This window comes from Oryza sativa, chromosome 11 (genome assembly GCF_034140825.1).
Source record: "Oryza sativa Japonica Group chromosome 11, ASM3414082v1".
In the NCBI taxonomy this organism is placed as follows: Eukaryota; Viridiplantae; Streptophyta; class Magnoliopsida; order Poales; family Poaceae; genus Oryza; species Oryza sativa.
Window position 1 is genome coordinate 18,680,370 of NC_089045.1, and position 72,089 is coordinate 18,752,458.

At 41.8% G+C, this 72,089-nt stretch overlaps 4 protein-coding genes across 4 annotated transcripts; 3 read left to right on the top strand and 1 right to left on the bottom strand.

Moving 5' to 3' along the window:
• Positions 1-3,129: 3,129 nt before the first annotated feature.
• On the top strand, positions 3,130-8,929 carry LOC9271607 (uncharacterized). Its single transcript, XM_015762525.3, has 5 exons — positions 3,130-3,459; positions 4,490-5,674; positions 5,783-5,932; positions 6,046-6,226; positions 8,491-8,929. Exons 1-5 carry the CDS (start codon positions 3,208-3,210, stop codon positions 8,658-8,660), a joined length of 1,938 nt encoding a protein of 645 aa, XP_015618011.1. The 5' UTR covers positions 3,130-3,207; the 3' UTR covers positions 8,661-8,929.
• Positions 8,930-11,548: 2,619 nt separating this feature from the next.
• On the top strand, positions 11,549-16,632 carry LOC4350509 (uncharacterized). The gene is made up of 9 exons (XM_015762285.3): positions 11,549-12,048; positions 12,182-12,277; positions 12,961-13,065; positions 13,273-13,425; positions 14,730-14,813; positions 14,901-15,029; positions 15,321-15,500; positions 16,013-16,129; positions 16,224-16,632. Exons 1-9 carry the CDS (start codon positions 11,740-11,742, stop codon positions 16,386-16,388), a joined length of 1,338 nt encoding a protein of 445 aa, XP_015617771.1. The 5' UTR covers positions 11,549-11,739; the 3' UTR covers positions 16,389-16,632.
• A 1,646-nt stretch (positions 16,633-18,278) lies between these two features.
• LOC9268975 (putative disease resistance protein RGA4) lies at positions 18,279-33,103 on the bottom strand. The gene is made up of 4 exons (XM_026021314.2): positions 32,976-33,103; positions 31,334-32,299; positions 18,996-21,354; positions 18,279-18,767 (listed from the first exon to the last, which is right to left on the bottom strand). The coding sequence occupies exons 2-4, from the start codon at positions 32,288-32,290 to the stop codon at positions 18,754-18,756; spliced, it is 3,330 nt and encodes a 1,109-aa protein (XP_025877099.1). The 5' UTR covers positions 32,291-32,299; positions 32,976-33,103; the 3' UTR covers positions 18,279-18,753.
• An 11,347-nt stretch (positions 33,104-44,450) lies between these two features.
• LOC4350510 (disease resistance protein Pik-2-like) lies at positions 44,451-63,359 on the top strand. Its single transcript, XM_015760035.3, has 2 exons — positions 44,451-45,555; positions 61,005-63,359. Exons 1-2 carry the CDS (start codon positions 44,666-44,668, stop codon positions 63,034-63,036), a joined length of 2,922 nt encoding a protein of 973 aa, XP_015615521.1. The 5' UTR covers positions 44,451-44,665; the 3' UTR covers positions 63,037-63,359.
• Positions 63,360-72,089: the final 8,730 nt, after the last annotated feature.

Sequence of the window (72,089 nt, forward strand, 5' to 3'; positions counted from 1 at the left end):
CAGTCTTCTCTTCTTCCTTCGTGAGCGATGTAGATGTCATCTCGATCATATTGCTCTTCTCCTCATGGTGAATGTTCTTAGCTCCCTGCAAAATGTCAGTAATAGGAGGCACAAGCATAGATTGTTTCTTACTTGGGTTCTTTAAAATATTGCTCTCAACACTGCAAGCAAGCATGAACAAGTGGCCTATATGATTATATGTTACGTTAATAAGCCCAGCCTGAATATCAGAATTAAGCCCTCTAAAAAATCTAGTCATTGTGTTCTCATTGCTTTCTTTTGGACCAATATAAGTGATACAAATTTTAAAGTCATGAAAGTACTCCCGCACGGTTTTATCACCCTGTTTTAGATGTTCTAATTTCTCAAGGAGAGCACGTCTATAGTATGAAAACACAAATATTTTTCTCATCAGTATTTTGCATTCATCCCATGTTTCAAGCTTATTTCCAGTATGCCACCAAAAAGATGCAGAACCGGTAAACTTATTACTAGCAGCCTTAATCATTTGAGCATTAGAAAAATCATACTTATCAAATTGTTTTTCTACTGCTAGCTCCCAATTAATGTATGCAGCGGAATCATACTTTCCATCAAAAGATGTCAAAACAGACTCTACTCTTGCAAGATTATGATCATGTACCTTATTTGCGTCATGTTGGTCACTTGCCATGTGATGTCCCAGGTGAAAATGTCCACATTGAGCACGAACAGCTCCAAACTCTTTATGTAACCCTGCCATAGTTAGTAGCAAACAAGAAACATATACAAGAATATATACGTTCCTATCAACTACTAGGTAGTGGAAGCTCACAAATCACACACACTCAAGCTTTATATCGAGCTCTTACAAATTCTTACCAATGCAAGCGGAATGGTGACATACACCAACTCAACCAAGCACCCCAATGGAGGTTGGATATATCGATGCCTTGGCAAACACCTGTCGTACGGCTGCAATCAAATCTGTGGAGCTCTGGGTAGGCTTAAGTATCTAGCAAAGGAATAGCAAATGTTAAAATCAGAGAATGCAAAGTTGAATAAAAGTTCAAACTCAGTACTGTGCTGGTCCTAGGCTAGAACGTACTAGAGACGCGAGCCTAGACACAAACGATACCACAAGATAGCACAATAAAAGCACAACTCTGATATATCAAAACAACCTCAATGATAGCAATTGATTTTCTCACCTTTTCTTTCTTTTTTCTATCTTTTTTTTACTTTCTTTTCTTTTTTTTCTTTTCGGTGCGGCTTTTGTTTTCTTTGTTTTTTTATGCACCTTTCTGCCTTTTCTCACTTTTTTTATGATTTTTTTTTACCAAAAACAGACTTAAGGACCTCAATGCAAGTTTATAGGGACTCAAATGTAAATACAAAATTTACTAGGACTCAAATGTAAAAGTCTAAACAAAAATAAAAATTATACAAAAATGGAATGCTGAGTTTATGTCGGTTCCGTTTTCCCAAACAAATCTCGAAACTGACACCAAACAAAAATTCACCAAGGTGTTTAACACGACTCACACTTTGTGATGTACGTGATTTGGAGGGAGCCGGACTGAGGAAGGAATGCCGCATGCAAGGTGGTGGGACTTGGTGAGAATTCTAAAAGAAGGAAACCGATACCGATTCCTTTTCTGCGTGGCCCCAGATAGAAACCAAACCAATCTACTATTTCTTTCCAGATCTAACTTGCATACTGCCAAAAAAAATGATTTGGTAACTTTTCTTCCTCCTCTCGTGCACGAACACAAGCACGGCCAAAACAGAAAGACAACCAACTCAGCAACCTTATATGCAACTCAACAACTCCAAAACCGACCGACAAAAACTTCTGGAAACTAGAAAAGCGAAATCCCAACAACAAGACAATTCCATTTTCCTAGGTCCCGACGACAACAAAGACACGGCGGGCGGCGACGACTGTGGTACAAAACGTGACCAGAACTCGAAACTCTAAACGAACTAGACGCTATGACCAGCAACACGATGTGACGATGCAACACAAAATTCAACAAATCAAAAACTGAAAAGAACAATGCAATGGCACAAGTATGGCTAGGTAAAGGATGCAATTCTTTTTTTATGGCAATTTTCTGGTTATGGGTAGATAAAAACTCACCGAGTAACGAAAGCTCTGATACCACCTGATGAACCCTGAGTTCCTCTCGACACTCAAGGCAGTTGTTTGGCGCGATCTTTCGGTGAGTTGAGATAACTACGATTTGGGAGAAACGTTGACGATCCAACTACAACCGTACGAGACGTTGTGTTGCGCCTTAGCGATCGATACACCTCTCCGTGGGTTGTTGATCTTGCCGATGCAGATCAACCTTATTCCTGCAAGCAAATCGAAGAAACAAGCAAGAAGAAGATAAAAGCAATTTGAATTGCAAATAGGAATGAATACACAAGATAAGTTGGGGTTTCGAATACAAGCAGACGGACGGTCTAGCCGACACGCGCGCTGCAAGGAAGTAGCAATGGCTAAACTTTCATCTAAACAAAACCCAAGAAACCCTGAAGGGGTACCTAACTATTTAAGAAGGTGGGAGGACCTCTAGGTCGTCCTCTACCTGGTTGGGGCGCACCCCACATGGGCCCCACTTGGGCCAGGGTCCCAAACGAAATTACAAGCCCATAGGCCTATTACAGGTGACGCAACACCTTCTTCCATCACGACTGTGAAGGAATTTGGCAATGAGGTTAGATCCGTTTGAAAGAGGACTCCGAGAGCTTTCCATCAAGTACTCACGGGTCAAAAACGGATGTCGTATGAATATTCGGCGGCCGTTTGAAGTTAGCAGTGTAGCAGGTGGCCAAATCGGATTCCAGCACTTGGAGGACTTGATCTTGATAGCATCTTGTTCATCTATGATGTGAGCAACGATTGTATCCGTAGTAGTCATGGTCACATCAGGTATTATAGTCTTTTTCTTCTAACCTTAGCACATGCTAAACAACCTAGAATGACAAGTATTATGTGACGGAGATAGTTCTAACAAACAAGTGGTTGCAATTCTCTATGGATTAAATTGGTCTTTTTATACGCACGAATCTCAAAGCTCAACCAATGGCTGATGCACCATGTGTCGTAGTAACACGGTACTACCGTGTGACCGTGTCCCTAACCTGTGGAGTGGGACCCCGCAACAACTCTCGCACCAAACCACGCCGCCGCCCAAACCCCCCACCTCGCCGGCGCTAATGGCGGCGCCGCCGCCGGCTCTCCGCCGTCTCCTCCTCCTCCTCCTCTTCTCGCTCCTCCTCCTCGCATCCGTAGCAGCAGCGGCGGCAGCGCCGGCGGCCGAGGAGGAGGAGTTCACGGAGGAGCTGCTCCTGCGCCCGCTCCCCGACCGCAAGGCGCTGGCCCACTTCCACTTCCGCTCCTCCGCGTCGCCCTCCGCCGCCGCCGCCGGACGCCACCACCACCTCTTCCCCAAGGCCATCGCCCAGCTGGTACGTGCACCCCCGTGTTCTCCCCCACACTGCCCCAGTAGATATAGATCTCGCGACTGGTCACTGGACCTAGGAAGTTAGGGTTCGATGGTTAGTGGTCGTTCGAATTGGGTGAATTGGCCGTGCGGAGCTGTAGAATCAGGTGATACTAGACGGGGTTAGAGCAATTGGCTCGTTTTTTATGCGCAGCAACGGTGAGGTGTAGCAACTCCTGTAGAGATTTTTCAGTTGATTCACTGTAGTTGGGACTCGACGAGGATATTCACTGCTGTATGCATAATGCTGACTATCTCAGGCACAATTTTGTATTGGATCACTTTATTTGTTTTGTAAAACAATGGCTTCATGATATTTTGTGTTCCAATCGACTCAATCTGTTTTGCCGTTTGGACTTTGGTTTTCTTGAGTCGTCTGTAAAACACATGGTGTCTAAACTGCAATATTGAAAGTGTTGGTATGAGTAGGAACCATAAATTAGCACAAAGAGAATGTGTCCCCAGAGGACCAGGATAGCAAAGCTACAAAGCAAACTTATTCTTTATATTAACAGTTTTACATTGTTTTCGATAAATGTTATGATGGATAAGTAAAAAAACACTATTTAATGCAGATTTTGTGATATATCAGCACTTCCTAATATGAAAAACAAGTCTTTGAGAACTATTTTTAGAACAATAAAACGATGAGATAATACTGAATCATGAAGATCTGTGTAGCATATGTCCCCTGTCCATAGTTGCATGTAGCTAATAATAGATACTACTATTAACTAACGTTCTGTAATGTGCTATTGTTCAGATTACTAAGATTTCCTTAATGTGCTCATGCTCTCTAAATAACCAACCTAAATATCCCTTCATATGGATTCTCTATGCTATTGGATTTATATCAAGTAAAACCATAATAATTTTGTTCCTTCTGTCACATCAGAAGAATGGATCCTCCATTCCCCATCTGTTTATTAACTTTCTACCGCCTTCAAAGAATGTCCTGGGTTACTGTTAACATTATGCTGTGCTTCCTAAACCAGGTCCAACAATTTCATATTAGTGAATTGGAGCTATCTTTCACACAAGGTCAATGGAATTATGAGCAGTGGGGTGGATATGACCCAATGTCGACCAATTATGCAAAGCCTCCTGGTGTTGAGCTGTGGGCAGCTTTTGACCTTCCTTTGGATGAGATTGATGCCACATGGAAGAACCTGACACACACACTCTCAGGCCTGTTTTGTGCATCCATTAACTTTTTAGAATCATCCACTGCCTTTTCTGCTCCTCGTTGGGGATTCAAATTGAATGAAGGGAATCTAAGATATGGTGCATTGCCTCGTGAAGCGGTGTGCACTGAGAATCTCACACCTTGGTTGAAACTTCTTCCTTGTCGTGACAAAGCTGGGATAGCTTCTTTGCTGTACAGGCCTTCAATATATAAAGGATATTACCATTCCCAAAAACTGAAATTGACATCATCTCAATCTTTTGGTATTATTATCGATCAGACATTGACAGTGGTTCTGCAGCCGGATACTTTTTGGGGTCAGCAACTACATTCTACTGATGGACAACTGCAGCCCAGCTGGTCCATGAAAGATCTGTTTAACAGGAAGTTATCAGGAAAATGCCGTGTCTCCAAATCGAGCAGAGTATTTTTAGAGATTGAGAACGATATAGTTGACAAATCTGGAACTGAAGCTTCTTGGACTAATGAACTCTTTGTGCTGTCAACTGCCCCAGACAGGGTGCTCAAGGAATTAAATAACATGGATGCCCAATCTTCTTCTCTATATGAATATGATGTTAGTAACTACAACAATGATAAGCCTTTGGATGTTGGCATAACCTGGAAACTTCCCCTCATATGGTCTTGCACCCCTGCACCGTATCATGCAAACAGATTTCTCATGGGTAGTGGAAATGAAAGAGGGTCGATTGCTCTGTCATTTAGATCCACTAATTTGCATAAGCAGTTATTTGGAAGCTCAAATGATTGCTCAATAAAAGCTGTAGTTTTCCAAGTTGTTCCATGGTATGTTAAGGTTTATTATCACAGCTTACAAATTTTCATTGATGGGAACAGTAAGGCTATTTCAGAAGTAGTTGAGAAGATTCATGTCACTCCTTCAGAAGACAAACATTTACCTGGTACTCTAGAGATGCTACTAAGATTACCTTGCAGTATGGAATCAGCTACCCTGTCGCTGGACTTTGACAAGGTTTGTTCTGCTACTTAAATTTACTTGTTTCCCCTTTGTGTTTTATTTAGTGATATATAGAACTAAATGTTGACCTTGGTCTTATATTTACATGAATGCATATTTCAGGGGTTTCTGCATATCGATGAATATCCTCCTGATGCTAATCAAGGATTTGACATCCCATCAGCTTTGGTAACATTTCCTGAGTTCAATTCTAGCCGAAGTTATCCTGAAGGTGATACATTATTTGTGTCACCTTTGCTACAAACGTTCAAGGTATATCTTGTGACTTGACTAATAGTATCAGAAGCAAAAGCAAAAAGACTACCATGTGAACTGAAATGACATGCTTCAATACTTACTGATTGCGATATTGTTATAACTTGAAGGAAGATGGCGTGGTCAAGTCATATACAGAAGTATTGCTTGTTCCCTTGACAACTCCTGATTTCAGCATGCCATACAATGTCATCACCTTCACTTGCACCGTCTTAGCACTTTATTTTGGTTCACTACTTAATGCTTTGAGACGACGAATTGGTGAAGAAGAGAGGGAATTGAAAAAAGCAGGTAATTTTACTACTTTGTTCATTTGGTTACCTTTTCACAATGCCCTGAGTTCATGACTTCTTGTGTTCTTTGATCTGGTTGGTGATATTGTTTACTTGGATGTTCGATCTGAAATATAAAATTACAAGTTAGTGCTCTATTCGCACAACAATTAGTATCATGCGGATGGACAATGGCAGTATTTTGCTTATGACTGGAACATAGATTTAGTGTTCTACTCACGTATGAAAGGGGTATGAGTTAGGATGAGTTTTTTCAGGTGTTAAGACAACTCACACTATGAATTGCACAAGCAATATTCATACTTATATGAAGATTATATTTTATGCAGGATGTACAGAGAAAAAAAACATTTGGTTTATTTGGTATTGCCTAGTAATAATTTAATGATCTTGATAAATTTAGTGTTCTCCAAGAGTTCTTTTGTTTTAGCATTTGGTGAGAGTTCATAAATTTGCTATGGAAAAGTCAGCAGATTAATATAGTTATCAATTGTTCTGTTTACTAGCTGAAGTGCTGAACCATATTACACTGCACTATCTTTCTTATTTTCGACTAGAGTGCTTCTAGGATATTTTATAGTTTGTGCTAGATAATGACTTCTCAGAATTCATATAAGATAGAAATAAATCAATGTGATGTGCTGAAGAAAACAAAGAGAAGATTCCTTCTATGCAATCGAATGTTGTCTTGATCCCTTGTCCGCTATTGAAAAACATTTGCCATCCTTATATGCCACTGGAATTCAATTTTCATCCCTTGTGGGTTGCCAGCTGTCCATGTCCTGTCACCATGCTGTTAACTGAACAAGGAAAATATCAAAACATGTCTTCCTCTGCCGCCACCTCATTCCCCACCTTGCCTCCTGCTATTGTGCCGGCTGCCGTCTGAGCCCTGTTTTCTGCCCCCAATCTCCGCCAAGTAGATCACTGCTGTCACTGAGATGGATTCTTGGATGCAACACGGCCCATCAATCTCTGCCTGTGCATTCCTTTGTCCTTTCTGCCACTCCCAAACCTTTCACTCTTACTTTGGACTGAGCAGACAGCATAAGTCAACAAAAAAGAAATCCTCAAGGCCCCTTTCTCATCCACAGTGTGGATCATGCCAAAATGACAAATTATACTGATTGTACCCAAATCAGCTGGATTCTCATCATTAGCTATGTCCTGACAAGGCAGAGATTATTCATGAAGTTCTTCACTCCTATACATGCCGGTAAACATCTAAAGAACCACAAACTCTAGGCTTGTGCAGGTTCACAAAAGTGCTGGGACATCTTGACACTACTTCCACTAGCATCAACCTCCACCCGTCCACCAAGCTGCTCCTCTGCAGCCAGGAGCAAGCTGGACTTAAGTTCAGCCTGTCAAGGGCATGTCCTCTTTATCTCTATAGCTACCTGAGGTAAGTCAACAGAAGAAGGCAACAGTACCTGTTAGAAAAAACTAACATATCCTTTTTAAGGGGTTATGGCAACTTATGTAATGGTCCTACAAGAAGTGGCATACAAGAGAAGTTCTCCTGCGGCAAATAATTGATTGAGATAACCCTTGATGGCATAGAAGGAATTTAGTTTGAAGAAAACATGGTTTAGAAATGCTTGTGTTTGGGTGATTACATTATTCGCTGCTTTAACAGATACATGCTGTTTTAAACAATACATGGTCTGGCAAATATAAAGTTGACCATTTAATTTTGTAATAAATAGGAAACAATTATAGAATTACACCTTTCTCTGGTATCTGTTCAATCAATTCTTGTCTTCTTTTGATTTGATTTGAACCATTCTCTCTGGATTCTGGAGTTACATTTCAATATAGCCATTGTGGAGCGGAGTTTCATTAGGTGTAATTTTCAGGTTGTTTTTTCTTCAGTTCTCTTGTCTCAGTTTTCAAGACTATCCTTGTGTTTTGATGTAGCGCAGGAAAAATCAGTTTATAATAGCTTGCCTGGCCAAAAATTCACAAGTATTGGTTATTATGTTGTGGCATTGAGCCATCCATCTGTTGCTTCTGGCACTGGATATCAAGAATAAAATTATTTTTGCTGCACCATTGGCCCTATCATCTGATCTTCTGTAGTTCTTGATCTTCATACACTTTCTACACATGAACAACTTTTTAGTACATACCGTTTGTTACGGCTTGTATCACTATCATCATGTTGTTGTTTTGGGTGCTGCATTACTACACTACTATTGTGGTTATAATCGACTTCTCAGATTTATAAATTTCAACTCACCAATCTCGATCTTACTACAGCCGCGAAGCGTGGGCTGATTCCTCTGTTGATAGCCAAGCTAAGGGGGAAGAAGGTCGACCCACCACCACAAGGATCTTCACCTACATCTCTGTTGTCAACAAAGCTGCTACTCAAGGTTGTATTTGTGGCGGTAGTAGCTGTCTCACTTCATTACTTGTCAAACAGTTGAGGATTGATGCCATTGTGTACAATTTTGAGCAATGTCCAAAACCACGGCTGTAGATTGTATTGATCATTTCGTTTATGTATCATATATTATATCGACTGTAGCGCTAGGTGTTGTGCTTTTGCATCCAGGCCATCATGTCTTAGCTTCATCCTGGACTGTTGAAATTGACTTGAGATGATACCATATCGTCGTTGCATTGTGTGCATCTTTTGCAGCAAGCAATGTAATACATTTTCAGAAAGTTAAGAAGGAACTGATATAGGAGTGTACATCAATGCTTCAAAAAAAAAGGTAACCAACAGTTTACACAGCATGTCACCCTACCTATACACAGCATGTCCCTCCGTCCAAAAAAAACACTTGGATGGTACATAGATTCGTTGTACTGGATTATGTACCATCTAAGTACTAGGTTGGAGTATATGATAGCAGTCTTCCTTCTATACGGCAGCACTAACTCAATTAGTAAATCTGATGGTTGCAACGGGATCTGCAGTTATTTTTTTTTTTGAATGCCATATGGCTAGCTCTATTGATGGGAAAACATAGTTATTACATCTCTAATCAAAGGTTTAGAATAAAGCCAGTAGGTTTATCGACTCGAATACAAAAACATTTCCTAACAAAAGACGGGATCCGCAGTATTTTATTGTACCCGGTGAGTACTTACGGTGCAGGCGTTGAAAGGAATCATGCAAGAAAGATTCTCCATTTGTTGAAGAGGCGGAGTTTTTCTTTTTTTCAATTTGTTGGATCGTCAACATGGTGATGGTGGTGCTTTCTGCTGTTCCCAGTCACATGAAAGTTATTTTCTTTTCTACTATTTTGAGCGGCTCATCCAAATTTGATTACCCATATCTTTATTTGTATAGCCATTAAAAAAGATTCCCACTCGATACTCTTCTTCCTCCAATAGACCATCCATATTACATACTCTATATCACATCCTCCTATATTTTAATAATAATATCTTTCAACTATCCATACATTTGTATTATTTTTTATAATGCTATATTTACAAACATTACGGAACTATCAAAATAGTAGAAGACGACTAATACCATAATCTCATTTTTATGCTCAAACATATTTATCTGTACCTATTGAAAGAAGAGAGAGTGACCGAAAAAAAAGAAAAAAGAAGGATGATAGGAGAAGTGGTAGTCGAGGTGACGACTGGGCAGAGCCGGCAGAGAAGCGGCGGTTGGTGCCAGTGACCAGGTGGCGTAGGCGGCGCGGCGGGCGGAGAAGTAGCGGTCGGAGTCGGCACCCGGGCGGTGGGACGAGGAAGCAGTGGTCGTAGGCCTCTAGTGGTCGTAGGCCTCTCTTCGCCATCCACATCTCCATCTCTGGTAAACTTCTACCTCTCCAGTCTTCACCTTCACTACTCCACCCCACACAGCATCGATTCGGCTAGATGCGGAAGCTCGGTCTCGAAGCAAGCGGTTGCAATATGGCGTGAGGAGAGAGGAACGCCAAATTTGACGTTTCTATCTCCCATGCACTAAATTTGGAGGCAGCGATGGTGTATCTGTTTGGAGCACGATTTTCTCGATGGAGGATGGGATAGCGCATCTGCTGGGAATGGTCTTAGTGGCCTTACCTATGTGGTGTTCGTTTATAATAAGCATGAATGTAAAGTTAGGGCACGGCAAAAAAGCCATTAGCTCATTATTAATTAAGTTTTAGTTATATAAATTTAAAAAATATATTTATTTGATATTTTGAAGCAATTTCTAAATAGCTCATATTAAAGTTAACATATATATTTGATGAATTATATAAGATTATCTCTATTTTTTCTCCTCTCTCCATTTCTTACCTATTCATTTAATGTATTTATCTTAAAGTATGTGAATAGCTAGCTTTTACATAAGGACCAACTGTCTTTATTTTTTAAATTATCTTTTCATATAAGTTCATAGTTGGCTTATAACCTTCTACTATCTCCATCCCAAATTAATTGTAATTCTAGATTGTTTAGCATATATTAAGGTTTGAGAAAAAAATGAGAATACCTTTTATTAAATGGTTTATATGTAAGAGTGAAGGGTAGTTAAGGGTAGGATAAAGTAGGGAGAAATTAGGATGATAATTGATTAATAAGATCATTAGTACTATGGCTGTGTTTAGTTCGTGTGCCAAAATTTTTTTAAGTATACGGACACACATTTAAAGTATTAAATGTAGACTAATAACAAAACAAATTACAGATTCCGCCTGTAAACTGCGAGACGAATTTATTAAGCCTAATTAATCCGTCGATAGCAAATGTTTATTACAGTATCACATTATCGAATCATTGTGTAATTAGGCTCAAAAGATTTGTCTCGCGATTTACATGTAAACTATACAATTGGTTTTTTTCGTCCACATTTAATGCTGCATACATATGTCTAAACTTTTGATGTGACGGAAAAGTTGGAAGTTTGAAAAAAAGTTTTAATCTAAACACGGCCTATATTATAACAATTATTTTAGAACAAATTTAAATCCTAGAGATACAATTATTATGGGATAGAGGTAGTATTAAACTAACAATTATTTTGGAACAAATTTAAATCCTAGAGATACAATTATTATGGGATAGAGGTAGTATTAAACTACTTGTTCATAACGGCGGTATCCAAATCCAAAGTAGAATACTCTCTCATGCTATCTAAATTTATTATAGTACTAGGATATGTCATCTGTTAGTTGCTATGTTTTGAAAAAGAGGTAGTAGACCGATAAAACGCTCCACAACCGACGACAAGTACTGGTAGGATAAAACGCACGGGTGAAAACACGGAAAATGGCGGAGAGGTCACGTGCCAACTCTTGGGGGAAAGGAAACCCCCCACCGCCCCACGTCTACACCGACACCACGGCCCCACCCCGCAGCGACTAACCGAACCCACTCCTCCACCTCTCTCTCTCTCTCTTCCCCGCACCTTCCCTTCCCCTGGCCACACCTGCCGCTCCAGATCTGCGCCTCCGCCTCCCCCACGTCACGACGCCGCCGCCGCCGCCGCCGCACGCGCGGCCGTCGCGTCGCTAGCTAACCTCCCCTTCTAGAGCCTTCTAGACGCTTCTCCCGATGCGGAAGAAGCCGGCGAGGGCGGTGCCGGAGTGGCTCAACAGCCCGCTCTGGTCGGCCCCGCCGCCTTCGTCTTCGTCGCCGTCGCCGCCCGTGCCCCCCGACCCCTACGGCGCCGACCTCTCCCCGCCCCCGCCTCCTCCGCCCAAGCCGCCGCCGACCGTCCCGCCCCCGTCGTACGAGCAGGCGGTGGGGTCGTCGAGGAGGGCGAGGAGCGAGGCGGGGTGGGAGGAGGAGGAGGAGGAGGATGGGGAGGTCGGGGGTGGGGCCGCGCTCCGGGCGCACCTGCTCGCCGACTTCAAGCTCGCGGTGGGTGGGTGGGTGGTGACGAGGGGAGGGGGGGTTTTGGTTTGGATGAGGGGATTGGAATTTCGCGGTGAAGTACGAATTGGGGGGTGTTTGGAATTTCCATTTTCTGATCGTGTGTTGTTGGGGTTTGCAGCTGTCGAAGAAGGTGGTGAACATGGGGGAGCTGCGGAGGCTCGCCTGCCTCGGCGTGCCGGACGGCGGCGCCGCCGTCCGCCCGCTCGTCTGGAAGGTCCCCCACCCGCATTCTCTTCTACTCTGCTGCTGCACTACTTTTTGTTGTTTCTCGGTACATATTTGTTTGGGGACTCTACCGTGAGCAAGCACGGACAGGCGGACAGCATAGAACAGTTTCATTAAAACGAACCATTTCTGCTTCCCGGCATGGTATTATGGAAGTGATTATGTTTCCAGTGTGGAGACGCTGAAAGAAAGTAATCCATTTCCATGTCTAGTGTAGATTTTGCCTCAAATAAACATCCATTATTCAATTTTCAATAATGAGCTTTAGATGGGTACTAATTTTCAAGAGTGAACTTTAGAAGGATACTGGTTTTTTACTTTTAAGTACCTTGAACTAGTTACCTATGGCATGGGAACAAAAAGGAATTGGTCTGTATTATTGGTGCGTATCCCTATCCTGTTTGCCAATTCTCATATCATGCAATCACATGACCATCTGAAATTGCTCTATTTCCCAATCTAATATGTATATTGAATAAGTATGTCTTGTAACTATAACTACATCAAGTTTAATGCCCAAGTGGTATAGGAAAATGACCACTTTCAGCATATTATTTGTTATTTATGATCTATTGATGGTTTCTAAATTAGCTTTTAACAAGAACCGTGCTATGTGGCAACCTCCATAGTTCATACACAAGAAATTTATTCTATTATATTTATAGTGTGCAGCTTCTGTTGGGATATCTGCCAACTGAGCGTGCTTTTTGGCCTCATGAGCTAGAAAAGAAGCGGAGCCAGTATAGTGCATATAAAGATGAATTTCTCCTAAATCCTGTAAGTTATGATTGCCCCTCTAAAATATTTATTAAATTATCAATGAAGATTTATTAGTCCAAAAGACTTTTTTTATTATCCTTTGTAAGGCATTTTAAGCCTTGTTTGGCTAGGCCAAAACCCTGGTCCATACCTGGAGATTTTGGCCTTGCGAAACAAGGCGTCAATTGGTTGTGTATGAATACACTGATATTTTCTTTTGACCAGTCAGAAAAAATACGGAGATTTGAGGAGTCAAAGTTGCTAAGAAAGAAAGAATTAAATAGTGACAAAATTGGCCTTCTACCAAGAGCCAAAGTTACTAATGAAGAGCACCCTTTGAGCTTTGGTAAATCTAGCTTGTGGAATCAATACTTCCAGGTATTACTTATTACCATCTTAAATAAATCTGCAAGGCTTGTTGGGAACCCATGGTTGCCAGCTGGTTCCTTCACGTGTCTTAACTCTTATGGTCCCTTCAAGACCTGAATTGTGTTTAGTTAATCTGAAACATTATAATGTATTTACTTTATGAGAAATTGTTTGGACTGCTTTTAAGTTGTTTGGTGGTTGGTATTATGAGTTTGTCTTTGCTCATGATGATCGTTATATCTAGATATGGAATCTTAATTTCTTATCCTCATTCTCATTATAATCTTTAATTCTTTCTAGTTAAATTGCTGGTAGGTACAGTTTCTTGTTATTGTTATTTTTCTGATCTGGCTGTGGGATTTTTAATAGTATTTGCATAACATGTGGTCTGTGAGGTGTGTACAGTCCCCAGTATTTCCCACCAGTCTGTGGTCATTGTTCTTTTCACTAGGTTTTGATTTTGTTCTGTTCGGTATGTTGGGGCTCATATTAAGTTCCCACATTGCATTTGTTGTCCGTCTTCAGAATTGCGTGCCTTTCACTGGACCTAGTTTTGTGTAACACCTCAGCTTCTGAGATCTACATTAGCTCATCTCTTCCTTAGGAGCAAGCCCCACATATGCATAGCACCCCACTTTGACACTTTTCTCATTGTTGCTGTATAAAATGGTTAATCTGGAGGTGCCATGGTTAAAACATTTGAGCTTATTTATTGGGCCCAACCTATCTAAACTCCTCTTGTGAGACTAATCCTACTAATACAACACCATGGGCCACACGGCCCTCTACTAATGGTCAGGGTATTACATTTTGTTTATGCACTGTTGTGAAAAGCTAAGGACAAGCACTCTCTCGATTTTTATTTACATGATGTTTTTGGGCTTTGTCATAGTCCAAGATGTAGCTTTGACCTTAATTGTAATTTTTTTATGTTAATACTAAGTGTTTGTAAGTATTTCTAATAGCAAATGTAATGATAATTTTTTTAATCACCATTCTATATATTCATAACATATGGAGGATCAATTTTAGAAAGTTTAGTTTCATGGATTTTGATTTTAGGATGCAAGTAAAAATAAATGAAGGGAATATATTGCAAGGAAAGAGGAAAGTGCACAACTGTTTAGTCCTTCTGAATTCTGTATTGAGCGATGCGAAAACATTTATGTTTTCTCGCCTATGTGTTTGATATGCACTGAACATTTATGTTCTGTATAGTCTAGATGTTAATTATTAAACATGGTTTTCTGGCATGGCAGCCACAAGATTTCATTTGTTCTTTTTCTTATATTCTGATAAATGTAAATTTACAGGAATCAGAAATCCTGGAACAGATAGATCGAGATGTGAAAAGAACACATCCTGAAATGCCGTTTTTCTCTGCCAAGGCTAACCAGGTTTCACTTCAGTGCCTTGGAATTCCTTATTTCCATTTAAACTACAAGTAATTGTCATTTGGACTAAATTTTTCAAACACATTTCAGGAATCTCTAAGGCGTGTTCTCATTATCTTCTCAAAATTAAATCCTACCATAAGATATGTGCAAGGGATGAATGAAGTTTTGGCACCTCTTTTTTATGTGTTCAAGAATGACCCTGATACAAGCAATTCAGTATGTTCTTTTACTATTTGATCACATGGTTTTAAATGGAACGTTTGAATGTTGACAAAGGAGGAATTTATCTATCATAAGGATATCTATCTGCTTTTCTCTCTCGCTCATTACATGGAACACAAAAACTTTATTGTGGATATTTTGAGTTTCTAAAATCAACACTAAATGAATTCTTTCTGGAGAATTAGAATAGCTCATTTATATGAATATTAATTCACAACTTGGTCTGTTTTATGATTGGTTCTGAAATGTGTTCATTAGCTGAACCATTCAGTTTTGGAATTACAGGCCTCAGCTGAAGCAGACACTTTCTTTTGCTTTGTTGAATTGCTCAGTGGCTTTAAAGACAACTACTGTAAGCATCTTGACAACAGCCAAGTGGGTATTCGGTCTACACTTTCAAAGTTGTCTCAGCTCTTGAAGAGACATGATGAAGAGCTATGGCGACATATGGAGATCACTACAAAGGTAGGGAATATTCAGTAATATATTTCACAGACTGCAAAATCTACTGTAGCATGCATGCTGAGAAAGTGCACATGGAATTGCACCCAGAAAAACTTGTCATGTTATTTGTTCAATAGCTAATATTGGACATCTTACTATCCGTAATGTCACCTCTTCTCACTTTTCCACAATTTAGGGTTAATTAACCTATGGCTATTTGAAGTCATGCCATTACAATTTGCCATTACAATGGCATAGATCCAATTAACCCTTCTATTTTATTAGCTTGTCCTAAGTGAAAATGCTAGTATTACCACTGGAAAGGAACAGGAACTGGTCTATTTTCTCGCATTGTACAGTTAAAGTTGCTCTTATTTCCTTGTCAATTTAACAGTATGTTACTGTTTTAGGTTTATCTTCTGAACAAGATACTAATATTGATAGCCTGCTATATTGTTTTTGTGGGTAAATTTAGTCACTCTGGTATGTCACCCACCATTGTTGATAGTCATGCATGGATATTGAAAATACAGGTATATCCACAATACTATGCATTTAGATGGATCACACTACTGTTGACAATGGAGTTCAGCTTCAATGTGTGTATTCACATTTGGGATGCTATCTTGGGTGATCCAGAAGGTCCTCCGGTATGTAACCTCTGGACTAAGCCTCCAAACTAGGTTTGCAGCCATGTTACTTGTACAACTGCAGGGGGCTAATGCTTTGCATGTTCTTGTGCAGGACACGTTGCTAAGAATATGCTGTGCCATGCTCATCCTTGTCCGGAGGCGCCTCCTAGCTGGAGACTTCACTGCCAACATCCAGCTGCTGCAGCACTATCCACCGACTAACATCGACCACCTTCTTCACATTGCTAACCGACTAAGAGGAAGCGTAGCCAGCTAGCGATACATTCTCATTTTCTGCATATCTGTACCTCGATCTTGTCTTTGTGGTGGCGTTCATCTGATCATATTGTGAACTTGGCAATGTAGGTAGCTGTGTTTATCCCATTTTGGTGTGGGTGTGGCTGGCAATGTGGTTGTAGAAGAGAGCGTTGAGGCCCTAGATGCATTTCTTGTTGTGTTTACATTAGAAACATCTCCCCTATGTGGAAAAAGCATCAGTTTTACATGTTCCGTATGAAAAATGTTGTGTTGGATGTGTTACTTGGTAGACTATACAGATGAGGGAGGACTTAGGACTAGTAGGAAAGAGCTATGGTTAGGCCACCTCATAAACAAATCAATAGTTTTCAGAGTTTTAGCCATTAGTTATAGCTGTCAATGTTTGGATAAAATTCCTACTTCCTCAGTTTTCTTGGCCTCTGTCGCATTTGTAACTGAAATTCGTACTGTAAACATTGAAAAAAAAATCGAGGTAAAATTTGTAGGTTTGGCTCGAGTTTCTTTGAAATTCGTGTTTGTATTAACTCTTTACTTGAAAGGAAATGCTAATATGACTATGAAATACTAGCAAAATACTCTATTGGTCCAATTTTATGAGGCATGTTGACTTTAATTTATGGTGTGATGGACTGATTGGTCGTGTGGGCTGTTACGAGATGCCTTGCATTCCTTCTCACATTGGTCGCCATTAGATATTTTTTTAACTTTTCTATTTTTAATTTTAAAAATAAACCCTTTCATAATTTATTTCCAAGACAAGACTTCAATTTCCATTTCAATTTATATTGGAGCTAGCGATCAATGGCAGATATTTTGAAAGGTAAATATTTCCAAAATTTATTTGCCTTTCAAAATACATTCTCATGCCTTTTGGCTAAGCCAGTCGAACTGGCGTGGGAAAACAACGCTGTTAGGTCAGTTTGATAAGCGTGGCAACGTTATTTGGTCACGTCAACCTTACTAGCGTGGTAGAACAAAAATATCATGCCTGCTAAGTGTTAGTGTTGTTTTGTCACGTCAGACCAAACGATTTAGATTCTAAAAATAAGTTTTATGAGGATTTATTTTTAAGAATAAAAAAAATAAAAAGTACAAAAAATAAAAACAAAATTCTACCCATTATGGAGAATCTCGATGACAGTGCTCTTTTATTGCTGATGAAATTCCTTTGTATAAAAGCCTTGGTAGGTGGTAGCTAGTACTATTATGAAAGCCTCGGTAGCTATTATGGAAGCTTCTTTATATAATTCCTTTGATCCCCGATGAAAGTTTAGGAGGCTACTTTTAATTTGAAAATAAGATATATTGGAATAAATATCCTAAGATGTCAAAAGGGGTATCATGGTGAACGATATTTTCAAAAGATGCATCATCAACCTTCATCAGCGGTTAAAGGCACAATACATCATCAAGATTGTACAGGTACAATGGCTACTAACTCTATATATAAAGGGGAGCAGAAGATGGACCTGCAAAGCATCACCTACAGTTTGCACAACCATCACAACACATATTCAGCCACACAAACATTAGCCACTCCGCTCTGTTTACTATACTAGCCATCCGACCATGTACTCTTAAATAAAAAACTCGATCATACGGCATAAGCCAAGACAGTCTAAATAGAGCATGAACACTAGTGTGAAATTTCTCTTCTTGAGAAGATGTCACATGGGACTTTTATGATGTTGTGAAGAAAGGAAAAAGGAAAAAAAGAAAAGAATATTGTCTGTTAATTAACAGACTTTCTACAGATACCTGAATAACCTATAATCATTAGTCAAACCGTCTCTAACTATATATATCTACTGGGCCTACATTGGTCATACATTCTCATTTCCTGCATACCTGTACCTCAATCTCATTTTCTGCATTTCGGTTCATACACTTTTATACATATAACATGTGTATTTGATCTGAATTCGTGACCCGGATATGTTTCCTACTTCAACTAGGAGTTCTACCAAATGTTATCTAAAGAGGGTTGGAGAGTTTTTATTCAGTAATGAGTACATTAATACATAGAACCTGAACAATATCTACCTGACAATTGTGATGTTCTGGTAACCACGAATGCGCAAGAAAAATATCAAATCGCAAAGAAAACAAAAAACTGCCCACATACCGTTTTCACTTTTTTTAGTGTTCAAGTACACCCCTAAGCAAAATCAATCTGGTTCACTGATCTCCCAGTTTAACAGAATCGCCTGCTATTTGTGGCCTTGAGTCGTCATCCATCTTTGCGGTCACCCAATCTTGGATCTTCAGCTAAAACTTCTGGATGTAAATTAGCCCCCTTCAAAATCCCCATGGCGTTTTCCACTTGTAATTGGCCCATATACTCATATGATCTTCTTACCATGTTACTGTGCACCTACTGAATTATCCAAGCAGTAGAAACAGTAAGCAACTAAACTAATGGTAAAACATACATGTCAATATTTTGAGAGAAAACTTCCATTTATTTGTTGAATAGACAGATTGGCCGAGAATACCATAGCTATACTTTATAGTCATAAAAACTAGAATAAAAAATCAAAAAGAAAGAAGAGAAACGACCTGAAACAACAGTATTAACACTTAACAGCGGCATCAACTTAGTTACCTCCAACTTGGGATGTGCTCGGGCTCGGCTCGATATTCGTCTCAGTGCTGTCGGAATCTCTTTTGTAGAAGACAAACCGTTTGTCGGTCTTGTCGTCTTCCGCATCTGTACAGGCATTCACTTGCTGGATGTGTTTGATCTTCTCCCACTCGGGGGTGCCTTTCCCCCGGGAGATCAGGGTGAGAAGATCCAAGTTGCAAGTGATCCGCAGATGACGTAGTTTTGCTGGAAGATCTCTAAGACAATCTGGGAGCCTTTCCATCTCTTGGTCATTCAACTCCATGCTCTGCAATGCTGGCAAACGCTGCAGAATATTCAGCTTTGGGCATCTGGAAACTGTCAGGCTTTCCATTTTTGGAAGATCACTGATCCTCTCTAGTTTGAAGTTGGAGGAGACGTGGAGCTGGACAACTGAACAGAAACCATCGATGGAGATGAGGTTCTTGACATTATCAACAACCAAAATTCTTAGAGACCTTGCCTGGGATGCAAGCCCAGGAGGAAGTTGATTCAGTAGGCACCAGCTGATATGCATGTTCTCTAGCTTGGGCATGGCCTCCACTTGATCTTCCCACTCCCATTCTTTCCATTTCATCATGCCATACATAACAAGTTTCTTCAACTTTGGGAAGCCAATTGCATTGCTGCTTCCCGTAGTTGTTGCTGCGTCTTCTGTTGCGCTCTCAGCCACAATCTCTCCCTCCTCGCCAGAACCAACTGACCCAGCACCAGAAAGCCGATGATAGGGCCCCCGGTTGTGGGTACTACCTCCTCCAATTGTTGTTGTTGTTGTTGTTGCTGCTGTTGCTGCAGTTGCTGATGTTGCTGCTGTTGGTGTTGTCGCTGCAACGTCGGTTTCACGAGGACCAGGTATAGATGACTGGAGGAGGAATCCATGCCCGATGTGCTTGACATTCAGAGTATGCTTTATGTAGAGGTACTCCAAACAAGGGAGCTGCCATAAAGTAGATGGAAGCTGGTTGCAGCATACTAAGTTGTCTAGCTTTAATACCCTCAGTTCCGCAAGGTTGGTAAAAATCAACCATCTCGGGAGTCGAGCTCCAAAGAATCCCTTAATATTTAGCTCCTGCAATTTGGGTGGAGGGCAAAGCTGATCAAACACCTCCTCGACTGTCTCCTTATCGACCTCGCCGTTAACCGACAGTCTACTTGTGCAGCTTAACCTCAAAGATGCAAGATTCTTCTTATCATCGATTTTGGCAAGACTAGCCATTGAGCCGGAAGCACAGTTCTCCAGACCCTCTAGTGCAAGATGCATAAGTTGGGACATATACTTTAACTCCCCAAGGCTGCACCAATCTTTTGCTATGACGCTTTCCATCATCTGACTGGGGAAACCATGCAGTGACACCATATTCTTCAGTCCACCAAACCCTTCTTCTGGAATTGACTTTATTTTTGTCTCAGAGATATTCAGATATCTTAACTTGTGCAGTTCCACAATGCTCTTGGGAAGTTTCACCAATTTTTTACAGCCTTGAAGGCAAATGTACTGTAAAAACTTCATCTCACCAATATCATTGGGCAAAGCAAGGGCATCTGTGTAACTCAGGTCCAAGTATCTCAGGTGTTTCATATGATGCAAACTATCGAGAAGGATATGTACATGTTCATTTTTGTTAACGTGTAGCGTCCTTAGCCTTGAAAGGGAGCTCAAGGTTCTGCCTGTGCTTGCCTGAACAATAACATTTCCAATTATGATTAATGTCCTTAATGAGTGTAGCTCCTTTGGAGCTTTCCATTCAATTTTCTCTTTTGCTGCCCAAGATCGTCGAATATGTCCCTCTTCGACGTCGAACGGTTCAGGATTTTCCTCTCCCTCTTCAACCACTAATGATTCACTTTCCACTACATTTTTAGCAAATGTATGGACTAAGTTATCCATCTTGTAATGACCTTGGCCATCATACTCGTCAACAGGTTCCAAAAGATGTCTCGCAACTAATTCTTTGTAGTATTTCATCCCCAAGACTTCTGGCAACTCTGAAGTAGCATCAGCCCCAACAAATCCTTCAGCAATCCACATCTGGACAACTTTGTCACAGCTGATCACATGATCCTTGGGAATAAGCGAGTGGTATAAGAAGCACTGCTTCAAAGGAAATGACAAAACCGCATAGCACAGGTGGAATATGCTGTCAATATCTCCATGATCTGTTGGCTCTGCAGCGTATTCCAAAAGCATCTCCCATTCATTTGCGCTTCGGTTTCTGTTTACCAAGAGCCGCCCTGCCAGCATGATTATTGCTAGTGGTGAACCATTGCATTTTGCTATGATCTTCTCTTTAACTTCCTTTAATCTCTCGTTCTCATCTTGGCCGGTCTTCCTCATAATCACCTGCAACAATTAAATCCCAAATTATTAATAAGCTCTTAATCTATACTATACCACTGGGTTTCATTTCATCCATAAAATAAATGTGATATTAATTATGAGAAATCTCAAATGGACTAACGGTGTTACAGTATTTGGTAGTTTGATATTTTAGGTTAGATTTGATTTGTATCAGATTCCTTACTTATCTCCATTAATACGACCAGTGGCGGACCCAAAAAAAAAAGGTTGGGTGTGCACATACAGTTGTCGAGGTAGCATATTGATCTTGGATCGCGAATGATGTAGCTTTTGATCTTGGTGATAATATGATCAAAACTGGCTACGGAACTGATTCATACGGATTTGGGGATAAACGGGGGTTGCTAATGCGCGCATACGCGCTAGCAATTTAGCTGGCGCGCGCCCCACTTGGCCCGCCTCACCGTGCGTTTTTTTATGTTCGTACTTTTTTTCCCGATTTTGGTGCCTCCGGACCTTTTTTTCTTTTTTTAGCGCTGTTTCTTTCTGATAACCTCTTTACAAATGTAGAATTGGAAGTTTTTAATTTTGACTTGAAAGTTTTTAAATTTGAGTTGAAAGTTTTTAAATTTAAGCTGAAAGTTTTCAAATCTGGGTTGAAAGTTTTAAATTTGAGTTGAAAGTTTTTCAAATTTGAGATGAAAAGTTGAAAGTTTTCAAAATTTAACTTCAAAAATTTAAATTTCGAGTTGAAAATTTTCAAATCTGGGTTGAAAGTTTCAAATATCGACTTGAAAGTTTTTAAATTTTAAGTTCATAGTTTCAAACTTGAGTTGAAAATTTTTAACTTTTGACTTGAATTTTTTAATATTTGACTTGAAAGTTTTAAAAAAATTGAACTGAAAGTTTTGAATTTGCAAACTTCAGGAGGGCATCGGTTTCGAGTTGTTTTCGTGGAATTTTTAGCTTGCTTCATGTATATGACTTATATATGGTTTCTATTTGTATGTGATACTATTGTATGCTGATGTGAGTCAAGTTGGCGTGAACTTGTACTCAAATATAAAGTTTCTTTGTTGTTCATGTGTAGGTGTAACTTGAGGCCGTGGGAGTATAGCCGGTGATGGATCGGGATTAGACTTGGGAGAAGTTGAGGTTCAGACATTCAAGGATATCACGTGGGATGCTCTTGGTAGAGAACAATGCATGTGGAGGTGAATGTTTCCATGATGTTGTGTGCGTATGGAAAGAGGAGTTAAATTTGGATTGGAGTCCAAGTTTAGAAAGATTGAAGTATGAAGTTGTATGGGATATTGTTTCCTTGGTTTGGTGGGTTTCCTATGTGATTAGGAGTTCTAGTTCTAGTTGGATTTATGGCTAGGGGTAGCCATGTTGTGGGTATAAATAGATGAGTGATTGAGGCTAGAAGGGCATCGACTTTTGAGAAAAAAAAAGTTAGGGTTTTGTCACGCCCTAAAAATTGCCTAATTTTAAAACGCATTGTTTAAGTCATTTTTAGAAATTAAATTAAAAGCCTACAAGCTAAACCCTAATAATCTAGGAAAATTTTTAACATAAAAACAAGCTAGATAAAATTTTATTAAATACTTTGCTTGTTTCTCTATTTTCTAGAATTTTCTGGGAATTATTTGAGCAAGGGAAGTATTTTTAATAATTGGAACAACATTTCACAAATTATTTTAATTAAAAAGTTCCAAAATCCCTTCCTTAAGTTGTTGGGCCGTTTTTGGCCCAACTCTCTCTCTCTCTCGCCCGCGGCCAAGTCGGCCCAGCCGGCCCAGCCAACCCGCCAGCCGCCCCCTCCACTCGGGAGACCGACATGTGGTCCCCACATGTCGGACGCTTCCCTAACCTCTAGCAGCCGGCCGGCCGAGCCCACCCATGCCGCCCGAGCCGCCCCCTTTCCCCTCCGAATCCGCCCCAATCTCTCCTCTTTTCTTCCGGATTTTTGAGGGGTTTTTATCCTCTCATCCTCCTCTATCTTTACCCCCAAAAATCGGAGCAAATCGTTGAGTATTTTATCCGAATCGAACTCGTTTTTGAGTTTATCTCCAAAACCGAGTTTTTGATTTCCCGAGCTGATTTCTTGCGGGAGGAGTCCGATCTCTTCAATCCAAGGCTATAAATAGGACCCCCTAGTCCTCCTCTTTCGTTTGCCCCAACTCCCAAGCCTTCCCGTGCTCCGTAGCCTCGTCGCCACCGCCGCTTTGCTCGCCGTCGCCGCCGGCTATCTCCGGCGCCGTCGCGCAGCCGCGTTCGCCATCGCCGTCGGTCGCCGTCACTGTCGTGGGCTTCGCCAAGCCGTGGGGAAGCTCGGCCACCCTCTCCTTTCCGCCGCCGACCGCCGTAGCTCGCCGCCGGCGAGGTCCGAGCCGCCGCCGCCATCTCCTCTCGTCGCCGGCCGTCGTCGGTGGTCGTTAGACGTGTTGGTGAGCACCGTTGCGTTCGTCTTGTCGTCCTCTACGTGTACATGTGCTCCAAAACCGCAGCCGACCATCCAATCTCCGGCGAGGTTGCCAACCTGGGCCGGCCATTGATGATGTCATCATGACGTCATCATCGGTTTTTCTTTTTCCCTTTTTCTAATAGATTAAATCTTCGAAAAATCATAACTAAATAACCGTAGATCCGTTTCAGGTGGTTCAAGTTGCTAAAGTTTTCTAAAATCAAGATCTACATGTTAAAAATATCCACATGTACTGTTTATGCTTGTTTTTGTACTGTTTTATTGATTTTAGCATTTTTTCTTTAGTTTCCGACGTTCCGGAGGAGAGCGTTTCTGTCGAGGAAGGTTCCGAAGCGTTTGCGGAAGCCCAAGGCAAGTCACACAGATCCCAAACAACCCTTTGAGCATGTTGAACCCATTTAAAGCTATTATTTTATTTCAACTATGCATTGTTTTCGAATATCATCGGGTGGTGAACCTTTTCCCGTATAAGTAATGGCCGAAGATGACTTTATTTTCCTATGGGTTATAATTTGATTAGCATGAACCTTATATATTGGATTGGTTCAGCTAAATGCTATATGTATGTTTGCTTAGCCATGCTTAGACACATTAGCTAACTCAAGGGGTTAATTATAAACTATATTATATTATTATTATTAATTATGGTTATATTCAATGGTAGCTCACGATGGTTAATTGTGTGAGGTTAATTAATGGATAATTAAAACCTAGTTAAGGTGGATTGTGAGCATATGGTTTTGATGGTTGTGCTCATGACAATTAAGGACCGGTTCGCGAGCTACTGTTGTGAAACATTTACCGTGCCAACCACAAGCCAGCGTGGGCAACGGCTTTATCTTTTGTATAGCATGATTCATTATAGTGTGCCAGACTGTGAAGCGGCGAGAAGTCCGTGGGGGTCGCTGCATTGCCTCTGATTTTGAGGGGGAGATTATGATCCAGGAACGGTGCACTGTGGTGAGTTGTGTTGTGCGAGGGGTAATGTCACAGTTCCTTTCCGAGGTACCGTGGTGGTACTAAGGCGCATGGTAACATGTTGTGGGATTGTGTCTTGTGGGTACAGTGGTACACCTCTGATCAGAGTTTAATCTATTCGAATAGCCGTACCCGCGGTTATGGGTGAGTTGAGCAATGTTTTTCGTGATTAGTCTCATATTACACATTAAATGGTAACTGTGTTAATTAATGTGACTCCTGGTTTGGAATGGTATATTCCTGGTTTGGAGGTTTGGTATGTTCAACCGGGGTTGGTTGTTCATATGAGGTTGGGCCTATACAACACGGGTGTGTTGTATGGTGTTTATTTAATATTGACTAATTACTTAACTGTTTTACTATTCTCTTAAATATTAAATGCTGTTTATGCAAATGAGCTATATTATGCCATCCTTTGTTATCCTGTGCACTTGCATATTTGCTGTGTGGCTTGTTGAGTATGTCATATGCTCATTCTTGCAATATTCATTCATCAGAAGAGGAGTATCTCAGCGAAGGTGATGATCTGGAGGATTAAGCTTGTTCTTGGTTGACATGCCTGTGGAGTGGAGTCGCCATAGTTGTTCCGTAGTTTGTTTTAGTTTTGTTTTCCGCTGCGTAGAATGTTATTCTTTGAGAGGAACTATCCACCTCTGTAATGATTTATTATTTACGAATATTAAATAGTTATTTATTTGTACTCTATTATCAATTTGTTATTGTGTGCCTCGGTTGATTCCTGGACGAGGGTTTAACACGCATGTAAGCGTTCGGAATTTTGGATAGAAATTCCGGGCGTGACAGGTTTGCTTCAAGGTTTCAATACTAGTTCGTGAGTTGAGAAATGAGTGCTTTAGATGCACTTTGCAAATTCAACTCCTCTTTCCATACGCACACAACAAATTTAGACGAAACTATTGATTGATCTACTTTCAAGAGTTTCATCGATACATGTTTTTCTGTATCCCGAGAGTTTGACCAAAGGTAGAGGAGCGGTCTGACCAGAGGCTTGGAGGTGGCAGGGCAATAGTTTGACCGGCAGTGACACCGTTGTCTAACAGGCGGTTAGATAGCGGTCTGACCGGCATTTATCTAGTGGTTGGACCAACGCTTCTTCAGGTATTCTGATGAGGACATCCTCCACTATTACCCACTGGCAAAGACGCAAAAGTCGGGCGGCGACCGTGTGAGCCTCTGAATGATCCCACCTTGCTTAGCTTGGGAGGAGGAAGCCACCTTAAAAGGGAGTGCCACCCTTCCCCTATTGGACTAGTCTTTTAGGGAGATTAGGCCTTTCCCCGAGTGGGTGTGCCTAAGAACTGTTGGGGTCTAGGCAACTTTAATTTGTTGGGCCTCGGCCAACCCTACCTGGGCCGAATTGTTATCATATTAGTGGTTAATCTTTTAGTTCCGCAAAAAGATTTGGTTTTTGGTGTTGTTACCATTCACCCTTCTCTAATAGGCTTGGTTCCTGGTGTGCGATCCTACAAGTGGTATCAGAGCCACGTTTACTCTTTGTGGTCTTTACCGATCTTTGAGTTTTTGCGATGGCTGAAAAATTATCGACCAAGGTCCATGTTGTTGACGGAATATATTTTCAAGTTTGTAAACAAAAGATGGAACCCTTAATCTCGTCATCAAGTTCTTATTTGGATTCTTTGTTGATCTTTGCTTTGCCCACTTCAATGGTCATGTCCAATGGTCATCTTGAGAGAATCTCGGAGGAGGACGTGGTTTTGCTTATTAACAAATTATCTCTAGCTTTGAATAATGAGAGGAACATCAAAAGAGGTAATCAAGTGTGCTCAAGTGATATTGATTCGGAAAGCGATGACAATGACAAGGGAAAGATCTCTGGTGTGCGCTTTATGGCTCGTGGGGAATCAGATTCAGACCGCAAAGGACCCCCCACCCAAAGAGAATTTCTTGAAAATAACTTTTTCTCTAAATTCCAATAATAAAAAAAATACGAGAAAAACTTAAACAACATGATTTCATTGTTGATTCTCTTAATGCTGAAGTCGCTAGATTAAAATCTCTTCTTCCTGATGATGATAATTGCAAAAGTTATGAGGTTTTATTTTCTGAAATTTCACGAATAAGAGATGTTAATACTACACATTGCTTAAGATTGGAATCTAAGATTGACAAAAGGAAAAAGCTCGAGTCTTCTTTTGCTCTTAGATTTGCTTTGCATGCTCGAATTGTTAATGAATTAGTTTTGATAAGGAAAGTTTTGAATAAATATAAGCTTTTTATGTAAGTTCTTTGTTCAATGTTTTTGAGTGCAAAAATGATTAAACAACATAAGGATGTTTTGGATTCTCAAAATTGCTCGAAGTGTGTTTGGAATGAGATGAAATTAAAAGATGCACTTTCCCTTATAGAGCTTTTGTAAAACAATTTGAAAACTCATGAAGTGCTTTCTCGTTCTAAGTGTCACAACAACAAAGGTGTTTTGGTTGGTTGCGAAAATTGTGCAAATTTGACAAAAAAAGTTTCTTATTTGAAAAAAAAACTTTGGAAATGTATTCTGCTGGTAAAAAGAAATTTCATATGATTTTGATAAATCAAAAGTGCACACCTATAATCATTGTGTAGGTTTTGAAACTAATGTCTATTATACATGTCACCAACCTGCAATTTTGAGTATAACTTAAAAAGGTGAAACTTTGAAAAAAACTGAACTAGAGAAAACAGTTTTTAAATCTGTTAGTATTTTGCCATCTCTTTCTTCAACAATACAAGAAACAAAATCTTTAATTGCAGAACTATTAATTTCTACACCATCAACTTCAAAAAATTTTTTTGCATGAGAAGTACACTTGTTCTTTTTATGGAAAAGATGGATATTTGGATGGTTTTTATTTTGGACTTGCTTGTAATAGAAAAAATAAAGAGAAATTGCTTTTATGCGAAACAAAGGTGGCAAAAATCGAGTTTTGGTTAGAGGAGTATGGTCAGACTAACATGGGCGAGTCCGTCAGATCAACCAGGCTTGATCAGACTGGCTAGAGAACAGTGATCAGACCAGTCTCGGCAAATTATATGCAAAATTCAAATCAGACTTTTGTGAAACATTAAGATAAGTTTTCAGGTAATTCTGGTTTTGATTTTATTCGTGCATATGTACCTACTGGTTCTATTGGTCATGTGACTCGGTGTTGGATTTCAAAATTTCTTGTTTCTAACCCCAACATGGAGGCCTCGGTATGTTCTTGTTTGGAGGTATTTCGGCGACAAACTCCCCATGTGCATTCAATGTTGATACGGCAATTGCTTTTCTGGGTAACATCAATATACTTTTGAATTGATATAATTTTTTTCTACTTCCTCGTTTATTAGTTTTTTCATATGCTTGTGTTTGAGGTAGTAGTTTTGATCATATGTCGATTTTGTGATTTGATTGCAAATATAGGGGAAGAGATTCAAGAAATTCTTTCTTTTGAAAAGGGGAGTGTTTTTCTTGCCATTGCGTTTGTATATCTGTCTTCATGTATATCTAGATTGCTTCGTGTATATGACTTTTAGATGGTTTCTATTCGTATGTGATACTATTGCGTACTGAAGTGAGTCAAATTGGTGCGAACTTGTACTCAGATATGGAGTTTCTTTGTTGTTTATGTGCATGTGTTACTTGAGGCCGTGAGAGTATAGCCGGTGATGGGTCGAGACTAAGCTTGGGAGAAGTTGAGGTCTATGTAGTCAAGGATATCCTGAGGGATGCTCAGGCTAGAGAACAATGCATGTGAAGGTGAAGGGTCCTTCGCTTGGTGTCTTCTTCGCCACGGGCATAGCCGTCAATGATGTGGAACAGATGTTTGACAATCTGGGGCTCTTTTCTTGTGATTTTTCTTGTCAGCTTGCTCGGGCGAAGGCCTGCTGAAGCGGCATTGATCACAGAGGCCTCAGTGATATCCTGCATTCCTGCACTTGGCACCTTGCTTGTGAAAAACGCCTAGCGTACTCACTTGTAGATTCGCCTAGCTTCTGCCGAATGCCGAACAAATCTGGTTTGGTTTTTGGCTCCTTATACGTCCCTCTGAAGTTCATGATAGAAACATTACGCAATTGTTCCCATAAGTAAATGCTGCTTGGAGGCATGTTAAAATACCAGGACCAGGCGATCCCGTCCAAAGCAAGATGTATTACCTTAGACATGGTAGTTTCATCGCCGTGGACAGCTTCGATTGCTGACTCATAGATCGACAAGAACTTGCTTGGATTGGTTTCACCCGAGTACCTTGTCACTGGTGAGTACTTGAACTGGGAGGGGGGGGGGGATTCAGATGATTTCTCGCAGCGCCATACCTTGTCACCCTCTGCCCGCAGCGCCATGCCTTGCTGGTACTGCGATGTGAGGCCTAGGTATGGTTGTGCAAATGGCGAAGCTAATGTCATGTGACTGAGCCACGATGTTTGGTTGAACAACTTTTCGAATACTGCCAAGACCAGCCATTGTTCCTTGAGGATTTGCCGAAGGCGCTTGGGTTGGTGCGCACATGTGGAGCTGGTTCGTCGGCTGCCATGCCATAGCGTCCTGGCTCGATCCCCCATTGCCTTGGACCGAAGGGGTTACACTTGGAATCATGTGGGGTTGACTCAATTGTTGAAGGAAAGCTTGGAATTGTGCCTGGAGAGCCGAAGCGGCCTCCACCAAAGCTTGAGGTGTTGGAGCCTGAATTGGCCTCATCGGCGGGATCGGGGCGACCGTCGGACGTACATGCAACATTGTTGCTTTAGGGATATGTCGCACTTGTACGGTCGAAGCAGCTGCACCACGTGAGTCGAAGCTTGAATCGCTTGCACGGTCGCAGTCGGCTGCACCACATGAGACGAAGCTTGGATCGATTGAACAGTCGAACTTGGTTGCGTTGCTTGAGTCGAAGCTTGAATCGCTAGAGTGGTTGCCGCGGGTATCGAAGATGGAGTGGGTCTTGCTAAAGAGGTTGACCAGGTTTGCAGGGCTGCTTCGTATACTTGATGCTGCTCTTGCATTTGGCGAAGCGTGTCCTGCAACCTCATCATGTCTTGTCGCATAGCTTCCATCTCTACCCTTTGTGCCGTTGACGCTTCGGCTTTTGTGCTTGCTTGAGTCGTAGCTTGCGTTGTAGCTTGAGTTGAGGTGGGAATGATCGAAGTTGCTGCTTGGGTTATGGCGATCGTCTGCATGACTTCGCCCCCTTCTTGCCCTCCGCCCCCTTCGCCTCTTGGTTGCTCTAACACTATTTCGGACCTCGCAAACTCTTCGCCGGCCATCTCCGCTTCGCCTTCGCCCTCCTTTCCCTTAGGCACAACTCTCTCTCTCATCGACTTCTTGGGTGGCATCAGTGGTTTCGCCCTGGGTTCTCTACGGACGGCACCAGCTGTTGTCGAAAGACAACCGTGCACGCCGAAGGACGTGGTTTACACAGTGGAATAGTAAAGCAATATGTATTAATGATGGAATTTTTGGGGATCCTCCCATTACATGCCCCTAGGAGGGCCATTTATAGCTTTAGTATAAGCTCATGCACCCTAGAGTTAATGAGTACATGGGAATTTACATGGGTCCTCTTATGATGGGAACATTTATAAGGGTAACTAGTGTCTATTTTGCTCTAGGCCCCTTAATGGGCCCAAATATGGTGAATAACCTGTTTAGGCCTTACAATGCTTTGGCCCTATGGTGAAGGCGTCAAGACCCTTGGCGAATCCTTCCTGCTTCGCCTGATGTTCGCCCAATGTGAGAACTTGATTCTTCGGTTGGTGCTTCACCCTGGTCCATGTAATTTCGGTAGCCTCGGTTGAAGGCCCTTGTGATATACCTCAAACATTGGGTTTGTGGCTAGGGGTGGCTAGGGGCTGCCACGTTGTGGGTATAAATAAATGAGGGGTTGAGGCTAGAAGGTATTGACTTTTTGGAGGGAAAAGTTAGGTTTCGCTTAGAGGTTTTAATACTAGTTTATGAGTTGAGAGAGGAGTGATTTAGATACACTTTGTAAATACATATTGATGCAATAAAGTTGATCTACATTCAATAGTTTCGTTGATACGTGCTTTCTGGATCTTGACGGTTTAACTGAAGACAGAGGAGTGGTCTGACTGGAGGCTTGGTGGCGGTCTAACCGATGACAGGGCAGCGATCTGACTGGCGGTGACACGGTGGTCTAACCGACGGTTAGGTGGCGGTCTGACCAATACATCTTCATCAGGTATTTGAGGGTAATCTTTAAGTTCCGTAAAAAGATTTGGTTTTTGATGTTCCTACCATTCATCTTTCTCTGGTAGGTTTGGTTTTGTTGTGCGATCCTACATACTTGTCACTGTGAATTCATAGCTCAATGATGTTTTAAGTATCACTGTTAATTAGTTCTTGTAATGAGCCGGAATGATCGTAATAAGAATAGACAGTGATACCCCAAGTATCACCGCTGGTACACGTTATTCCTGTGAACCGGTTTTTATGATCGTAACAAGAATCGAAAGTGTATGAACGAGGAGTGATGATAAGACATGTATTGATGAGAAAACTGAGGAAATGTTTTCTTGGGCATCAATTTTTATGTTACTAACCTGAAGAAACAGCGACCTCGAATCTTCAGAACTTAGTTTGCTGACTTCGTGGACTATAGCAGCTTGCATCTCTTGAGCGACTTGTTTAGATCTTGTTGTGATGAGAATTCGGCTGCCTGCTTGAGCGTTGCCCACAAATGATTTTTTAAAAATGTCCACCACCCCTCTAGCTTCCCACACATCATCCATCACAAGGAAAACTTTCTTTCTTCTTACTTCACTGGAAATGATGTGCTCCAATACTGCGCTATCACGAATACCTTCATGCTCACACCCAAGTCCTTGTATAACCTGTTGCAATAGACTAATACTATTATTACCTTTACTAATAGTGATCCACAGTCTCTTGTCAAACTTCCCTTGGATCATATCGTTAGTGAAAATTTCTCTGGCAAGGGTGGTCTTGCCAATTCCACCCATACCCACAATTGCGATGACTTCAACGTTTTGTCCAGTCATCCCTGGGCCTGAGATGCCTTTCCCTGTAAGCTTATCAACCAGCATTCTAGTCTCCTGCACCCTCCCCACAACATTAGTTCGGGGAATCGGAACATGGCAGGCAGTAGTAGCATCCACGTTGTGATCTTCATCAGATCTGACATGAGTGAGGTCGAAAATTTTCCCCTCCTCCAGAATTGCATCCGCCTTCTGGCGTAGTGCCTTAACTTGCCGCCTGATTTTGTGGCCCTGAATCGGTAGGCATAAGGCCACCGGGCTGTTCCTGGAGCGACCACCATGTTCTTCACCCTCCATTTCGTCACAGACATCAAGAATATCAGCGGCCTCGTACATGACATCCTTCAGCTTCCTCGACCAAGACCTCACTGTATCATCTTTCAGGGCACTGTAGTCAGCATCTGCAAGTGTCTTCTTGATGGAGCTCACCGTGCCCTTTAACCAGTTGATCTCATCAGAAACACCAAGCTGCATGAACGCCTCAATACTGAATTTCCCCATAGTCCGTGCCTGCAACAAACTAGGAAATATCATGCATTGCCAACTAGCTAGCTAAGCTAGCTACTTTATCTAGCAAGTAAGTTCTTGAGCTAAAAGTAGCGTAGCCGATACACACAACAGACCATTACTGACCCAACCAAATGATTCGCCGAGTAAACTGATATTTACTTATTTCAATACGAACAACCCGGAGGTCAGAAAATGATTTTCTGATAATTAATCTAATATAGTATGATATAGGTATACATTGCATCTGTAAATATATAGTATTTCCAGATCTGGATGTACATTATGTGAAAATCTTCCAGTGAAGAAACTGTATCTTCTTAAGTTTGAGCTCTGTTGATCCATCATTCCATCTAACAATATATATACAATTGATTCGCTTGGTCAGGTAGTAAGTTTAACGAACTAAGCTGACCAAATTTTGCCCGAGGGCTCAGTGAAGTGAGCAAGCATCGGCCCAAATTAAATGTGTTCGAGAGCTCAAACAAATAGATCAAATAACAAGTGTAAAAATTAAGTAGATCTTTCATTGAACGAAAACATATATTCTTCGTAGAAAATGATGAGGGAGATATATCGCCCAAAAAACAAAATTCTAGAACCGCAGAAACATGCATCCTCGTATCAGGAAGAAACCACACTGGAAGTGGAAAACAAATCAAAAGTCCGACACAAATACCTGAGTGGATGCGTCGTCCTTTGGTGTGATCGATTTGGGGAAATTTGGGCGTGTGGCTAGCTAGGACACTGTCCGGGATTGGGAGTTTTGGGAGTGCAGACTGCGGGGGCTGTGTGCTGTATATGTAGTTCGAAAGATACGATAGAGTGGGTTATAGCCTGCATATATGCTGATTCGTCCGTCCACAATTATAAGGGATATCTTTCAACTGAAATTTGGTGCATACAATGTTCCTCTGTTAATGTATGGAGGTAGTATTTTCTATTTGTAATGAGATAAGAAGAAGAGGAAGATTGATTGCCAGCTAGATGTTTTTTTTTACTACTTTTACATGTGCTTTAGAAATACAATCTTTTATTACTAGTATATAATACGATGAATTGTTTCCCACTAACTTACATTTATTGTTTTTTATCTACTCATGTGGCCATCATCGATTAAATGAATTAGGTTAATGATATACGACAGGGTCTTTAAAATTGCGAGTTGGTGTCAGTTAACTTACTGATCTTGTAAAATGCATATGTAGAACCATAGTCTTACCACAACAGGTTCAAACCTCGTCTGATCATGTAGGATTGCCGACATGACGCTCCATGCTAGCATACATTTTGCATTTGGCCCCCTCGGTTGGAGGACAGGTTGCACAAAAGGACGGGTTGTCGGCTCCATCCACATCCAGCGAAGCCAGTGCTTGAGCACGGCGGATCCAGCGATTGCTCAAGCAACGTGGAGACGGCCTCGCCTTCACCTAGGATTGGCACCGTTGATGCTCAGGGGCAGCGCTGGCGGTCGAGCACCATGGATCCGGCCGTGTGGATGTCCTCCTCTCCTGTCCTATAGATAATAGATCTGGTAGCTGGAGCTCAGGTCGTGAGATCCGCCGACGACAGAGCTCCAGGTCCTCATCAATGCACGTGCATCTCTTATGTGCATACCTCCGTCGGCTTCACCTCATGCATACCTCTTTCATCAGCTTCACCACCAGTGTTCCTGCCCGCTCTCTTGTGCAACCCGTCCTCCCGCCGAGGGGGCCGAATGCAATATGTGTGACGATGGTGTGATCCCAATCGTCTAATTAGGCTCCATATAGATTCGATGTCATAAAAAAAATCACCGTGGTTTGGACGGAAGAGGATATCATAAAAAATCGTCTGAGAAATGAGGGACTAATAGTGAACGTTTTCGTGAGCAAGTAACTAAAATCCAACCTTGGCTATAGTTATGAATCAAATGTGAACTTATCTTGATGATAAAAGAATATTCATTTGGGAGAAATCGATCGAAACTAATTTTGCATATCTTGGTGTATCCGGTGACATGTTCCCGTAGTCTTGAGTTTTTTTTAAGCATTTTTACGGTCCTTGAGAAGATACTATGAGGTACCACTTTTTCTATTGTAATTTTGGTACCTCTTGGTACTTAGTACCTCTTGGTACTTAGATACTATGAGGTACCAAATTTTACGCTAAATTTTTGGTACCTCGTGATAGCTTCTTAAGGACCATGAAAATGCCCCTTTTTTTATAGTGCATAGATTCACGAGGTCCTACATTGAAAGAAGATTTGAAAGTGATCTTTAAAGTTTACAAATAAAGCAGTAACGTGCCAAGATTTGGAGAGAAGGGAAACGGCTGAAATTTGTGCTAGCTGTCATCATCGTTCTAGAGCTTTCTCAAATGCCATTTGCTGCAAGATTATTTAAAGATCAACTTGGGTTATGCATGCATCAAAGTTGTCAGCAAATAGTCTAGGCTGTCTCTTTCTTTAGCTTTTTGCATTTGTTTTGTGGTGCGGTATGCCCCATAAATCACGCTGAGAGCTGGATGTTGTTGTTGCTTTGCACTCGGAACAACCGGTCCGCATTCTCCAGGCAAGACAATGATATCTGTGGAAACGTACTAGTATTAGACCCAACTCCCCTAATGCACACAATATTAATTCAACATGTTGATTTAATACAACTAATCTCTCACTGTGTTCCGGGTGTTGAGTAGAAACATTCACTAGTAGAAAAAACCTGCCTTTATTGGTGCCCGTTCTAAACCTCTCATAGGTGTCAGTTTTCAAACTTGTACCAATTTAGCGACACTAATGGAGGTAATCATTGGTACCGGTATGGTGCCGGTTTTTATTTAGAACCGACACTTGTAGGGTGAATCCATTTTTTACATTTGCAGATGTGAAAAAATCAAAAAAAATATTTCACATTTTATTAGGCACCTACCACATCACATTTCACTTATCACAAGTCACATAATTCTTTTCAACCCATATTCATGAAATGTGCCAAGCTTGATTCAAACCCAAGACCTCTGTCTCTATTCGAAGCATCTCTTATGTGCACACTTCCGTCGGCTTCACCACAGTGCACACCTCCTTCATCAGCTTCCCTGACAGTGTTCCTGCCCGCCCTCTTGTGTAACCCGTCCCGCCGAGGGAGCCAAATGCAATATGTGTGGCGATGGTGTCATCCCAATCGTCTAAGTAGGCTCCATGTAGATTAGATGTCATAATACATCATCACCCTGGTTTGGACGGAAAAGGATGAAACATGAATTATTCTGAGAGATGAGGGACAAATTGTGAACGTTTTCGTGATCAAGTAACTAAAATCTAACCTTGGCTATAATTATGAATCAAATGTGAACTTTTCTTGATGATAAAAGAACATGCATTTGGGACAAATCGATAGAAACTAAATTTGCATTTCTCGGTGTATCCGGTGACATGTTCCCGTAGTCTTGAATTTTTTTTATAGTGCATAGATTCACGAGATCCTACATTGAAAGAAGATTTTGAAAGTGATCTATAAAGCTTACAAATAAAGCAGTAACGTGCCAAGATTTGGAGGGAATTAGGGAAACGGCGCCTGAAATTTGTGCTAGCTATCATAATCGTTCTAGAGCTTTCTCAAATGCCACTTGCTGCAAGATTATTATTAAAAGATGAACTTGGGTTCTACATGCATCAAAGTTGTTAGCAAATAGTCTAGGCGCGCTCTGTCTTTCTTTAGCTTTTGCATTTGTTTTGTGGTGCGTTATGCCCCATACATCATGCTGAGCTGGATGTTGTTATTGCCTGCACTCCGGAATAACCGGTCCAACCGTCCAAGCATTCTACAGGCAAGACAATGATATCTGTGGTTTCTATATTCTCCGCTCTAACTTAGAAACTAGTATTAAACCCAATCCAACTCCTCTAATGCACACAATATTAATTCAACATGTTGATTTAATACCACTAATCTCTCAATATGTTCTGGATCACTGGATGTTGAGTAGAAACATTTTGTTCTATTTCCTCCTAATTTTTTTTGTCACATCACTACAAATACAATGTGTCAGCTTATTTAGTTCAACGAAAATGTACTTAGTAGAGCACTGGAACTAGTATTAATCGTGAAAGCAAGCTACATGTTGCATGGTTCAACTATATATCTATTCTAGCATCGGTGGAGTTAGTTGGCACATGGAATTAGCACTTTAGCACCGTGGTCACTGTAAAATTAAGGAGTTGATTTAGGTTTTGTGTTGAAAATATTGATGGTTTGCTAATGTTAAGTTGGAGATTTTATAAGACGATTGATTTTGTGAAGTGGATGTTTTCGGTTGACCCTGGCGGTCGGACCGGCTGAGTGCCGCCGGTCAGACCGCCGGTGTTGCGGCGGTCAGACCGGCCGGCTCGACGGTCTGACCGGTAGGATCCTGATCGTGTTCGGTTTCGGGTTGTTTTGTTGGATTTGGATATTTCCTTCGGGGATTTGGCTTCTAGATGGTTTCTATGCGTATGGTTACTGTTGTTATACTAATGTGAGTCAAGTTGGGACGAACTTGGGCTCGGAATATGGTTTCTTGGTTGTTGTATGTGCAGGTGTTGCTTGAGGCCTCACGAGAGTGTTGCCGGTGATAGATCGGAGTCAACTTGGGAGAAGTTGATACCAGGGATTAGGAGATCATGCGGAATACTAAAGGCTAGAGAACAATATACGTGGTGATGAAGAAATCCATATAGTATACAAGAGGAATTGTGTACGTATGGAAAGAGGAGTCGAATTTGGAAGGGAGTCCGAATTCGGGAAGTTTGATTGAGATAAGGAAAGAGATGAGTTGTATATCTGCAGGAGAGGGTTTCCTACGTGGGTTAGGAGTCCTAAGTTATGTTACATTCGTGGGCTTTGTACAGCCTACCTCATGTATAAATAGAGAGGGAGGGTGAGGCCTCCTAGTATCGGTTGTAGAGAGACTAGAGTTGAGAGAAAGTTAGGGTTTCGAGTTTAGTTCGAGATTTTGGTGAGGAGTGATGTTTGTGCACTTTGTAAACACTAGTTGATGTAATAAAGTCGAAATGTTTCAATCTACATATTTGAGTTTGTCATCTACCTGTGTTTCTGGATCCCGACAGTCTAACCGCTGGTGTGCGCACGGTCTGACCGTTGGGATAGCGGCGGTCTGACCGCAGGTATTCGGGTGGTCTGACCGGCGAGGCTTCGGCAGTCTGACCGGCGGCAAGTGGGTGGTTCGACCAGCGGCGACAGGGCTTCGTCATCGACTTCTTTTGAGGGTAATCTTTAAGTACGCAAAAGATATTTGGGTTTTTGGTTTTTCCTACCATTCACCTTTTTCTGGTAGGTTTATTTGGTCTTGTACGATCCTAGAGTCACGTCGTTAGCTAGCATTATGGACATATATTGTACAGTCACTGACATATGGCCGTTTACTTTCTGAGACACGTACGTTTACGACCCTGCTGCAGCTTGTTTACCGGGTTGCAACACAACTAGGTAGCTTTAATTATTTTCATCCTGCTTCTGTTTTCACATTAAGATCACCTCATTCTAATGTTTTCCCTCACAGGAATCGGTTACTATAGTTCCTTCAAACTCTTGCAATCGTTTTTCGATGACATGGCACCACGTGGCACACCTGGTTGACAAGTCAAAATAACAAAAGATATGTAGGATGCGAGCGAGAGGAAAAGGAAGCAAGGATGCTACATGTGGTTTCTTGCATTTTCGTTATTTTGTTTTGGTTTATTATTGACAGGGACAATGGTGTCATCACAGCTCATCTAAGTAAGCTCCATGTAGACACAATGCCATAAATATAAAAAATCAGCACGGTTCAGACCAAGGAATGAAATATGAACTGTTTTGATAGTTGAGGGACCAATAGGCAATAGCGAACCATTTCATCGTTGGGTGGTCAAAATCAAATTTTGGTCATAGTTAAGGTTTCTGGCGACATGTACCCGTCTTTAGGTCTTGTGATTTTTTTATTGCGTAGATTCACGAGTCCCTACAAAGAAAGAAGATGTTTGAAAATAATCGTTAAAGCTAGCCTAAGCTTTAGCCAAGCATGAATGGAAACAAGGGAAAAGGCTGAAATTTGTGTGCTGCCGCCATCATTCTATAGTTTTCTCAAATCCCACTTGCTACCTGAAATATTTTTTAAAGACGAACTTGGGTTCTTTATCAAAGTGTGGTTAGGAAATAGTCACAGGCAGTCTTATAAATCAAGGAGAGCTGCATGTTATAATTGCATGCTCTCTACAACAACCGGTCAGGGTATACTCTCAACAAAGGCAGACACTATCGGTGGCGTCTATATATATCCTCCATGTGAATTGTGCACTACTAAAGAAAAGCTCTTTGGTGCAAGTAGGAAAACCCCTTTAGGTACCGGATTTACTAACGGGCACCTAGTAGTTGGTCCTGATGTCTCTGGTCATCGGTACCTGTTGTAGAACAGGCACCTATCAGACATATAGGTGTTGGTTTAGAAAATAATCGGCACCTACATGGTAGTATAGTTGTCGGTTATAAACTAAGATGCCACATGGCTATCCATGTAGGTGGTGGTTCTTTTAAACAACCGGCACCTATAAGTAGTATATATGTGTCGGTTTTTGACCGGCCTGGTCACATGACAATGACTATAGGTGCCGGTTTGTAATAAAAACCAGCACTTATATATTGGCAATAAAAAAAAGGCAAGATCTACCAATTTCTCATATAATCACAAAAATTTCAATCAATTCACATTCATTCACCAACCTCTTATTTTCATGTTAACTAGTTTCTTAATGTTTGCAAAGTAACTAGATGAGACTTTGACACCCCTACAAACATTCCAACATACTCATTTTTTTTTGTAGCACCCAGAGTTTAGCATGCTGGGGAGTCTTGTGCCCATAAACCTAACGAAATACCTGCAACTGGACCCAATTAACCACCATGCCAATAGAATAAGGACCCACATGCTAGGGCCCAGGAGGAAGGAGTGGGCTAGAGGGGCAGCTAGGTGTCGGCCAACCGATCTAGGCTTAGCCCAGCCCAGCCAAAACCGCCTTTGGTAGTTACTGCCGACCTTCCTACGGCGGTTGTGGCCGGTTCCCATGCTCCAACCGCCTTCAGGAAGCTATAAAAGGCCTTCTCCTCCTTCATTTCAATACACACCAAGATATGAGCTGAATTATAAGAGGCTCTTTGTATTCTTTTTTTATACTTAGAATAAGGGAGAGAGTGAGGAAGAAAGAGTTGGAGGAGTTCCGGAATTGTCGGTATCTCTCTATTTCTTTTGTACCATAGCAATTACTTTGCTCTAGTTGAGAATATTTTAATTAAGTAATTAAGATTTATCTTGTGTGGTATACTTCTTTGTTAGTTATATTTAGCTTGTTGGATCATTGTTCAGTATTGTTCATTAAGAAATAGTGATTATTTTAGTGTTTAGTTAACGCTAGAGTAGTAATTAATTGCATAGACATGGTGTTTATGTAGTTAATTCCCAGTGTTTGCTGCGTATCCCACAATACGTTAGAGGTGTTAATAACCCTCGAGATCACCGTAGTCCTCCCTATCCGGCTACGGAGTAGAGTGCGTTCTAATAATAGCAAGCAAGCAAGTGCCTGAAGCATAGCGATTAGATTAAAGTTAAGCTTTCTAAATGATCATGTACCACATTAGATAATCTTCTTTCCCCTTTGGTCAACATTTATCTTGTGTCCTTGGATGAACATGAAGAAGAGTTAAATACACACGTTCAATGTGGAAATTCAATACCTTGGAATACTTCCGGATAAAGTGCTACAACGGTATATTTGTGCGCTTGCGGATTTTATATGTGAACGTAAGAAATACTAGCATCCAACAAGGCTAAGTTTAGAAGCATAATGTTCTTCCTTTAAGTGTAATTAGATCCATCAAAGGGAACAACAGTCTTATAATGTCCCATTGCTAAACATAAACATTTAAAATATTAATAATGCATATAATTGATTTAAATTGGCTTAATCTATTACGTGCGAATTAAATATAGAATTTTCATAGACAAAACACTGTTGAGCAGAAATAACCATAAAACAATATTTAAAGTTAATTCCTTAATTATATCACCGTTGGGCAGAAAATACTAAGGGATAATATAATAAATATATTTGACATGAATTTATAATAATATTGTGTCGACGGTTGAGATCTCGACTATGGTATTTGCATGGTATGGGGATCGTTGGACCATGGTATATGCGAGATTGAGGTAAAAGAGATGGAGACAAGGATTTTTATACAGGTTCGGGCCCCCTTATCTGACAGGAAATAGCTCTACTCCTGTTAGCCAAAGCCGGTGTTCCTCTTATTCCTCTGGATCACACAAGTACAATATTTGGGATAACTTATCTAGCTATCGTCGACTTGGCGGCATGAATATCCAACTCGTAGTTGATGATAGGGTAGTCTTCCTCCTCGAATATGAACTCGTCAAGATCAGAGATGGCGCTAGATTCCTCTTGCCGGCCTCCGTAGGCACCGGATAGGGTATGTCTAGGCTAATCTTTGATGTCAATATGTGGCAACGAGTGTTGGCTTGTGTATATGTTGTGTCTTGTGGCTTATCCCCTCTCCTCCCAGGGGGGTTTGTATTTATACCCATAGGTGTCCCCTTGTCCAAGTGGAACTAGCTAGGGAGATCAATATGGATACAATCCGAGTAATCCTTGTCGTTTCCATGTAGAACTTTTCTTGTTCTTCTTTATCCGAAACTCCTTCTATATACGAGGTTTGATTCTGTATAAGACTTGGTATGCAGTGGACCCCGCCGAGCTTAGTCGATTACTATTGGGTATGTGGTATCCATAACCCTAACACATTGGTCAAAAAATAATTTCATATCATTACTCTTTCTAGTTAAACTTCTCGTTGGTTCCATTTAACCAAAAATAATTTACTTATTAATCAAATAATACTTTTAGCAATTTAATTAAGCTAAGAAAAAGTATAAACAAAATTAAACATCTAATTTGATGGGATTGAAATTAAACTTCTAATTTTGGCCCAATTTCTTCCAGAATCGACACAAAATCGGGCCGACACATTTCTGCGAATGCGCGGGGCAAGAGGCATGTCGCCCACAACCTTGGCCCATTATGACGATGGCCCGACGCAGGGATGATCTGAGCCATCCGATCTGATGGATGGCACGGATCGTCTCCACGTCGTAGTAACCACCGGTGGGTGGTTATGGTGAGAACCCTAACCCTAATTTCAATTATCTCCCCTTCTCTCCCCGATCCCCTTCCCCCGGTGATGCGTGAGAGCGGACAGTGGCAATAGCGCTGACAGCGACCGGCGATGTGAAGCGCGCGCACGGCGACAAGCGTCGTGTGGTGCGGTTCCATCTTCATCGGAGGGGTCACGCCTAAGGGCGGCACCAAGCCGTTCCACGGCTTCGGTGGTCCGGCGAAGCGTGAGGATGCAAGCAACAGCGGGCGCCAAGCGGCTCTGGGTATCGTCGGTAGGGCCCGGAGCATAAGCAACGCCAAGCCAACGCTTCCCATTCCCGGCGAGAACGGTGGGGAAAACTCCACTCCTGAGGAGGCCATATAGATCCGGCGAGCTTTGGGTTTTGAATCCGGTAAATAACCTGAACTTAAAATTAATTTTGATTCACCAAAAATTGGGATTTTGGATCTTTAGGCCGAATTAGGGTTCTTGAGTCTTGGGGATTTCGGGGAATTGGGGTTTTGATTCAATCCGGCTTATTGTGGATTTTGGCATAGATTGAATTGCCTTATTCCCTTCTTCTAAGCAGAAGATTAAATAACTTGAAAATTGAATATGCAAAACAGTAGTACTTGAAACCCTAATTTTGATCTAACTAAAACAAACCGAAACATAATTGAATTTTAAATTGCTTAGATGGCTTCTAACAGGGATGATGTGATCAATAAGGGATTGATTATGCTACTATGATACCACAATATTGGAGTTCTAAATTACAAGAATCTGGCCTGAGAGACAGCGTCTCGAGTGCCTTCTAGTGCAATTGCCGATTAGTGGCTATTAGGTCTTAGGGTTTTGGTGAGATATTAGAGCGTCCTCTCCTCTCTGCGAAGTCATCTTTATATAGCACTGGTGGTGTACAGGAGCTCATCTCCTATACTAGGAGTCAAAATTAATTTTATCCAATCGCAAAAACTAATTTCTCTCTTTATCTAGCATCTCCAGTAATACCACCTATTTTAGAGCCCCTAAAGGAAAAAAGAGGGCTGCCCCTAATTCTTTAGGATCTCAAAATTTCATTCAACTCTAGCAGCAACCCTTATTTCTCAGCCCCTATTTACTTTTCTCTTCTATTTTAAGATAGACTTTATGTTTATGTTTATGTTCATGCATAGTTTAAGACCATGATAATTAAAACATAAATATTTCTAGAGCATGAAATTCAATTATATTTAGATTTACAATTTGAAACATCACAATTCAAATTCAATGCTACATGTAGTACTCCAATATAATGAAGTGCTGTACTGCTGTTCACTGAATAAAATCAATGTTCAGTTGTCCACTACAACCACAAGTACTACTACTTCACTTCACTATAGCCGCATGGTGCCTACAAGAAGCAGCAGCAGCAGCGCAGTTCTTCAGATAAATCGACAGGGGGACGGAGGGCGGTGTGCAGGTGGCAGCCCTTTCGCCTGCGTGCAGAGGTAACGCAGGTGCGGGCAGAGGGCGTGCTGTTGTGCGGCAGGAGGGCGGCTTGCAGGTGGAGGGCGTGGGGGGTAGGCGGACTGCAGGGGGCATGAGGGGCGGCGTGGAGGCAGCAAACGGCGGGAGGACGGAGGGCGTGCGGGTGGTGTGCGGATGGGAGGTGTGCAGGCCGACGACGGGTGGCGTGTGGACGGCGGCGCTGGAGGACAACGGGATGGCGTGCAGATGGCGGCGTGTGTCTAGTCGGATGGCAGGAGGGCGACGGTCGGAGTCTTTGCAATGACGGGCAACGGAGGTAGGGAAAATCTCACCCTTTGGGGGCAACCTTGCTGAAAGTGCAAGGGATGTCGATGGCGGCTGCCGAAGGAGAACCAGTACGCGCGGGTAGAAGATGAGAGCGGCGGAGTGAAATTGTTCCGCGCAAGAAAAAACATCGATGGAGGCTGTGCTCCGAGCCCCCAGAACTTAGGGCTTGAGGGCAGGATTTGAGGGCCTCTTCACTTTGGGGGCTCTAATAGGATCCCTGCTGGATCTAGTTATTTTATCTTAACCCTCAAATACTGTTTAGGGGCTAGGTTTGAGATCCCTGCTGGAGATGCTCTACATCCGACTCGTGGGCTCCGATAAAATTAACCAACACAAGTTCCAGCCCCAATTCCCTCTTGACGTCGTACCTTCTCCCCGACAAGTAGCTCCATCGCGTGGCACATCTGGTCTCGTAGTCCGATCCGTTACATCGGAATGCCGATGCCCGCCTGCATGTACTATACGAACCAAAACGCTGTCCAACTTTTGCTGGTTCATCTGCATCGATCTTAATTCCGACCACGACATAGCCGCCGCCGGCGACGAACGAGTACTACTACCGCCTCTCCCTCAGGATGCTGGAGCTATATTAGCTATCCACCCGGAGCGGATCCCGGGCAGCCAAAGCTACAAAATGAACACCATCGAGGTGCTGAAAAAAAGCATCATCAACTGAAAATTTCCGTTAATACACTTTGTCCTCTGAGGATCTGATCAAACTCAACTATAATTTGTCAAAGGATCTGAGCAAACTCTAAATTCCAATTTGAGCAGGAGAAGGTGCATGTAATCCGTGGCGCAAGAGAAGATGCAAAAGTGGCTTGCCGGCGAGAGAGCAAGTGCCTGGCTGCCTGCTGCTGATGAAACTGATCCATACCGTACCGTACCATTGCCAAGAACAAGACGATAAAATCCAACTTGCTGGTGAACGGAGACCGGAGCAGTATGCCACATGAACAAATACCTCCTGTGCTAGGATTCGTGGAAATGATGAAAAAATGAGAAAAGGGAAGGGGGCGCTAGGGGCGGTATTTAATAGTACGTCTTATAGATGGTCTTTTTATGTGATCTGAACCAAGCTGGACAAAAGTCACATCTTCCGGGTTGGTCTTTTATGCCCACATGGGTGTGGAATATGGGGGAAAGTTAAAGGGAGAGAGGACACTAAGGTGTAACGCGTTAAGACCACGCTCTCTATTGATGCTCCTCCGATCCCGTATGTAGTTTGTTGAGAGACTATCATGTTTCATGTTTGTTTACTTCCGAACAGCTGGTAGACCTCTCTAGGAATAAACTCCATACCTCATTCAGCACATTCCCAAACAAAATACGAGAGATTTGCCAAGAAGGTGAAAGATCAGGCACAGAGAAATCAAGAGGTTCGAGCTAGACGATGGAGTTGGTGGTAGGCGCTTCGGAGGCCACCATGAAGGCCCTCCTGGGCAAGTTGGGAAACCTCCTCGCCCAGGAGTACGCGCTCATCAGGGGTGTCCGCGGCGACATCCAGTACATCAGCGACGAGATGGCCAGCATCCACGCCTTCCTCACCAATCTCAGCAGCTCTGGCAACGACGACGGCCACGACGCGCAGACCAAGGACTGGATGAAGCAGGTCCGCGACATCGCCTACGACATGGAGGACTGCGTCGACGACTTCGCCCACCGTCTCCGTCACGATCCCCGCGGGGACGGATGCCTCGTCGAGGTGTACAGGGCGCTGTACGAGATCTACACCTGCAGGCCTCGCTGTGACATCGCCGCCAAGCTCGCCGAGCTCAAGAACCGTGCTCAGCAAGTGGGCGAGCGGCGCTTGCGATACGGCGTCGTCCTCAACCCGATTCCCCCTCAGCGCGGCGAGACCCGCAATGGTGACCAGACCACGGGAGAGAACCAGGTGGCCGGGCGCCGGCTCATAACCGTAAAGGAGCCCATCGGCGTGGCGCGCGCCATCGAGAAACTCGAGGCGTGGATGAAAAGCCAAAGTCACAAGAACCGCGGTGTGCTAGCCATCCATGGGTTTGGTGGCGGGGGCAAGAGCACAATCGCGGCGGCGCTGTACCGGAAGCATGGCCAAAATTTCGACTGCCGAGCGTGGGTGACGATGCCCCAGAAGTTTGACGACCGTGCGGTCCTCAGGAGCATCCTGAGTCAGGTCATGCTGCCTGCCACTGCCAGTGGTGGTGGCGACCGCAGGCGACGAGGAGGAAGCAGACACGCAAAGATTGAAACCATGTCCCAGGAACAACTCATCAAAGGGCTGAAGAACCACCTGCAAAATAAGAGGTACCTACCTACTACCTTAACCGAACGTTTTTACATAGAGTGTATATTGCACTGACCGCAGGGTAGTACAACTAGATCAATAGATGGCCAAAAGGCCCGAGGCCCGACGACCCGGCCCACGGCACGGTGTTTTGGCCTGGCCCAAGCACGGCACGGCCCGTCAAGGGTCGGGCCCGTGCCGGCCCGGCCCGACCACCGGGCCGTGCCTGGGCCTCTCCACTGGCACGATGGGCCGCAGGCCAGGCCCGACACATAAACAATAGGGAGTAAAAATAGACATATTATTTGCCACGGTCGAAAGAATAGGGACGTAAAATAGACTTATTTTACCTATATATATATATGTCAGCCCAAAGAGGAGGGGCGGAAAATAGACTTACTTCCTCCGTCCCACAATACTTGTCTCTTTCGCATTTAAAATTTGTCCCAAAATAGGCGAAATTGCTATTTGGCGATCGGTCGCGCGCACCCCTCTCCGTGCGACTGGACACGTGGCGCGCGCGGAGAGGGGGCGGCGACGGCGCGCCGCGCGAGAGGAGCTCCGTGTTTTCCCTTTTTTTTTTGTTTTTCTCGGTTTCTCTCTTTTTCTTTTTCTGTTTTTATTCCATAATATCCGTTTTTTCTTTTCCGTATCTTTTTTCTGTATAAATATGTATGTATGCAAACTTTGTATACGCGTATATAAAGTTTGTATACGTGTATGCAAACTTTGTATACGCGTATGCAAACTTTGTATATGCGTATGTAAACTTTATATACGTGTATTTTTTTTGTTTTTATATGTACATATACCAATTTTGTATACACATATATAAAGTTTGTATACATGTATTTTTTTTAGGTTTTTATACATACGTATACAAAGTTTGTATACACATATATAAAGTTTATATGCACGTATTTTTTAGGTTATATATACGTATTTTTTAGGATTTTTATACATGTATATTTTTTTATAGTAGTAGTAGAATAGTAGTACTAGTAGTATTACTTACTACTACTAGTAATAGGTAGTAGTATCACTGTATGAGTAGTAATTGTAGTCTAGTAGTAGTAGTGCTTAGATTAAGATGGTAGTACTACTCCTAGGTTGTGATTAGATTCAAAGTTTGATCCAAACTTCAGTCCTTTTCCATCCCATCAACCTGTCATACACACACAACTTTTCAATCACATCATCTCCAATTTCAACCAAAATTCAAACTTTGCGCTGAACTAAACACAGCCCTGGAGTCCTGGGGCGTGCGATTAGGAGGACTAGTAGTAGAAGTACCTTAGTACTAGTAGTGGTCGCGCGCCTGGAGGTGCGCGCGATTAGTCGCCCATTAGCGTCACCCCAAAATAGTTGTCACTTGCAAGTAGTACTTGTCACATCAACCACTTCAAATTCAAATTTGTCTCCATCATACCCCCAACCACCATTCAACATCTAACTATATAATATTTTATTAAGGGTATTATAGTCTTTTTCTTCTAACCTTAGCACATGCTAAACAACCTAGAATGACAAGTATTCTGGGACAGAGGTAGTATTTCACTATATATATGTCACAGTCTAAATTGGAGGGACGGAAAATAGACTTATTTTCGCTATATATATGTCACAGCCCAAACAGGAGGGACAAAAAATAGACTTATTTAAAAAAGGCACGATGGGCCACCCGCGCCTTCGGGCTGGCCCGACACAGCCCGACGGCTGGTGGGCCGTGCCTGGGCGGGAGGCGCAGCCCATGGGCCGGCACGGCCCGGCACGAAGTGCCGGCCGTGCCTGGGCCGGGCCATGCAGGGCGGGCCTTTTGGCCATCTATAACTAGATCACACTTCTTATAATTAATACTTGCTTAACCGTAGTGGCAAACCTATGATTTTAGGATTTCAACACAAAATCTTGGGTCTATTTGGTTCTCTATCCTATCGATTTAATGGTAGTGCACAAATTTAGGTAAATTTTGGCACTTCCAATTCTTTGGTAGGATAGAATTCATATAATATGTGTTTGGTTTGCTACCATTTGTTACCAAAATGCTTGTTACAGTGAAGAAAGTTTTAGAGTGCTACCAAATTATGTATGTGTATTGCCAATGCTTCGGCTCTAATCCAAACCAATCAAACTACTATTTCAATTGCCAAACAATTAGTAGCGCATATTTTGGCATCAATCCAAAATGACCCCTTAAGCGCTATTACGAGTCTTTATCTATGCACACAAATAAAAATTAATTAATTTATCAAGAGCACGGCACAAATATCATATCCATATATAATTATTTGATTGATTTAATTTAATCAAAGTCACAAAACAATGTTATCTTTGAACTCGTTGATTTCAAATTTTAGTTTTGAATAAAAAATATATCAACTAAACCAGCCAGGGACCACGCCTGCGGGCTGCGGCCTGCCACCTTTGGGTGTCGCTCTCGGGATAAATTTCATAATTTGACATTAAATACGGACACCTTTTATTCGTCATCTAGTAATTTGCGCGCCTTTCCCAATTACACCGGCATGCGAATTTCTTACTGTAGTTCGGTGCCAAACTGCCATTCCGTTTGTCTGCTTAAGACGCGCCGTCCGTCCATCCGCTGGTGTCATCGTCGTCTGTCCACCGTCACCGCCATACCACGATAGCTTGGCGTGGCATACAGAACGATAGCATCGCCGATAGTGGCGGAGGATGAATAGAAAATGAGCATTCGCCGCTGTTCACCTCCTCCTATAGGCAGACACGATAACATCGTTGCCAATCTATTAACTTATTAAAGTTTAGAAATTCTCACATTACTTAAAGTATCTACTATTATAAAAATTAAAAATATTTTTGCCGGCACTTTGGTAAGTCATCCATGTATGAGTCGATTTTGGAAATACAAAATTAAGTTTGATCACTTTTGAAAATACATATTGTTTTTAAGTCGGGTTTAAGTTCGTTCGTTTTTGAAAATATAGAAAGAGTCGTATAAGAATTCTCTTTAAAAAAACTCTCATGCTAACTTAAAACGATCGGACTTTTAATTGCAGCTTATGAATTTCTAATAAAATATATATCTAAGTGAACTTCTACAGCGAGTTTCACCTTAACTAGACCGTATAAGAACAATAAAATTAAAATAGCTTTCACCCGCTGCAACGCACGTGTATTTTTTTCTAGTAAAATAAAAAATATGAGAATTCAAAGCAGATAAGGACTCTTTCTTTTTTTTCTTTTTAGAAAAACAAGGATGGTAGCCCGCGTATTCACGCGGGCATGTATATCATAAGCATGTATTTGAAAAACTTAAGGATTGAAAATCAACCATATAACACTTGCCAAGCTTTAGAAGTACGTTTTCTTCATAAATTTATTTGCTAGCTTTGCTTAAATAATTTTTATTAGGTATTTGTTATCTTCATACTACGTAATATTTAATTCATCTCTATAAGTAATTATTATTTTCTTCTTCATCATTTAAAAAGGAGGTAGACTTAGTTTATTTAGAAAATATGTCTAAAAGTTCAAATTAAAAATACGATGCTTTTTCTTTTTAAATTGAATGTTTTGGGACTTTTTTTTAACAAATCTTAAAAAATATTATTGTTAATAATGGACCATTAAGCTAGCCCTCCTTTTAATTGGTTCATATTAACATAATTTGTTATACATATATTTATATATGGATCAATAAAGATAGATTAGATATATGTATATATCGTGATCTTGCTTCCAGGAGACGTGCACATGTACGTCTGACATTAGGAGGAGAGGAGTTTTGCTTCCTTTGAGATAGATTCAATGGTTTCACCAACTTGAGTTATCTATATTTACAAACATAATAATGACCCAACCCAAAGTTATGTACTTATTAAATATCTATTTTCTAATTAAAATTGTTTATTATTGCATATTGTTCTATTAAAATATATGTGTTGTTAAATAGATTGTTAAAATATCTATATGATTTTCCGTATAAATGTGTTTTATTTCTTTTACTAAATATAGTTAGTTTGGGTCTTGAACTATAAATTTTGTGGTAAATAATCTAATGATCTAATGATGTATTATGTATTTTCTACATAATATAGCATGAAGAGGAGTAAGGAAAGGATATACTTGGCATACATACGTGCACACAACGTGCACTGGTGATACACAATACGGATTTAAAGTGGGTCCACTCTATGGTTTTCCTTTTTAAGAATTATTAGATATTCCTTAAATTTATTAAAACGCTATGTGGCGACTTAGAAGCATTTATAGGAGTTATACATGGCGGCTTGAGAGCGTTTGTAGGAAGTGTCGACGTTTGATGTCGCGATTCCGGTATTTGTATTGTATGGGGATCGTTGGTACTAGGATATACGCGAGACTGAGGTAAAAGAGACGGAGACGAGGATTTTTATACAGGTTCGGGCCCCTGAATTGTCAGGTAATAACCCTACATCCTGTTAGCCGAAGCCGATATTGCTCTTATTCACCATAATTACACCAGTACAATATGTGAGGTAACCTATCTAACTGTTGTCGACATGACGGTCTGAAGGTCTGACTCGTAGTCGACAATAGGGTAGTCTTCCTCCTCGAATCCATGCCCAGCGAGATCAGAGATAACGCTTTCGTCTCTCCTGATAGTATCCGGAGACACCATAGGGGACTAGCCGTGCTTATCCCTGAAGTCGATATCCGGCGTTTTGTCTTGCCGTATGTAGGCTTGTATGTTTTGGCTTCTGTTGTTCCGTAGATTGTGGTGGGTGTTGATTGAGGTGGTCGTGTCCCCTCTCCTCCTAGGGGGTCTTGTATTTATACCCATAGGTGTCCCCTTGTCTAAATAGAACTAGGGAAACCAATATGGATACAATCCGAGTACTTATCGTTTCCATGTAGAACTCTGGTTGTCTTTCCTTATCTGGAACTCCCTCCATATCCGAAGTCAGTTTCCGTATAAGACATGGTACGTGGTGGGTCCTGCCGAGATGTAGTCGACTACTAGTAGGTATGTAGTATCCATAACCCTGACAGTAGCCCCGACTTCAATGCAAATGAACGAATTCATATTCTCGGCCGCTAACCATGGAGTAACTGTTATCGAGCTCAAGTGACCGTTCTCGGTGAGTTCAGAGATAACGTTAGACTTGCTTTATCAGCCTCGTGCGGGTACCTAAAGGGTTTGTCTGAGTCAATCTCCGACGTCAACCAAGAAAGTACAGAGCATACAACTAAGTCTCCCGTCTTGCTGTAATCGAGAATTTGGATTGAAGTCAAGAAATTTTATCTCGGCGGGTACACCATCTCTTCAGTCTGTATTCCTTGTCGAGATCCACCAACTGTTCTCGAGTGATCGAGAAGGCGCAGAGTCTGCGACGGAGCCTTATCAACATTGGTCGTACTCGCCTTAGTCGATCTTGGTATAGAACCATAGAGACATGGAGACTTCAACAATGCCGAATAGAATTTTCCTGAAATCAATACTCAGAAAAGAATATCAAATAGAAATAGCCCCCGAGTGAATGCTCAAAGGGTGACATGTTATAATATGCATGGAAAACTAAAAATGAATCAAATTTACCGACCAATGTTTTGTGTATGAGCGTCTTCTCTCTTACCGACTTCGATCAGTCAGTTTGTAGAGTCATACACTCTCCCTAGCCCCCAGCCTTCTCGTTGGAGAATCGTTCTCGGAGGATAAGGCTCTTGGACCCTTGACCTGCCTTGGTTGAACAAGCACTGATCCTAGCCCCGAGCCGTGAAGTTGGAAAACTCAATTTCCGATTACACGGCTTGGTTAATACGCACGGCGAGAACTCTTACACGACCAGATCTTACATGGTCTTTTGTCTCTACAGGATCTGACAAGGCCTTATCGGCTCTGGGCGTTCCCAGCCGAAGATCCCTTAGGTTCCTCGGAGGCCTTGTCAAGACGGCGTAAAGGGACAATAGCATAGGTTTCAACGCTAGGTGTCGTCGTGGTAAGGGATCTCTGGGTAAAACACTTGGCATTATTGTGTACCTGATATCAACTTTGTTGAGGTAGAGGTAGTGGGAGAATCGCTACACCTCTGGTCGAGGACCAGGTAGTAGTCGTAACTCGACCACTTGAAGTGGAAATAGTGGGAGAATCGCTACACCGTTGGTCGAGAACCAGGTAGTAGTCATAACTCGACCACTAGAAGTAAATGTACGAGAGATCGCTACGATTAACTGGTTGAGAACCAGTAAGTAGATGTCTCTCGATCATTTGGAGTCGTGGTACGAGGACCGCTACGCTGCCGGTCGAAGACCAGTCATAGTTGTTCCTCAACCATCTGAAGTCATGGTGTGAGGGCCGCTACGCTGCCGGTCGAAGACCAGTCGTAGTTGTTCCTCAACCATCCGAAGTCATGGTGCGAGGACCGCTACGCTATTGCTGTAGTCGTACCTCGACCATCTGAAGTTAAGGTGCGAGAGATTGCTACTTTTTACTAGTTCGAGAACCAGCGAGCGAGTAGAATTATCTCTCGAACACCAATGGAAGGTGCGATTGCGAGAGATTGCTACATACTGGTTTGGGAACCAGCGAGCGAGTAGAATTATCTCTCGAACACCAATGGAAGCTGCGGTGCGAGAGATTGCTACGTACTGGTTCGGGAACCAGCGAGCGAGTAGAATTATCTCTCGAACACCAATGGAGGTTGCGGTGCGAGAGATTGCTACGTACTGGTTCGGGAACCAGCGAGCGAGTAGAATTATCTCTCGAACACCAATGGAAGAGCTAGAGTTGGGTTATTACATGTGCATCTCATGTGGCCAGCATGACTCACATACCCACCTTATAGCATATCCGGATGTTCGTTCACAATCATGTCGGGTGATCAAGCCGACAACATTCGCGAGGAAGTATCCGTTAACCACCTTTTCTCGAATAGTCCAGCCATGGCCGGTGCTATGAGATAGGTCATTGGTAGGTCGGGGGCGACGACTCTGCATTTGTCGAGATCGTTCTCGATAATGGGGTGTGCTCGACCACAACCTACTCGAGTGCTCAATTGTTCCTGAAAAATATTTTCTAGAATGCGAGATATATAGCAGAGAATATCGAGTATGTACTCAAAAAACTGAATGAATCTTCTATTATTATCAGGATATAACGAGCAGATGTAAATATCAGGCATTATGTAGACCGTAAACAAGAATGATTCATACAGAAGAGAACAGAGCGAGCCCCCAGCGTTAGACCGTAGTTGGCCTAACATCGGAAGCACTCGCACAATAGATATTGTATAAAAACACGCTCTAGCTAAACATAATAAATTAATGATCTGCCAATATTGTATAGATTAGAAAAAATAGGTACGGTAAATTGTATATAGATTATTGCGTACCTGTGTAGATATATGCTGTATATATCTACAAAATTAGTAGATCAATTTTTTAAATTAATCTACTAATTACTTTGTTTTTTATGCCGAACATCTCTGGTAGAAGTCCCATGCATTTAGTGGATTAGGACGTGAGTCCACATATGACTGGGAGCGTGCTGACCTGTAGTAGTATGGCCGTGTGTGCCCATAATTGTGCACGAGACATGATTAAGCAAGCACACTCCAGTTGACCAACTCCGAGCAGAACACGGCAACACAAGGGGCACAGGTACAGATGAATCCCTGACGCTTGTACACCAGCCGTACTAGCTGATGTCGCAGGCGGAGGGCTTGATCAGCAACTTAATATTGGGTTGACTCCGCGGCGACGATATCTTGGAATTTGATCGATCTGGCCGGATCGACTAGTTGATGGCGATGATTCCGATCTCGTTGGGGGATATACTTCGGTCGGGTTAGATCTCCCCACAGCCAAAGTTGTCGAATAGATTGTTGTTGGAGAATCCATCTATTGAACCCATCTCGTTGAAATCCTGAAGCACCAAAGTCCCCCTACCTGGCGCGCCACTGTCGACGTTTGATGTCGCGATTCCGGTATTTGCATGGTATGGGGATCATTGGTACTAGGATATACGCGAGACTGAGGTAAAAGAGACGGAGACGAGGATTTTTATACAGGTTCGGGCCCCTGAATTGTCAGGTAATAACCCTACATCCTGTTGGCCGGAGCCGATATTGCTCTTATTCACCATAATCACACCAGTACAATATGTGAGGTAACCTATCTAACTATTGTCGACATGGCGGTCTGAAGGTCTGACTCGTAGTCGACAATAGGGTAGTCTTCCTCCTCGAATATGTACCCAGCGAGATCAGAGATAATGCTTTCGTCTCTCCTGATAGTATCCGGAGACACCATAGGAGACTAGCCGTGCTTATCCCTGAAGTCGATATCCGGCGTCTTGTCTTGCCGTATGTAGGCTTGTATGTTGTGGCTTCTGTTGTTCCGTAGATTGTGGTGGGTGTTGATTGAGGTGGTCGTGTCCCCTCTCCTCCTAGGGGGCCTTATATTTATACCCATAGGTGTCCCCTTGTCCAAATAGAACTAGGGAAACCAATATGGATACAATCTGAGTACTTGTCGTTTCCATGTAGAACTTTGGTTGTCTTTCCTTATCTGGAACTCCCTCCATATCCGAAGTCAGTTCCGTATAAGACATGGTATGTGGTGGGTCTTGCCGAGATGTAGTCGACTACTAGTAGGTATGTGGTATCCATAACCCTGACAGGAAATTTAATGGACTTTTAGTATATAATAGATAAATCATGTTATATACATGTGATGTCCGATTGGACATATGCATGGACGAATCTTTTCGATAATGCTCTACTCCGGGTGACCGGCGCGGGGGAGCCGGATCGGGCGCTCCCTACGCGCGCCCCTCTCCCCATGTGCGTATCTGCTGGACCCACCTACTTCTCCCTCCCATTTTTTCCACAAAAGATGTTTCACCTAGTGTACTTACAATGTTTCCCTATTTGTAGATCTAATATTGCAGTGAATTAAAATATTCTTTTGCAAAAAAAAACCCACATATTTTGGAAACTCTCTACAAAGGGAATTTGGTTTATTTTTTGTTCGACCAAAAATGTTTTACCTAGTGTACTCACAATGTTTCACTATGTATAGATCTAATGTTGCAGTGAACGAAGCATTTCATTGCAACAAAAAAACCACAAATTTTGGAAACCCCCTATTAAGGGAATTTGGTTTATTTGTTGTTCCACCAAAAAATGTTTCACATAGTCTACTCACAATGTTTCACTATGTATAGATCTAATGTTGCAGTGAACTGAAACATTCTTTCACTATTTGTTAAAACATTGTTTTTATATAAGGTGAAACAACACCTGATTTAAACGAGTGAAACATTTTCGATCTACTTAGTGAAACAATTCCGATATACCTGGTGGAATATCGTGCAACATTTAAAAATAATTTAATAATAAGCTTATTTTTTTCGTCGGAATATATCCATGTGTGGTCTTGTTTTGAAGATTTAATTACAACGAATTTAATGGTGCAATCAGATCATGATTTGGATAAGTAATTTAGGAGAAAAATCAGTTTAAAGTAGTTTTGCACGTAAATCGGGCGCTGACGTCGATGTCAGCGCCCGATTTCCCCAGCCCCAGATCGGGCGACCGATCCGTAGGCGCGTCCTTTTGCAAGAAAAATAATTACTACCTAATATTGGATACAATCTACCAGTATGGACACATTACTTATCCCTATTCTCTCTGTTGCTGCAATATGCCATCTTTAATAGGTGAAAGAATATCATTAAATAATAAGAAATTACAAGGATGAGTCTACGGCTCGGGTGCCCGATCGATTTGAAGAAAAATCGGGCGTTGACGTCAGCACCAGATTTACGTGTAAAAACTACTTTAAACTGATTTTTCTCTTAAACTACTTATATCCAAATCATGATCCGATTGCACCATTAAATTCGTTGCAATTAAATCTTCAAAACAAGACCACACATGGATATATTCCGACGAAATTTTTTTTAGCTTTTTATTGAATTATTTTTAAATGTTGCACGATGTCCTACCAGGTATATCGGAATTGTTTCACTAAATAGATCGAAAATGTTTCACTCGTTTAAATCGGGTATTGTTTCAACTTATATAGAAATAATGTTTCAGCAAATAGCGAAAGAATGTTTCAGTTCACTGTTACATTTGATCCATACATAGTGAAACATTATAAGTACACTAGGTGAAACATTTTTCAGTAGAACAAAAAATAAACCGAATTCCCTTAATAGCGGGTTTCCAAAATATGTGGGTTTTTTTTGTTGCAATGGAGTATTTTAGTTCACTGCAACATTAGATCTATACATAGTGAAACATTGTGAATACACTAGGTGAAACATTTTTGGTGGAACAAAAAATAAACCGAATTCCCTTAATAGAGGGGTTCCAAAATATGTGGGTGATTTGTTGCAATGGCAGATAGGAGCATAGACGTGGTGGGGCCCAGGATCTGCATGCAGCACATGGAGGGAGGGGTGCGCGGGGGGAGCGCCCGATCCGGCTCCCTCTGCACCGAGCGACCGAGTTTAATCATTCTCGAAATTACAACCAATAGTACAAAGATAAAGATGAGGGGAGAAGAGAAAACAAATATAACACATATTAGTATCTTTGATTTATTGTATTATTAATAAAATATAGTAAATGATTCATGATGTTTGATTTATCGGCATATGAATTACTATACCGGTCAGAATATGTGACATTTGCCGGTTTGGAAGCCAAAGTTTAAAATTTGGCCGCCATTTTAATATTTTTTTTACATATAAGGTGAAAATATATGTGCTATTATTTGAGAAAAAAGTATAACCGTGCTAACCCTATAATCTGCGCGGAGCCACCATGCTAATCGCCATCAATGACAACAGCCCATCCCAACGCCTAAGAGCAAGTTTAATAGTATATGTTGGAGGCATGACACGAGAGCCTTCGACCAACCCTGCCGAAACCATCCATCCGACGAAGGATCAAACCAGAGGCGTCGGCTTCGACCAAGGCGAAGGTACATGGCGAAGGCCATGTGACGAAGCGTGTGGGCGAAGACCAAAGGCTCGGCTCTAGAGGGCCACATGGGCGAAAGGCGAATGGCGAAGGCCATGTCGCGAAGCACAAAGGTTTCACCCAAGCTGGAGTCTTATGTAAAGGAGAACTAGAGGGCTGACAGGCCCATGGGGACCCGTTAGCCATGGGCCAGACCGGCCTAAGTGGCCCATTAGAGCCCATAGATGCAAAAGACACTGTGTACCCATGTTAACGTCCCTATCATAAGAGTAACCATGTAAATTTCCCCATACAACATAAACCCTATAAGGTGTAAGCCAATACTAAGGCTATAAATAGCCCCCTAGGGCTATGTAATGGAGGGATCCCAAAAATTTTATTAAGACAATACATCACTTTACTGTTCAAAACATCCATCCAAGTTCCACGTTGTTCGACGTGACGTAGTTGTCATTCGACAACAGTATAGCCAACTACTATCTCTAAATCATCTATAGTCAATTTTATAGATAATTCATACAATAGTTACCTATACACATGTACTACACAATTAGTATCTGGTCCCACATGTCATACACACATGTGCTCTTCTCTCCTATTTTATATCCTTAAAATATGTTTATAGCTGGCTTGTAGTCCACTATTGTAGCTGCTCTAATGCGCGGCGCGCTCGCCCCACCTGCCTCGCTCCTGGCTCGCGGCTGGATATCTTCTATCTCTCAATCGTTCTAGATGTACCGTAAGTAACATATATACAAAAGTATAAGTTTTGAAACAAATTCAAAACATATATACATGAAAACTTTATGCACATTTGAGTGTATATATTTTATTAGCAAATTTTGCTACAAGACATCGTGACTTCACAGTTTAGGTATTTGATGTTGGACACCACACCTATTAAAGTAATAAACTCCAGCCGAAAAAGAGAGAGAAATCACGTGAAATATCAAAAATACCACAGGACCCATATGTCACCTCTCATGTCTCTTCTGTCTATCTCATGGGAGAGCTAACATGTGGGTCCACTATTATTTTTGACATTTCACGCAATTTCTCTCTCCTCTTTAGTTGGAAATTATTATTTTAATAGGTGTCATGTCCACCCATAAATATCTAACTTTTAAGAGTGTCTTCCCTCAAAAGTCACTCGTACGGTGTCCTACAGCTAAAACCGTGAAGGCACAATGTTCTATAGCAAAATTTGCCTATTTTATATTAGCCAATTAAGAAATATACATATAAAGTTTATAAATACAAAGCTCTTTTATAGGTATATTTATAAAGTTTATATGTATAACGTATGAATATAAAATTTATACGTATATAAAATTTTTATATACATGTATATTTGTTTATAAATTTATATCTGTATTAATTTAAAAAAAAGTAAAAGAAAACAAAGATTCCTACTCTTGGGTTCATATTCGGGGGAAAACTGTGAAATTTCTTAAGTCTAGGGCAGACATGACAACAGGGGCTCACCTCTCTCCAATAGAGTTGGAGACAACATGTTTGGGTGCATATTGCTTTAGAGCATCTCCAACAGAGTGTCATTTTTGTCTTTCTAAATACCTATTTGACCAGCTTGCCAAAATTTTACAGTTAGATTTGCCCTTCGCTCCAACAAACTCTCCACATACCTCTCTAGATACCAATGGACCACACCAGTCATTCTCCTCTTCCTTTTTCTTCTTCCATCGTCTCTCCAATCCTCTCCCTAGTGCACAAGAGAATGATGGCAGGGCGCGCACGGATCTTGATGACGGCGACGCAAGAGACTGCGGGCGATGACGGGGCGAGGCGAGACGAGGCCAACCACGACGATGGGGTACATCGGCGGCGACGCTACTGCTGTTGTTGCTCACGCCAGCAGGGGAGGCGGTGGCAACGCTGTGGAGGCGGTGTCTAAGGCGTGCCACTCCGCTGTCGCTCCTTACCTCCCTCTCTCACCGTCGAGCCGACCCACCGCCACACCCTCCCATCCTCGCCACCGATGGCAACAGCTTATCCTATCCACCCACGCGTGGATTGGGGGCAGAGCTCACGAGTAGAGGTGTTGGAGCTCACAGAGATGAAAAATGGAGAGCGAACATCAGCAGCAAAAATCGGATGATGGCAATGGCAGTAGAATCCTCCTGCAAGTGGCGGAGCTAGGATGAAATTATAGCAGGGGCTAAACCAAAATGACCAAGAGCAACTAAGTGAGATTTAGGGTTGGGTTAGGATTTTTTTTTTGGCCTTCTTAGCCTTTTGGTCCTTCTAACAACCTCAAACAAAGTCTATATTAGCCCCTCATCTATAAATATATGGATTAAAATTTTAGAGGGTATTATGGGGGCTCTAATGGTCTATTAGGGGTAGGGGGGTCTTCCCCACCGCCCCCCCGCCCCCACGTTGTCTCCGCCCCTTCCTCCATATACAGCGGTGGCAGAGTCCCCTTTGACTATGGCTATGACGCGCAACTACAGACAGCCCGAGTGCACAACCACCGATGGCGGGCGCTCTGCTTGTGGGGAAGGAAACAGTGTGGCGAGAGAGAGATGGGGCAGGGGGGGATAAAGGCCGCGTGGGGCCTATGCTTGGCAAGCTGGTTCTGGCTAGGCAAGTTTGGTCAGTGGGGGAGCCATCGGTTGGCAAGCTGTTGGAGTGCAATTGTCACCAAACTTACCATATTTTAGCTTAGAGAGCCATTTGGCAACTCTGCTGGAGTTGCTCTAAGCAAGATTGTCTCTATTGGGATACGTATGGTAAGATACTACGATACTAACCGGGTAAAATGATACGTGTTGGTTTAGGATCTTTTTTGGGTGGTATCGCGCTAGTATTGAGATAATCAGAATCGCGTTGGGATTGGGATACTAATTATTTCAAACTAGACAATATTTAAATTTAAAGGAAAAAGTACGAATTACCCCCCCCGAATTATCGCGGTTGTCCGAATTACACCCCTAAACCACAAAACCGGACATTCTTCACCCCCAACTATGCAAACCGGACGAATTACCCCCCTCAACCCAATCCGCGGTGGTTTTGGTCTACGTGGCAGTCCAGTCAGCAATTTATTTATTAAAAAATAGGTGGGCCCCACCTGTCAGTCTCTCTCTCTTATCTCTTCTATCTCTCTCTCTCCTCCTTCACACGGCGCGGCGAGGCGAGGCAGTGCGGCGGCGACACGAGCGCGGCGGCGGTAGCGGAGGAGGCGAGCGGCGGGGGCGGAGGAGGCGAGGTGGCGGCGGCGGCGAGTTGAGCGACGGGAGCGGAGGAGGCGAGGCGGCGGCGGAGAGGCGAGCGCGGCGGCAGTGAGGCAAGCGGCGGGGGCGGAGGAGGCGAGGCGACGGGAGCGGAGGAGGCGAGGCAGCGACGGAGAGGCGAGCGTGGCGGCGGCGGAGGAGGAGGCGCGGCGGCGGAGAGGCGAGGCGGCGGCGGCGAGGCAGGGCGGCGCAGGGGCGGGTAAGAGCGGCAGCGGCAGCTTCTCTCCCCTCTCCCACCCGGCGGTGAGGCGAGGCGGAGGCGAGGCGGCAGCGGCGGCGAGGTGGTTGGCTGGGGGACGACGTCGCCCCTTCTCGTCTCGCGCCGCCTCCTCGTCTCGCGTAGCTGCCTCGCCTTGCGCCACCAGTCGCACCTACCAACTGCCTCGCCGCCGCTGCTGCCTCGCCTCTTCCGCCGCCGCGCTCGCCTCCTCGCGGCGACGTTGTCCCCTCGCCAACCGCCTCGCCACCGCTGCCGCTCGCCTCCTCCGCCTTGCCTCGCCTCGCCGTCGCCGCCGCCTTGCCTCGCCTCGCCTCACGCTGCCTCCTCCGCCGCGCTCGCTGCCTCCGCCGCCGCCACCGCGCTCGCCTCTCCGCCGCCGCGCTCGCCTCGCCGCCGCGCCGCCTCGCCTCGCCTCGCCGCTGCCTCCTTCGCCGCGCCGCTGCCTCCGCTGTCGCCGTTTGGAGGAGAGAGAGATATAAGAGAGAGACTGACAGGTGGGGTCCACCTATTTTTTAATAAATAAATTGCTGACTGGACTGCGACGTAGATCAAAACCACCGTGGATTGGGTCCAGGGGGGTAATTCGTCCGGTTTGCATAGTTGGGGGTGAAGAATGTCCGGTTTTGTGGTTCAGGGGGGTAATTCGGACGACCGTGATAGTTCAGAGGGGTAATTCGTACTTTTTCCAAATTTAAAAATCAAAACTATTTGAACGCTTTTGTGTTTATGTATCTATAAAATCAATGTTAAATAAAACTATTAGCATTAGTGGGTGGGTCTTCTATTGACAAATCTCTCTTTTTTATGTCATCTATTACTATTACTCTATTTCTTTATAGAATAGCTATATATAATTAATATAAATATTAAATTAAACTTAAAAAAGAAAATTCATAGTATCCTGATATTACGATACAATCCGATACAACTTAAAAGAAAAACAATACTACGTGGAATCCCAATACTAACAAGCTTGGCTCTAATGCTCCGTCATCGCGCATATCACTGACTTCCTGCATTTGATCAACTTTGATTGGCAGCTACATCCTCGTGGTCGACGACGTACGGTCCGCCGAAGCATGGCAGACAATCAGACAATATCTACCGGATGAAGAAGGCAGCAGAGTTGTGGTCACTACACGATTCGAAGCCGTAGCAGGGGAATGCATCCTTGACAGACAGAAAGACATGCTCCATCATGTGGATCGTCTATCTGATGATGACGCTAAGAGGCTATTCCAAGAGAGCGTGTCTGAATCCATGACTAGCAGTGACAAGATGCTCGGTCAGGCGCACATTGATGTCTCGAGGAAAATCTTGGACCTCTGCAAGGGTCTGCCTGTGGCCATTGTAACCATAGCTGGTCTTGTGGCTTGCAAGCCACAGGCATACGAGAAACAGTGTGCCGAGATCTGCGTCTCCCTGCCTCCAGTATCCGTGGACTGCCATACCCCGGAAGGCATGACAAGGATACTCAACTACTGCTACAGCAGCTTACCTGCAGACCTCAAGACCTGCTCGCTCTACCTGAGCGTGTTCCCAAAGGACAGCAGGATCAGCAGGAAGCGGTTGACGAGGCGATGGATAGCGGAAGGCTTTATCAGCGAGGAGCACGGGCAGAGCATGAAGGAACGCGCGGAAACAAACTTCAATCTGCTCATCCGAAGGAACATATTGAAGCCTGTGGATCACAGCAGCGACGGGAAAGTTAAGACCTGCCAGGTTCATGACATGATCCTCGAGTACATCATGTCCAAGTCCAGCGAGGAGAACTTTATCACCGTGGTTGGCGGGCACTGGCTCATGCGGACACCCAGTAATAAAGTTCGTCGCCTGTCCATCCACAGCAGCGATGTGAAGCATGCCAAAGAAACCATGGACAGAATGAACCTGTCCCATGTCCGATCAGTCACAGTGTTTGGGAGCTTGAACCAGCTGCCTTTCATGTCGCTCAAGCTCGGCATTGTACAGGTGCTGGACCTGGAAGGCTGCAAGGGCTTCAAGAAGCAGCATGTCAAGGACATCTTCAAGATGCTTCTTCTCAAATATCTCAACCTCCGAGGAACAGACATCAACAGCATCCCTTCCAAGATTGGGAAGCTACGGTACTTAGAGACCCTTGACATAAGGGACACGAATGTCCAGAAGCTGCCTGATGCCATCGTTCAGCTTGAACGGCTGACGAGTATACTCGGTGGAAACACAATGGCACAGGTAACACTCAAGTTGCCAGCGGAGGCAACGAAGAAGCCGTTGCGAACACTGCACATCCTGTCCGGGATCGAGATCACTGGGGAGCCGACGTCCGTTAATGATTTCCACGGGTACACTGCCCTTAGGAAGCTCGGGATACACAAGCTACAAATCCAGGAGGGTACTCCTGGCTTCAAGGCCTTGCTCTCTTCCATCCAATACCTTGGAGGTAGCTCGCTCAAGAATCTCTTGATCAATGATGAGTGCTCCGGTTTCATCGACGCACTGGATTCTCTGACCTCACCACCGAGATACTTCCATTCCCTCCAGCTGTACGGCATGTTCATCAAGGTGCCCAGGTGGATTGCTCATCTCACTGAACTGAAGAACTTAACCCTGTCAGTTACGGTGCTCCGAACTGATACCTTGGAGCTCCTTCAGAAGCTACCTCGTATGTTCTGCCTTATATTTTCGTCCTGGACATCCAGCAAGGACCTTGATTTGGTGGACATTCTTGAAAAGAACAAGTCGGACTCAGAGGGGCAGATCTTGGTCAAGCATGGAGGGTTCGACTGCCTTAAGCTGCTCCGCTTGGACGCGCCGCTCCTGCCATTGCTCGTCTTCTCGGAGAGGGCCATGGGCAACCTCGAAAGGCTTGATATGAAGTTCAACACGCTGGAAGGCGTCTTCGGCATGGATAACCTCGCGAGCCTTCGTGAGGTGCACATGACGGCCGGTGAAAAAGCCGGTGAGATCACCAAGTCAATAGTGCGTGAGCTGGAGGCCGAGGCAGGTAAATACGCCAATACACCAAGAGTGGTCGTTTACGAGTTAGCTGGACGCGGAAGCAGGTCACATACGCCAAACGACCCAGAGTAGTCTTCTATGAATTATTATAGCTAGTCTCTATTCAGAAGTGCTCGTCGTCGTCGGTCATGTTTGTGCTGTTCTGTTTTAGCTTTTGTAGTGACTGGTGCTTGTTTGAGTTTACCCAATAAGAATGGTTTTCCTATTTGGGGATGGTGCCATGGTGGTGAATCTGTCATCCTGCCATTATATTTAGAGTTTCTGAGATTTTTGTAAGAGTGGACAGATAAATCTTTTGTGCGTGTGGTTTGAATATTTGTGGATTGATGCTAATGTTTAAACTTGCGCTCCAAGCGCAAATGGAAAGGTAGTAAGAAATGTTGCTTTTGTCATAAGGACGGAACCATTCAACATTTGTTCTTCCAATGTCATGTTACTCACTTGGTCTGGTCGATTATTCATATGGCTTATAACGTACAACCTCCTCAAAATGTGACTCATATGTTTGGGCTGTTAGAGTTTGTGTCGAATATGTGTACGTAATCGGTTACAGTTTATGACTTGGAGTTGTACTAGGTATAGGATTAGAGTAAGACTCGAACTCTATCCTAGGATCTCTCATAAATAGAGGGGCGTGCCTATTGTAACTGCATGGCGACATAGCATAGCGAGAGGGAGCGTCTGCCGACGGCGATCGGCCATGAGTCGTTACAACTCTGATACGCTGTAATATGCTGGATCGGGGAGGAGCGCCCGTAATCAGTGCCTGGAGATCTAGGCCTCGGCTGAACTCCGTTATCAAATATCGTGCCTCGGTATCATCATCGTGTTTGGATCTCCTATGGCATTTTCTTCCGCGGTTTGGTTTCCAATGTGATTTCGGGGCCGGTTTTCAAACAAGTGGTATCAGAGCCTGCGGGAGATCCATCGTAGAGGTGCGAGGGAGGTGCTCCACGTTGCGATAACTACACAGGTTGTCCAGGGACGGGCATGGACGCAAGGTGGAGCACGGCGGCGATCAACGGAATTTGATCGGTGGAATCGGACACTTCAGGCAGCGGTTTGAACCGTTCGATGGCCGCAATCAACAGGGAGATGACCAGACGTGGTGCTCGGGTTGATGGCGGCGAAAGCGATTGGCGATCCAATCGATGGGTCGGACACTGCGGGCAGGTGGCTCGAACTTTCCGGTGAGCTACTTTCAACAGGGAGACGTGAGGCCTCACGCTCGGGGTTGATTGAAGCTGGAGGCGATCGGCGTTCTCGATCGGTGGAATCGAACACTCTGGGCGGGGTGGCCGGGGCCTTTCGATGAGCTGCGTTCGACAGGGAGATGGCTAGACGTGGCACTCGGGTCATTCGGCGGCTGGGAAGACGGCATACGACTCGTCGGCTTCGGCTCTCGACTAGATTAATAGTGTTCAATCGGAAGTCGGTGTGGGTGGATCGTTGGTGCTGATGGAGATGTGTTGACGACAAGGTGGTGCACGATGGATGGTTACAACAGCGGCGTACAATCTACAAGTTTGGTACTGTTATAGGCACGAGTCCGATTGATGTCGTTCGTTGTCGATGGAATTGACTGGAGGTGTTGGACAACAGTGAAATTTGTGGTGGCAGTACGTGAAGCTCAGGGAGGTCAGGACCACGGCGGTGTGCATGATTTCACGTTGAGGCCGAGCCGAAGGTGGAGACTAGAGCGGTTTTGTTGGTAGCTGGCTTGGGAAAAGCCGGGTTCGTGCAGGACTAAGATCTAGAAGGGCTGCAACATAGGATATGGACTCGGTCACGTAGTCTGTTTCTATTTTGGTCGTGATTGTGGCAGCACAAGAGAAGAATCAAGGAAGACACCACGTCGGACACAAGAAGGGAAAACGAAGAGGATTCCGTATTGGACACAGATCGGACTCAGATTTTCCAAACAAAACCAGCAAAGGAGAACCACGAGATTGCAGCAATTGTAAGAATTAAATTTGAAAGTAAACTATTTATTTATTTCTTTTTTATAAATATCCGAGATGTAAAATTTTTAGCACAAATATATCGTCGTCGCTGATTGAAAGAGCGAAATCGAAACGATATCGCTAAGCCGTTAAGCGAAAATGACGACAACGTGATGCTTTGCCACGGTCTCGCAGAATCATGGCGTGATTCCGCCGGATCCGCCACGGTATCGCAACAGCAGGACGTGAGACCGGCGGTCTCGCTTCATCACCTTGCGAGATGGCCTGACATGACTCATGATCAGTGGACGATTAACAAGTGATTAACGATTAATTAATTACTAATGATGTTAGTTAAAGGAGTAATAGTAATTAATTAATTGCTAATTACACTAATTAATTTATTGATAGCGTGAGTACACGGGTTAGGTAAGCGAAGTCGCGGTCTCGCGCACTCGCTGGGCGAGACCGAGCGGTCTCGCGCACACCTCGCGCGACATCATGCAGTAACGCACGATTTCGCGCTTTCATTTCGCGACAATGGTATATTTCTGTAAATATCTATCTATCTTTTCTATTATATACTAAAAGTCCATTAAACTTCCTACAAACGCTCCTAAACCGCCACTTGGCGCTCTAATAAATTAGAGAAATCCAAGAAATTCTAGAAAAAAGCAAAACATCTCACCCTTGATTTTCACTTAATATAGCGGGCCCATTATTTTACACCATTAGATCTATATTAAACAAAATAAACCAAGATCCCATCCACTCCCGCTCCCCTCATGGGCCTCCACTCCTCACGTACATGTACGTGTACGTACGTTACTCCCTCACAACCTCTCTTTTCTTCATCCCATCCATCTTCTAATTTTTAGATAATAAATTTATTATGTAAAAAATAATTAGATAACTAAATAATTATAATTTTCTACAACATATTCTATTTATCTATATTAGCCATGTGTTTTGATATATAAGAAATACATCGTTTGACAAATACTCCTACAAATAGCAAAAAATAATAACATATACTATCATGTGGTCGCAAATAATTTTACGTCATCTCTCCTTGCTCACTTTGGCCTCCTTAATTTCTAGCTAGCAAATAATAAATATCCATTAAATTAAACATCGTGTATAACAATATATCTATTATATACTAAAAGTCTATTAAACATCCTACGAACACTCTCAAGTTGTTATGTGGCTTTTTACGAACGCTCATACATCGCCATGTGACACGATAATAAATTAGAGAATTGTAAGAAAAAAGTGAAACATCTAACACTTAAACTGTGGATCTATATTTTGGACCATTAGATTATTAGATCCATTAAAATATAATCTCTCACTTCTAATATACCGTTTCTATATGAGAGAAAATACATCCGAAAGTGATAAAAAATACCGAAATAAAAAAAAGATAAAAAACCAAAAAACAATTACAGATTGAAAAGAAAAATTAACAGCTAACATATAAAACGTCCAATCCGGCAATCTGCTCACCTCTCAAGCATGTATATGCATCATCTGTTCTTTTTTTTTTTCATAAGTTGTTGAGAGCAAAAGCACCATGGTTACATCTGTCCATGTCCTCTTCATGGAGGGTTACATGCATGCGTGCATCCTTGCATGTATTAACTTATAAAAAATATATGTTGGTTTTATGCTCAGCTTAATTCGTTTTATTACTGACAATCTACCATCTATCTATTAATTATATATTGAAAGTCCAATAAACTTCGTCTAAATACTACTAAGCCACCACATAGCATCTCTATAAATGGTTCTAAGCCGCCACATAGCATCCTATAAACGCTTCTAAGCTATCACGTGGCGCTATAATAAATCACATAAATTCTAAGAAAAACAGCATTTAACCGTTGGTTTTCATTTATTTTGCTAGACCATTGTTTTATCCATGCATTGAATCTATCTTAAAAAACTACCAATTTAATTTATCTCTAAAAGTCCCCACTTCTAGGTGTAAATAAGTATGTACCCACGCAGGTCCCATGTTCCTCTCTTTCGTTTTGTTTTCTCTGTGAAATCCAAAAAGCAATACTTTGTTAAAAAGTTTGAACTCAGCTCAAAACTATAGTTGGGATTTAAAATTAAAAATTTAAACCTCCTTTGGATTATAGTAAAAAAAGTGTGCGATTGGGATTCCTATTGATTGCATCACTATACCGTCCTTTAATTTGCACGAATACATTATAGTAAGTCTGATGAAAAAATTCATATCCTACTGATACCATGCAAAAATAAACATAGAAAAGTTTCAGTCCATTAAACATCTTATGAACACTCTTAAAATTGTACATAGTACTATAATAAATTAGAGAAAATAATAGAAATTATCAGAAAAAGATAAAATATAACACGTTTAGCAGTCCGGGAAACGTTATCACTATGAACTAGATGGCCGGCACATTGCTGTAGGAGAATTGTGTGATAAAATAGTAGATATGAGTAGTAGAAAAAATATCTTATTTACTATATGATTTTCTTTCATGTGCTTGAATATTTTGTACCTTCATCAATTATTCAAAAGTTATAAATGGTTGATTTGTATGGAGTGGCTTTTGGGGAGAAGAGATGCAATTTGCACCCTTGATGAATCATCCAAGGGCTAAAAACAATTGAGGTGTTATGGCTTCATGAGAGAAGAGAGAATTAGCATTAACTATACTTATTGAGAACACTTATTGAGAATGAACTTTATAGATATATAGGATAAGGGAGTAGCTACTCCGATAAGCTCTTTAGAAAGCTACTAAAACGCTTAATATGTAGTATACAATATACTTGATCAATTATTACGAGATATATCCACACTACCACTATCTACTAATCCCTAAATCATATTGCTTACGAGGTATCCATGCACGGTGCACATAACGATTAGCTGATATCCAAAAGGTTACGGTATATCTCTATAGCAATAAAATTAATAAAATAGTAATAAGATGCATGCGTATGTTTTTTCCCTTCGCATGGGATCGATAAAATCAAGCTGCTAACGGAAAGGTTATTTGGTTAACTGCAGTTTATTTATGCAATGAAAGATGATGATTTCATCTATGTGGGTTAACAAATTTTAAAATTCATGTTATTTATGTCCTCTGTACAAAATTCGTTTACTGTCCGAAATTTGTTTATTCGCTGTTTTACACATGTATTTCTAACATGTTTCCGGCCTTTATACTTTTTTTTTCAATCATGTGTTATAAAGGAACATTCAAATTCTTTCATTGAGAGACAAAGTCATAATATTCAAAATCCTAATAACAAATTTAAATAAGATGCCCGCGCAACTGCGCGGGCTACCTTACTAGTTATTATATACTAAAAGTCCATTAAACTTCCTACAAATACTCCTGAGCCGCCATGTGGAGCTTCTATAAACACTCCCAAACCGCCATGTGGCACTGTTTAATCTCACCATTGATTTTTACTTAAACTGGTGGACCCATTAATTTAAACCATTAGATCATATCTATGTGTATAGTTGATTTTCATTTAAATTGGTGGACCCATTATCTTAGATAATCTGCCACAATAAAAAAACTGAAGAAAAAACAAGTCTCCCGTGTATGTACAACTATTCACAGGAGAAAAACATGTACGTTCTATTACCGGGAAAAAAATTACCGTGTACGTACGTATACTACTTCTATCTATCTAGAATCTATCTAGTCTTCTATCTATCTAGTCTAGAACTACTTAAAAAGTAAAACCTGCTTCCTTCGTCCATGAGAAAAAAAAATGCCGAGAAAAAAACAAACAAAAAAAAGAAGTCCGACTCCCTTGGAAATTCCCTAAAAAAAAGGAAAGAAAGATTTCTGTATGGAAAAAAATCAAGCGCGAATAAAAGTGCGAAAATTTTGTTCTGTCCAATAAAAAAAGGTGCGACAAAACGGTTTCCGTCTTCCTAAAAAAGTAGAATAATAGTGAAAAAAATATTTTTGTCCGATTAAAAAAAATCTCGTCGTCCGTCAAAAAAAAGCGTGAACATTTTTTTCTGTCCGATTCCAAAAAGAAAAGTTGCGAAAAAATATTTTTCGTTTCTCTTTCTCTATCTCTATCTCTTCTCTACTACTTATATATAATAAAAAATAAAAAAATAAAAGTGTTTCCGTCGTCCGTCCGTGAAAAAAAGCGTGAAAAAGAAATCGGGCGAAAAAAAATCGAATCCGATTATATATGACGCGGTAAAAAAAATTAAAGACATTTCCGACGTCCGTAGTAACCAAAAAAAGGGTGAAAAAACATGAAAAAAAGAAAGTCCGATTCTATATATACCTAATTAAAAAATTTGTATGGCTTCAGGTTATAGTTTTCGTCCGTCAAAAAAAAATTCCATCGCACGTGCGATCGATCCCGCTTTAATCCCTCTCCGATGGCCAAAAAAAAAAGAAAAGAAAGAAAAAAAATAATGAGAGGCCGCATCAAAATTTGGACCTAAATTCTAGAGAAAACACTACTACAAGAATACAAGATCAGATTCAACAATACTAAGAAAACACCGACGCGTGGAAGGGGAGGGTGTTGCCATCGCTGCCGAACAGCCACCGCCGTCGCAGGGATGTAGGTATGCCAGGCCGCCGTCATGTTGTTTTGAGAGAGAGAGGGGGGAGGAGAAATGATTTTAGGGTTAGGGTTTGGGATGTTGAACTTTTATATAGGTCGGGATCAATCAGGACCATCTATCACATCGGACAGCTTCAGCTTCTCCCACGTTAGGCTGAACGCCATTCCCAGGTCACCCACATGGAATAAGTTCACCTTAGGTCGCTTAAGTTGTTCCTCCCCGATTCTATTCCCATGCCGCCCACACTATTGGGCCACCTCATGGACCGCGTGTACGCTCTGTGTGGAATAAGTTCACTTTAGGTCCCTTCAGCTGAACTTTTTTTTATTTCATTATGAATATATTTTCTTAAAGAGCTCATATCATGTAAAACTAAACCTTAATCATATAATATTTTTATATTTGTTATAATTGCAACGCACAGTCATTTTTTCTATGTAAAAAATTTACCACGATGTACGAGTGAGAGATATATGCCACACGCACCCACCGGCTCATGTTTAAACAAGCTGGCAACAGATTTTTTAATTGCAGTTCTAATTGTTTTATTTAGGTGATTAAAATTGTTTTTATTTACATAATTAGTTTGTTCTATTTAAGCTTTTTGAAAATTGCTAAAATTCAAGAATAACTTTTCCTACTTCATATTATATTATTTTTAGCTAATGGAATTAACGGAAAATCAATTATATATTTTTATCTTTTTGACCAAAGGTCACTGCAATTTCATTTCATTAATATTATTATTATGATTATGATTCCTTTATCTTTTTTCCCACCAGTATGCATGATTAAAATTACCTTCACCCGTTGCAACGCACGGGCATTATTGCTAGTAACAAAAAAACGAATAAGAGCATAATGTACTTACGATTGGGAAGATATATGTTTCCAAGTACATATATGAACCTACTATATAAAAGAAAAGGAGGTATCTGAATTTCTATTAAAAAATATTACGAGTACATCACATATTAGCTATATTTTAATTAAAAAATTATCACATAAAATCATATTTAGCTATTTGTGTCTTACTCATTTAAATAGACTTAATAATTACTCTTTTTGTTTTCTTTAAGGAATACTAAGGCTTTGTTTGATCTAGCTAATTAAGTGACCTTATCAGGACACGAAATGATACATATCATTATCACGTGATTAATTGAGTATTAAATATTACAAAAATAAAAATGATTTATTTGTTTTTAGAAAACTTTAATATAGAAAGTATTTGCAAAGCACACACCATGTAATGCACCATTTATCCTTTTGATGATCATACTCGCTACAAATAAATAAAGGAGTAGCTAATCCTATAAGTACTTTAATTAGAACAAACTCTTCAATTTATAACTTAAATACTAAAAGTTTATTAAACTTCTTATAAACATTCCTAAACAGTCATGTGCCGCGCGCGCTTGTACTAACAATCCCAAACCGCCGTGTGACACTGTTTAATCTCACTGTTAATTTTCACTTAAATTGTTGGACCCGTTATTTTAAACCATTAGATTATATCTATATGTACCATTGCTTTTCATTTAAATAAGTGGACCCATTATGTTAGATCAAGATTAGATATATATATATATATATATATGTAATACTAATACCTTCCATATGTATGTACGAGAGAAAATAGGTTCGTCGGGAAAAACAAAAAACATAAGTACGTAAGATTGGGAAAAAACATTAAACCTTAAATACATTCCGACAGCAAGAACAAAAACATGCCCACGTTCTTACGATAAAAAAAAAACCATATGCAAAAGAAAAAGAAAATATCAAGCCAAAAAAATATATGTATGTAGTATAAAAAATCAAAAATAGAACTTTCTACATATATAACATAAAGCCAAAAAAAGACATACGTACGTAGAACCATTAAAAAAATCGAGGATCTCTAAAATAGAATTTATACCATATAAAAATAAAATATATTATTCCACAAACTAGATCTAGGATACAAATATCAAATATCAAATCAACGTTCTATAAATGTTCACATTTTAAAATATTTTCAAATTATATATTTAATGTGTGATACCGTTGTATTCCTTTAGTTAAATATTTTTAAAGTCTGTTATCGTAAATACATCATGACGCATTGGGGCTGACAAATAGTAATTAATATCATGATAATTTTTAAAATAATTTCACATCATAATTTAGGGTTTCAAAAATCACTTCAAAATTATACGACGCTAATTCAAATCTACATATGTAAAACAAAAAATAAAAACACCAAAATTTAGTTTCATATTTTCTCAAGTAGACATGATTTAAGAATGTAGATTTAAGGCTAAATTTCACAAAACAACAGATGATCAAAGTACCTATAGTTTTGTGAAATTTACTATAATTTTAATTTGTTCGAGATTAATATTCTCAAAGTTTTTTATGAATATTTCAAAACTATTTGGTATTTGAGAACTGAGTATCATACATGGTACGTAGATGTGAAAATAATCATAAAAAATATTTTGAGTTAATAATATTGCTATAACATAACCTCTTAATGAGATTTATGGTCGTATATGTATATTTTGTTTCCTTTGCCAAATAGTTTTGACAACAAATGAACA

What these genes read in the sequence shown, in the direction of transcription:
- LOC9271607 (XM_015762525.3), top strand. Translation starts at nt 3,208, where the DNA reads ATGGCGGCGCCGCCGCCGGCTCTCCGCCGTCTCCTCCTCCTCCTCCTC. An exon ending in CCAAGGCCATCGCCCAGCTG is followed by an intron (nt 3,460 to 4,489) that starts GTACGTGCACCC and finishes TTCCTAAACCAG; the next exon opens with GTCCAACAATTTCATATTAG. An exon ending in TGTCGCTGGACTTTGACAAG is followed by an intron (nt 5,675 to 5,782) that starts GTTTGTTCTGCT and finishes TGCATATTTCAG; the next exon opens with GGGTTTCTGCATATCGATGA.
- LOC4350509 (XM_015762285.3), top strand. Translation starts at nt 11,740, where the DNA reads ATGCGGAAGAAGCCGGCGAGGGCGGTGCCGGAGTGGCTCAACAGCCCG. An exon ending in TCGCCGACTTCAAGCTCGCG is followed by an intron (nt 12,049 to 12,181) that starts GTGGGTGGGTGG and finishes TGGGGTTTGCAG; the next exon opens with CTGTCGAAGAAGGTGGTGAA. An exon ending in TGTGGAATCAATACTTCCAG is followed by an intron (nt 13,426 to 14,729) that starts GTATTACTTATT and finishes GTAAATTTACAG; the next exon opens with GAATCAGAAATCCTGGAACA.
- LOC9268975 (XM_026021314.2), bottom strand. Translation starts at nt 32,290, where the DNA reads ATGGGGAAATTCAGTATTGAGGCGTTCATGCAGCTTGGTGTTTCTGAT. An exon ending in CGAGGTCGCTGTTTCTTCAG is followed by an intron (nt 21,355 to 31,333) that starts GTTAGTAACATA and finishes TAATTGTTGCAG; the next exon opens with GTGATTATGAGGAAGACCGG.
- LOC4350510 (XM_015760035.3), top strand. Translation starts at nt 44,666, where the DNA reads ATGGAGTTGGTGGTAGGCGCTTCGGAGGCCACCATGAAGGCCCTCCTG. An exon ending in AACCACCTGCAAAATAAGAG is followed by an intron (nt 45,556 to 61,004) that starts GTACCTACCTAC and finishes TTTGATTGGCAG; the next exon opens with CTACATCCTCGTGGTCGACG.